Source organism: Melanotaenia boesemani, chromosome 4, assembly GCF_017639745.1.
Source record: "Melanotaenia boesemani isolate fMelBoe1 chromosome 4, fMelBoe1.pri, whole genome shotgun sequence".
NCBI lineage: Eukaryota > Metazoa > Chordata > Actinopteri > Atheriniformes > Melanotaeniidae > Melanotaenia > Melanotaenia boesemani.
The window spans coordinates 7,904,013-7,976,101 of record NC_055685.1 but is presented as its reverse complement, the minus strand read 5'-3'; the positions used below and the strand labels follow the sequence as shown (position 1 = coordinate 7,976,101).

The following is a 72,089-nucleotide window of genomic DNA, read 5'->3' as shown; positions in this document are numbered from 1 at the left end:
AGAACCTGTTTGATGTATTTGAGCAAACTTTTGCTGCAGTGTTGTTCAAGTTGGAGCATTTTTCCCATGTACCAGGATCAAAACTGGATGAGTTTCTGGAGGAACTTAACTACTTGTTAAGATCAGCCACATTTCCATTCTCGATTAGGATTCTTGACGGTTTATTTAAAAAACATAGCATTACAACTGATGAATCTTTTATAGCAGAAGTAACATCTGTTTTCTGTGAATCGAACCCTTTGCTCAAAGCTATAGGAAAGAGTGGTGCTTTAAGTACATCTTTTCTCCGCAACCAGTTTTACAAAAACAAATTCGATGCGATACAACCTACTGAGTACACAGTTGATGCTAAAGAAAAGAAAAGTTTTCAGTATGTGCCTGTCCTGAAATCACTGCAGCAGCTGTTTGAAAGAAAAAATGTTGTGGATAAGGTAGTCGAAAATCACAGTGAACAGCAAAGAAAGGCGTCTGTCGAGCAACACGTTTACAGATCTTCTCAAGATGGATCACACTATAAGGATAGTATTTTTCTGGCAGGCGGTGAGTTGAGAATTTTGTTAAAACTGTATATAGATGAATTTGAGATTTGTAATCCACTGGGAACGTCTCGCAGGAAGCATAAACTTTGTGGAATCTACTGGACTTTAAATAATTTACCTGCAGGCTTACATTCCTCACTACACTCGATTTACCTGGCAGTCCTGTGCAAAAGTGATGATTTGAAGAAATATGGTTATGAGCATATTTTACATCCTCTTCTTCAAGATGTAAATACTCTAGAGCAAAAGGGACTTAACATTCCACTGCTTGGCAAATGCTTTAAAGGAACAATCCAGTTTGTCGTGGCCGATAACTTGGAAGCTCACAGTTAATCAGATTTGAATGAGAGCTTCTCCAGTGGTTATGTTTGTAGATTTTGCACTGGAACAAAGGTGGACATTCAGACAAGTCAGGTGAAGTCAGGTGCATTCAGTCTCAGGAGAAAAGAACTCCATGCCTTTCATGTGAAAACAGCTACACAGAGTGGTGCAAGTTGTTTTGGGGTGAAGAATCATTGCATTATCACTAAAACACTCACCCACTTTAGTGTTCACACAGGCTATCCTCCAGATGTCATACATGATGTTTTCGAAGGCATTGTGCCAGTAGAGCTTGCATATTGTTTGGGTGTCCTTGTAAACAAGAAATATTTCAATCTTGAAACACTCAACAAAGCCATCTTTCATTTTCCTTATAAGTGGGGAGACAAAAGAAAGAAGCCACATACAGTCCCACTTATGTTTTCAACAAGTAAAACAATCGGTGGGAATGGCCATGAAAACTGGTCCCTTTTAAGACTGCTTCCATTTATTATTGGGCATTTGGTTCCTGAACGTGAACCAGCATGGGATGTTCTGTTGGACTTAAAAGACATAATGGGGCTTGTAGTTGCTCCAATACATACAGATGACTCAATTGCCTATCTTGAGCTGAAAATTTCAGGACACAGACAAAAGTTCCACGAACTCTTCCCTCATGTGCAGCTAATCCCAAAACATCACTATGTAGAGCACTATCCTCAACTAATAACTATGTTTGGTCCTCTTGTGGAGCTATGGACAATGAGCTTTGAGGCAAAGCACACTTTTTTCAAGCAAATTGTGTGACACATCAACTGCTTCAAAAATGTGCCCCTCACTCTGGCAAATAAGCATCAGCTCATGATGGGATATCACATGAGACTGACCAGTTTTCAGAAATCTGCTCCAGAGGTCCCAAATGTTTCTACACGTCCAGTGGATGTTTTAAAACAAGAAATAGAACAACAGAAGTTCATCTTGTTAACAGTGTGACAAGTAATGGTGTAAATTATAAAAAAGGAATGCTAGTTGTTCATGGCTGTACAAGTGGACTGCCAGACTTTGGGGAAATTCTTCAGATTTACATTGTGAATGACAAACCATGTTTTATTGTAAAGAGACTTTATGGGTGGTATAGAGAACATTTCAGAGCCTTTGAGCTGACATCTTCGGCCTTTGAAACGCTCATGATTAGGCTTAATGAACTGGCTGATGACTTCCCTTTGGCAGATTATTTTGTTGGAACCACCTGAATGGTGACACTGAAAAGATTTATCAACTTATAAGATGTGCATATTATAAGAATATATATTTTTTTTCATATTGAAACCTGTTCATGTTGTAACCTATCATTATTTTACATATTTAGATTGCTGAAACATGTCTGGACCTGCAAAGCTCCGGATAATCTTAGAAGAAAACAACTCACAAAAACTGATTCTCCCAGATGGAATTCCAGAATCTGTCAATGAACTTGCAGAGTTTACAAAGAAGCAGTTTGGAATAGAAGGGAGCTTCAGACTTCAGTATATGGATCCAGACTTTGAAAATGAGTTCACCAACTTGGACTCAGATTCAGATGTCATGGACAAAGGTACCCTCAGAGTAATTTTTAATTCAGAAATGCCTCACCTGCCTGATGGATCTCCACCACCTTCTTATTCAGCGGCTGCAGCCTCCCAGTCTCTAGATGACAGCTCTTCATTTGCATCTGGCAGCTCATATGACACGGATATCCTGTCTTCTCCTGAGTCAACCTCCTCACGGTCCTCCAGTTGGCCCCTTGTTTTCAACATTCCTCGGTTTTCTTATGAAACTGAGCTGCAGCTTGAAAAAGCCAACACTGCGTTCAGAGAGACTGGAACCTTGCTGAATCCTAATGTAAAACTTAAATCAGCAATCATGGATGGTTTGATGGAGACAATTGTCAAGTACAAAGTCTACCTCTCTGATGCCGAGTACAGTGAAGTAGCGGAAGCTGTTATAACGGCGCATCCTTGCTTGAAAGAGAAATCATGAAAATCGTTTCCACCTAATTAATTTATTTATTTTCAACATTAAACATTTCAGTTCTTTAAACCAAATATCCTTGGTTTGAGTCAACCACATATATCTGAGTAAAGTAAACTCATTCTTTATGATTTACTCTGATCCTATTTAGAGAAGTCTTTTAAACCCTTTTAATTAATTTAGATTGTACAATACAATGAAGTTAATTTAACCGATGTAAATTAAGTTGAACTAACCTAAAGTATTAGTTTAAATCAAACAAATGTAAAATTTGTTAAACAGACACAATTGAACTGACTCACACTAGAAAGACAAAAATGAGTTGAACAAACTTAAATAAATTAGGTTGACCCAAATAAAGTATATTGGATTAAAACAACAACTTGTTTTATGTTGAAAAAGAGTAATTTAATTGTGTGGAAATGATTTCCATGATTTTTTAAAGTTCATTCAACAAATTATTTCTTTGAGTGTACCTTTTTAGCTTAGCTTTTAACTAAATTTATTTGAACTTAATTTATTTTACATTATTTTATTTTACGTTATTTTAGTTTCATTTTATTCAACTGTACTACTTATTTATTTATTCATTTACTTATTTATTCATTCATTCTTAGCTGTTCTTATTGTTTCTTAAGGTTGTTTAATTTTAAATCCAGTGTTTTCCTCGTGGGGATCCTCCACGCCGGGGGTTTTTGCCTGCTCGGTCTGGGGGCTGTTGTCGTGGTGATTGCACCTATTCGGGTGGCTGGGGCCCTGCACTGCGGCCTTTTGGCTGTGGTGTGGGCCCCGGTCTGTCCTGATGGGGGTGGTTACCGCTGTTAGGCATGGGTGGACTGGCCCCTGGTGTGGACGGATCCCCATTACACTGATATTGTTTCCTCACAGCAGTATCAGACCGGATGCTTATCACTTAGTATTTTATAATAACATTCAGTTCGAGACAGAAATAAGAGAATCATGTTTGTATAGAATGGGGAGGGAAGGCTGCTTGGCATGTATGTGTGTGTGTGTGTGCGGCTGTGTGAAATATTTTGGTGAGTGTTTCTATTATTATGTATTCCCACTTTGTTTTGTTTTATATGCATACGTGTTTTTAATCCTGTAAAGCACTTTGTGTTGCCTGTGGCATGAAAGGTGCTTTATAAATAAAGTTTGATTTGATTTGATTTGATTTGATAATAAAATGTGGTGATGTACAGTATCGGAAGCTGCGCCTAGATCCAACAGCACCAGGACTCAAATTTTCTGAGAGTCCATGTTACATCTGAGATCATTAACAATCTTTAAAAGGATTGGTGGTTTGTCCTAAAACCAGAACTCATGTAGTCGGATGAAAACATCTTTTTCTATAAGCTTACTTAAAAATGGTAAGTTGGATACAGGTTGGTAGAATATCAAGGATGTAGGGATCTAAATTATTCTTCTTCAGAAGTTGCCTCACCACTGCTGTTTTGAAGGCAGATAGGACAGTAGTTTGAAGAGAGTAATTTACAATGTTTAAAAGCTCAAACTCAAAGAAACCATGAAATGGTTTTAAAAGCGATGTGGGCATGGGATCTAAAACAAGGTTGCTGGGTTATTTGGGCAAAAAACTCAAGCAAGCATCTTTGTATGTATGTATGACGGAACAAAACTCCACAGTGTTTCATCAGGTAAGAACAATGCTTTGGGTATGTTAAAAATAAAAGACTGGATCTAATATCATTGATCTTACTTATGAAGTGGTCTGGTAAGTCCTCACGTGAAAAATCTCTGAGTGGCTAATTTCTTTTCCCACCATTTTGTTTCTGCTCTTTCTTTTCATTTCTTTGATTTTCTCATTTCTCCACAATTTTATCATTTTAAATTTTACTTATTTAGTTTTTAGTAGAGCAGCAACATTAATGGCAGATTTCAGTTTGCTGTTAAAATGATCCACAATAAAATCACATGATGCAGGTAAAAACTGAGCAGGGGTATGATGTAAAATGTCGATAAAATTTGAAGCCACCTCAGAAGTTATATATTGTCTCTTCACATTTCTCACCAAGGTCTCCTGTTAGATAAAACTGGTGATAATGTCACCAATCAAAACATATTTCCTGCCATTTAAACCACTAGTTGGTCACAGGAATTCTTACATTTTAAACCCTTCAACTTAATTTAACTTCACTACAAATTAAACATTAACTTATACAAGTTGCATTTAAACAGGGTCATTTCTATTTTAAATTAAATTTGACCACACAACATTTCTCATTTTTATATAACAGATCTTGAAGCTTTTAGAAAATTAACAGCAGTAGCAAGACTGGCAACATCCAAATGAGCCCAGTTTAAAAAAAATTTAAAAAAAACTCAACTTTCCCTTTGCAAATTATTGGCAAAATTTGAACAAAATCAAGCTAAATCAATTATGCCTTGTCAACAATGTTTGCATTATTGTTTTATGTAAGACATATCACTCATAAATCACGTCATTCACCAGTAAATTGCTTAATTAGTGAGAAGGATGAGCCTGTCAGTCCTTCTCACCTTCAGTGTCCTGTCACTGAATAGTTCCAACAGTTACCCTTCTGCTTTACCTGTGAGATTATTTTCTGTTGCAGCAGGTGCAAATGGATCATGCACCCACTCCCAGGCCTCTGATTTCACAGCATAGAAGTATGAGCTGAAGTACTCTCTCAGTGACATGAGGTGTGAGGTGATGACGTCCGTCACACTTTCGACAGATAGGCTATTTGTGTGGAGAAACTCAGTCAGTTGGGGGAACATGTCTGTTATCCCATCCATTATACTTCTCCAAAAGTCTGTTTTCTTCATAAAGGCAGCGATTTTTATCACTGACTTCAAGGATAGATGTGTGGCCTCCTTGGATGGAGAGGTTGAGGTTGTTCAGTGTATTGAACATGTCTGAGAGATATGCCAACTTGGCCATACACTCAGGGTCAGTAAAAAAGTGTGCAATGTCAGGGTTTTCCACTCTCATGGACTCTGCCATTTCTGTGTAGCTCAAACACTCACTGCGAAACTTTACCATGAGAGAGCCAATGTACCTCAGAGTGATAAAGTAGTGCATCATGGTCAGCATCCACATCCCGAGAAAGTTGTCCAAACAAACGTGATTACACTGTGCTTGACTTAACAAAATTAATCGCAGTCACAGCTGGATTCAAAACAGAGTGAAGGTCCAATATCTTTTGAAGCAAGTGCTTGACGATGCAGACGATGGCAGCCAGTAATTGCTGTGGTGCCATCAGTACAAACAGCCGCACATTTTTCCCAGCCCAGTCTCGCTTCAGTCATAAAAACATCCAGAAGTTTCCTCCCCTGTTGTCCTGCCTGGCACCTCCTTGGAAAATAGAAAGTCCATCCATCCATCCATCCATCCATCCATCCATCCATCCATCCATCCATCCATCCATCCAGCCATTCAAGCAAGCTAATTAGCAGCTGGAGCAGCGCAGAACGTGCATCCTAAGAGTGAGCGATAAGTGTCAGACTACTGTGACCCGTTAACATCACATCACTTTATTGGTCCAAAGCTAGCATAAGGGGAGGTTATTGGTTCAGTAGTCTGTTTGTTTAATCGGTCTTTGTCAGACCTAACTAGCAGACACGCCCCCATGCGCCATTTTGGATGTACCTTGAATATACACAACTAAGAACAGGAGGAGCAGAAGTTTAGTTAGAAGTACATTTAAAACAGTTTACTCAGTCACCAATATGGAGAAAAATAAGAAGGATGAGAGGAGACCGTACAGGGACAAACTTATCAAGGAGACCAGGGATTGGTATTTGGCCAAATTGTCAACAATCAATTACACAGATCCTTACTATCTCAAAACTAAGGAATGGAGCTTTGATGCTACACTACCACCTCCAACCTCATCACTGGACGTAACAAGCTACCTTGTTTATGGTATCAGTGCTTACATGTGTGAACAGTTCAGAAACTACAAATCTCTGGAAGCTCACGGACATTTCAGGAATGGCTGGGTGCAGGATCTGTTCACATTTCCACCGTAGGACTGTTCAACACAGTTGTCACTGCAAAAGTAAGCTAACCTGCTGTTAAGTGAAGTTACGATTGGTGGTTAGGGTTACTTTATTTGTTTTGTCTGACTTTCTTTACTCATTTAAACGGTGTGCATAAATGATTGATATGCACATTACAATGCTGCAAAAGAAACAACTTTATATTTATATTAAATAAGTCAGAAAAATTTGAAAATGATCTAATAATCCTACCACATTTTCATACAACATAATTACTCAAGCTAATGTGTCAGTCTGGCATCAGCCTGTAAACCAGAAACTGTAATAATATAGACATCCTTATAAATGAAGCAAAATATATAATAAAATATACGGTTGAACACTGTTGTAAACGGTTGTTGTCCGTCTGCCAGTGTGTTGTCTACAGGTCCTGCACTCCCAGCACCTGACTGACTTTCACTGAAGCCCTGAGTCATCATTGAGCCACCAGGAGTCCTATCATCAGGTCACTGCTCGAGTATGGCTGGGATAGCGGAGACATGCACACATGTTGTGGCTTTGCTGTTTAAGCTGGAGGCAGTTGTCAGTGTTTGTATTTACATTTAGTGTTATTATTGAACGTTTACCGTTGTTCTGCTGCAGTTTATTCTGACTGAATTTCAATAAAAACTACATATCTGAATAAATAAAACTGTCAAACTTCTCATTTGATTAACAATCATGTTTTTTATTCAGTGTTTATCTCCACAAGATTTTTTATGTAATTACTGATGAAGAGTAATTTTCATTATCCAAACGCTTAAGAGAGGCAACGAAGAGTCAAGATGACTTCAAAAATGCCAGTGACATACTTTATTATCCACATTTAAGTCTTCCAAGTGTCTAACTGTACTCATACATCATCATTATCATGTGTCTCATCCTCTCCAGCCTTATGTGTCCCTCTCTGGTCTGTAGCTGACCACTTTCCTCTCCAGCATCGGCTGTCCCTCCTCACTCAGTTGCTGACTGCTTTTTGTCACCAGCATCAGGTGTCTCCTCCTTGGTCTGTAGCTCTCCAGTGTCTGCATCCTGGTGGACCCCCATCTCTGCTGCTTGCAGTGTCTCTTTCCTCATCTGGGTGGGTGCAACAGATGTGTGTCCTAGATGCAAGCATGGAGCCCAATCTGGGCTAGCCTCCATCAATTCATAAGCTGGTTGACCTGCAATCACATATTTGGTGTTATTAAAAAAACTAGTTAACAATGGATGCTTCCATTGCATTTCACAATCTTAACCACTTAATCAGACCAGTTAACCATCCCATCAAATCTCTCAGGGCACAAGAGAAAATCTCATGCATTGATACATATTTGTGTTATTATGCATTCTTTTTGTTTACCTGTATAATTAAAATAATTGACTCTGTGATGTTTTGATATAAGATGATTAAATAAAATATACACCATTTTTGTTGTGTGACTTAGTATGGCAGCCTTTCACGCAACACAAGTGTCCCATTTCATCAAAGATAATGCCGCAGGAAAAGACAATGCACAATATTGAGTTGTTTACAACGAGTAACCACCCAAAATGGCGGTTTGACCCACAATACACTGCGGCTGTCCCAAGCGTTACGTCACCTGACAAAGACCGATTGCCACGATGGTCCTTAAATATGTAGTTATTCACTTTTCAAAGATAAGCGATAACTTTATGTTTACTGATTTATTTTTCGCAAGCCCCCCAGCTATGGTCTGTGGATCCCCAGGATCCCACTTTGAGAATAGTGGATCTATGTTATCTTTAAATTTGAGAACCACTGTATTAAAGGATGTTGATACTTGTTGATACTTGATGTTGATTGTCCTACCAACCCTCTAAAAGAAATTGCAATCATTCTAATAGCGTAAAATTGGCTGAATAGTAATCAGCACTGTGATTTCGTAATGAAAAACAGGAACTTTTACCTTATGATGGGTACTTTCTTGTACATACCTAAAGTACAAGCACTTTAAATACGAGCAGTTTCAGTCTAACCACTATTCTCTCTATGTTATTCTAACAGTTTTATTGCAATTATCATTTCTTTTGCAATGCTTATGACGTTGCACTGTCAATGTTATTTTGTCAAAACCATTTTTGCATACTGTTTATTAGCATCTTGCTAAAAAATGTGGGGCATACGTGTGGCCATATATATATATGAATGAAATGAATGAAAAATACTTTATTAATCCCAAAGGGAAATTCAATATTGTAGTAGTAGTAATTTTTTAGTAAAACAATCACATTAATTAATTAAGGGCTTTGTTCTTCAGCCTGATAGCTGCTGGAAGGAAGGATCTTCTGTATCTCTCTGTCTTGCATCGGACTTGAACAAGCCTCCCACTGAACACACTCTGTTGTTTCGTCACGGCGTTGTGTAGAGGGTGTGAAGGATCTTCCATTATCCTCGTCAGCTTGTACAGAATTCTTTTTTTGATGATCAACTCCAGCGGCTCCAGAGTTACTCCAAGCACAGAACCGGCTTTCTTGATCAGTTTGTTAATTCTTTTCAAGTCTCTGGTTCTGATGCCACTGCCCCAGCAGATTGCTGCAAAGCTGATTGCACTTTCAACAACAGACCTGTAGAACATTTGCAACATTTTGGTGCAGACGTTAAAAGATCTCAGCTTCCTTAAGAAGTAGAGTCTGCTCTGACCTTTCTTGTAAATGTACTCAGTGTTGCTTTTCCACTCAAGTCTGTTGTCCAGCTGAACTCCAAGGTACTTGTATTCCTCCACCACCTCCACCTCCTCTCCCATGATGGAAACACTTCTATGTGTGTTCTTGTTCCTCCTGAAGTCAACAATCATCTCCTTTGTTTTCTTGGTATTCAAGATGAGATGATTGTCACTGCACCATTTCACAAACTGACCGACCAGTTCTCTGTACTCTGCTTCTTGTCCATCACTGATACACCCAACAACTGCTGAGTCATCAGAGTATTTCTGCAGATGACAGAACTCAGAGTTGTACTGGAAGTCTGAGGTGTACAGCGTGAATAGAAATGGTGAAAGTACAGTCCCTTGTGGTGTTCCAGTGCAGCTGACCACCATCTCAGACACACAACCTTTCAGTCTCACAAACTGTGGTCTGTTTGTGAGGTAGTCGTAAATCCAGGTGGTTGTGGAGGGATCCACCTGGAATTTCTGCAGCTTCTCACACAGCAGAGCAGGCTGAATCGTATTAAAAGCACTTGAGAAATCAAAGAACATGACCCTCAAAGTGCTGCCTGACTGGTCCAGATGAGAGTGGGCTCTCTGAAGCAGGTATATGATGGCATCTTCAACCCCAAGCCCATTACGGTATGCAAACTGTAATGGGTCCTGAAAGGTCTTCACCTGCTTGCTGAGGTGAGCCAGTAAGAGTCTCTCCAGGACTTTCATGACGTGAGATGTCAGGGCGACTGGTCTGTAGTCTTTTGGTTCAGCTGGTTGTGGTTTTTTAGGCACTGGAACAAGGCAGGATGTTTTCCACAGCACCGGGATTCTTCTCTGGCTCAGGCTGGTGTTGAACAGGTGCTGGAGAATCGGACATAGCTGTTTTGAGCAGGTCTTGAGAACTCTGGGACTGACACCATCTGGACCTGCAGCCTTGTTCTGGTTCAGTTTCACCAGTTGTTGCATGACTTGGTTACAGGAGACAGACAGAGTGGAGGTGGAGGCAGAGGAGGTTTCAGGAAGTCCTGATGTGGAGGGAGATGAGGTTGTGTCCAGGTCCTTGACTGAGCTGCAGGGTGACAGAGTGGAGGTGTGACAGGAAAGCTGTGGGCTCATGGAGGGTGTGTGGCTAGTTGGGGTTGAAGCAGGAGGTGAGCTAAACCTATTGAAGAACATGTTCAGTTCATTCGCTCTGTCCAGACCTCCATCAGTCTGATCCTCCTTTATCCCGAAGCCAGTGATCTTCTTCATTCCTGACCACACATCCCTCACATTGTTTTTCTGAAGCTTACTTTCCAACTTCTTCCTGTAGTCCTCCTTGCACTTCTTCATTTGTGTTTTAAGTTGTTTTTGTGTGGACTTCAATAACTCCCTGTCTCCATCCCTAAAAGCTTTCTTTTTGATGTTCAGCAGCTTTTTCAGGTCACTGGTGATCCAGGGTTTGTTATTGGGGAAGCACCTCACTGTTCTTGTTGGAACGGTGCTGTCCACACAGAAGTTAATATAATCTGTCACACACTCAGTCAAGGCATTGATGTCATCTCCATGAGGTTCACATAGGACGTTCCAGTCTGTAGCCTCGAAGCATCCTCTCAGAGCATCTTCAGCTTCATTAGACCAGGTTCTAGCCTTTCTAATGACTGGTTGTTGCTGAACGATGGGCTTGTAGGAGGAGGAGAGAAGAACTAGGTTATGGTCTGATCTTCCTAAAGGTGGCAGGGCAAAGGAGCTGTATGCATTTTTAATATTTGCATAAAATAAGTCCAACGTTTTGTTTTCTCTGGTGGAGCAGCTGACAAACTGTTGGAAAGTTGGTAGAGTTGCAGAGAGGGAGATGTTGTTAAAATCTCCAGAGATCGCCACAAATGCGTTTGGATGTTGTGTTTGAAGCCTGGCCACTACAGAGTTAATGACATCACAGGCTGCGTCTGGAGCGGTACCAGGTAATATATATACCGCTACCAGAATAACGCATGTGAACTCTCTGGGTAAATAATACGGGCGGAGACTCACAGCTAGCAGTTCAATGTCTCTATTGCAGATCTTCTCTTTAACAGTGACATGTTCAGGATGACACCAGCGCTGGTTTACCAGCACCGCAATTCCACCTCCCTTCAGCTTCCCGCTGAGTTGTTTATTGCGGTCTGCACGGACCGTCCTGAAGCCGTGTACAGACGCATTACAGTCTGGGATGTGTTCATGCAGCCATGTCTCGGTGAAGCACATAATACTGCACTCTCTGTATTCTTTAAGAGACCTGGTTAGCACCTGAAGTTCATCAATTTTGTTAACTAGTGATCTCACGTTTCCCATAACAACCGTTGGAAGAAACGGTTTGAATCGCCACCGTTTTTCTCTCTGCCTCGCTCCTGCCCTGCATCCTCTTCTCTTTCTTTTCAACTCCGTTGGGATTTGAAGTGTTGTTTCACTGATAATCTTGAGTTTGGAGAGTTTTATCAGTTGATCCCGATGGTAAACAAGTCTCGTTGCCATGGAGACTCACAATAACAAGTCTTGCAAAAAGAAAAAATATTCAGAAAAATCTCCCGTATAGCACAGCCTCTGACCAGCGCGAAAAAATCTACCCGAACAGACACAGATTGACAGCTGATATCTTAAAAAAGACGGCTATATTGCAAAAAATCACAAGTTAAAAACAGAGCTACTACAATTGCTGCTGCCACCTAGCGGCGCATTCTAGAATGTATATATATATATATATATATATATATATATATATATAAATATATATACATATATATATATATAATCTGATGTATGGGGACACAAATCCAATCTCATTACAACATTGTGGACTCTGACCTGAAAAATGCATTTGAGAAAAAAGATTCAGCAGACTGAACATAACATACAAGACAAAATGTTCCAGTTAGATCCCAGTATCTGTCACATCCCCCGGCCTGTGGCCAGTCTCAGTGTTAATGCAAATGCTGCTTTGAGGTTGCAACTCCGCGACTGGCCGTGGATCTGAAGGAGACCTCCCTACACTTCCGATTCCCTGATTGGACAACTGCCTTCCCGCTCTTCCGCATTGACAGCCGACCAGTGGAACACCTGGCCTTTAAAAGGGAGGAAGCGCCAGCATTCGGGGCAGCTGTTGTCCATTAGGCCCACAGCTCGCCATCTGGGATTGTATTGAATTGAATTGAATTGTTGAAGCGGCTGATCTGATTGATTGTAAGAGCATTTGGTTTCCCTGTTAGATACACGATTGTGTTTGGTTTCTGTTAAATTGAGATTGTTCGCTCTCATCGTTTGTGAGTAGCTTTTGAGTTAAGTTTTATATCTATATTTGGTTTTTAGTTTGAATAGCTTTTGGTTTATTTTGTGGTCTAACGAGTGGTATTGATTTTGGTTTGGTTTACAGAGGAAGCTCCATTAGAATAAGTATAATAAGATTTTGGTTTGTATAGTATTTTGAAATTGTATAGTTAGTTAAAGTTGTATAAGTAAAGAGAACCGTTTATTTTGTATTTGCTAAGTGTTAATTGTTATTACCTCAATTGAGGACACCTTTAATTGGTTTTCGTTTTACTTTAACTGGACTAGATATCCCGAACCTTGGACACCTTTTGTTTTTGTTTTTTTCTGTGTGTTTGTATTGGAACCTGCATTTATATTAAAATATTGTATATATCTTTAAGTTTGGTCTGGCTCGTTTTTGTTGTCGACTCCTTAGTCCCCTGGATTTTGAGACGGGGTTGTAACAGTATCCCAGAGTCCAGTGTAATTGTAGTTTTTATACTGTTATTGGTTTAAATTTGTACACAGCTTGCACACCCCTCTTGAGTTGTGTGATCTTTTACAGTAGTTTTTACATAAGAGTTTGTACATAACAAGAGTCTGATGCATTTTTTAAATTTTAAGCATTGTATAGTAACAAAGTTATTTTTTCTCACGAGATCTGCTTCAAAAATAAAAATTGTATTGAAAGAAGCTAATGTCTGCTTTCAGGAAAAACCTTGGTTTTTCTACAAGTCTGTTTTGCTCTGTTTTTATTGTAATCTGGTCTGTGTGTGAGGTGACAGGAATTCAAGGTTGATTCAGAGTGAAAGTATTGGCTGGAAGTTAGATGACAATCTTGTTTCCATCCTTTCCATCCCCTAACCTACCTGCTGAGCATCCTCACATGTAAGAAAGAAGCTCAAGGCCTCCGTCTAAAGCACTGGCTCTCAGTCTGTGTGTTGTCTTTCATCTTCCTTTCACTCCATTTTCTTTGAAAGAAATAATTTGCTACTGAAAAGAGGTTAAAGGGAAAAAGCTGTTTGTGTATGATTATTCTCGAAACCACACAAGTGACTGAACTGACCTTGCAATGTATTTTTAAGCATGCTTGATGCTGAAAAGTATCAACACAGAGGGCTCATTTAATAAGAGCCGTATTTTCATTACTACAAACACTGTTTTTGGCAAATATTATTGTGTATATATAATTGTTTTGTACAACCCATATTGTAAAACCCATGTTACACAACACAGTTGTGCAGAATTTGTTTAGTAGTAAGGACTAACAGAAAGGCCTGAGGGTTGCGGTTCGATCCTCGGCAAAGTCAAGTTCATGTCGAGGTGTCCCAGGACAAGACACCAAACCCCTAATTGCTCCTGATGGGTCGTGGTTGAGTGCCTAGCATGGCAGCTTCCGCCATCAGTGTGTGAATGTGTGTGTAAATGGGTGAATGTGATGTATGATGTAAAGCGCCAGAGGTATGTAATAATTAGTCACATTTACTCTGTTACATTTACTTGAGTATTTTTTTTTAAAAAAAGACTGTGATCTGATCTTTCCACTTTTATTTTGAGTATGATTCAGAATTCAGACTTCCATAGGTTAATGATTTTGATTCCCATTGATCATTCTTATGTTATTTTGTAAACAACACATTCTACTATGTAATGGCTAAAGATTTTCAACTGGAATATTTCATTCATCAAAATCTAAGATTGGCTGTTTCATTGTTCCTTTAATTACTTTGAGCAGTGTACATTTTGTATGGAGGAATGAATTAGCATTAGCTACCAACAATCAGAAATTATGAATGGTCAAGATGGTTTTGGTAACTTGTCTGATTTGTCTTTTAGAATTGATGTAAGTAGTCAGACTGTCTTGGGCTGCTCACTAGACTCCATCAAGGAGGTGGCAGAGCAGCTCTGAGCTGCTCCTCCAGCGAACGGTTGCCACACCTCCAGTGCAGGAAGGAGAGGTACTGCAGGTCATTCCTTCCTGCAGCCATCAGACTGTATAACAGCTCCATATAACACCCAATGTACAATTCAGTTCTTGTAAGTCCCATGGCCCTATCTGCCACTTCATCATACTGGATTGCTTCCCACCACTCAGTTATATGTAAATAACTATTTTTCTTTTAATTTCTTAATATAACGTCTCTGTAGAATATGTAACTATTGCTAACACTATGACTAAAAAGGTTGAGCTAATTCTGATGGCTGGACAGGTTCGGTGGTAAAAGTCAATGTCTGTTAACCAGGATGTCTCGGTCCCAAAATATCTTACATTAACTTGATCTAAGAGGCTTCAAAAACAGTAGTTAGGGTGAGTTATTCAAAACTATGTTGTTCGGTTCAGTGATTGAATATTACATGTTTGAGGTTGGGAAAACGTTCTCATAACATGTAGTGGACACAAATTTCCGTTTTTCGACCTACTTTTTTTCTCTCATTCTTCTTCTCTCCATGGATAATGTCTGTGACCCTGTGATGTATTTTTGACAGTTTCTTCAAAGGCATGGTTCATAAATTCATAATAAAGAAACCATAATTATAAATGACATTTTGTTTTTGTAATTATTGAAGTTATACATTTTTAAATCATATTCTAACAGACTAAATACACAATAAACATTCTATGTGTGATTTTACACAGATGCACACAAATTCTGACAGCTATCTTACAGCATAGAATTACATTGATTATTTTCATTCCTATTGCATGTTTTGCATAGAAAATGAAACTATCTTACATTATTTTTATGTCCTATAATACCTTAAATTGTACAATTTGTTATCAAATTAAAAGGACTGAAAGGGTGAGAGGGGCTTTGCTGTCTTGCTGCACCATTGAGAAAAGATTACTCCTCTTAGTCGCTCTCAGCCGTTTTTAATGGTGCTTGTGTCACCCTAAAAGCTGGTAGAGCACCTCAGACTCTCTTTTTCAGATTGTTCTTCAGTCAGACAGAAGCCTTTCAGTGCAGCCCTCCATTTTTGTCAGTTTTTTACTTTCTATTTCATGCTTGAGAACCAGAGGTAGGTCTTGTGTTTTCAAGTAGTGTCCTTGTTAGACCATTTTCCTCATTCTTTTAAACATAGTTTATTAAGAATACCTGTGAGGAGCCCATCATAATTTGATTCATCTGGAAGAAACAAAATCTCAAGGATGAGCCGACTCAAATTTAGTGGATGAGTGTCAAAGAACTTTATTTTGGGAACAGGGAAAAATGCCAAACTGCATCTTCACTGGCTGGCCTGTTCTCTGTTCGCTGCTGCCCCCCTCCAAAGATAACTGGGCATGGCATCCCTTTAGTCACTGGCTGCTGTGTAGAGTTTTGCCTTTAAGGCTGTTTTCTTTTCTTTTTTTAGGTGTTTGTATGTTCCTAATAATTGTTAATTATTGGAGACTGGGCCAGTTAGATTTGGGTATTGTTTTTAAATGAGTTTTTTGTTTTTTATTTTCATAGTTAGTGGTGCTGCTTCCTGTTGTGTTTTGCCTTTAAGTTTTTGTGTTGTATTTTGAACCTTAGTTAGACTGGCTGTTTTCCACTTATGTAGCTCGTTCTGTTTTGTTTCTTGGATTTGAGCAGCACCATCTGCCCATCCTTTCTGTTTGTTTCAGTTATTTTACATTACTCCTGCCATAAAACAATAAATTCCCTGTTACTCCATTTTACATCTGGGCATCATTCTTTTAATGTTACTTCCTCCTTCCCTAGCTGAACCGGGTCGTAACAGACAGACACTGTTTTGGTTTTGGCTCTATTCTGGAGTCTCAAAACCTCAGGTCCTTTCTAGTGAACCAGCCTGCATTCACACCAGAAGCAAAGTGGACGGGATTTATGCTATGGAAACATAAACAGCTTGGAAATTTGGTCCTGAAATTTGATGGTTTAATCACCAGGGTCCATTATAACCTACAGTTTCCTGAAACAATATATTCAGAAAACAGAGTTAATCTCATTAGATTAGATGAAAGTCAACGTGAGCAAGCGTAAATCTAGCCTACCAAAATTTAAATTGATTGCAAGGCAACATAATCCAGCAACATTAAGGTGTCATGGAGATATCTTCATTATTCCATTGATTAGAAATAAAATCAACAAAACTCTAGTTTTTGCATCTTTATTTGGCTGCAGCAGGAAAACAAGTTAGAGTACAAGAATGTAGCAGTTATTTTGTTTTGTTAGTGATGTTGCTAAATGTAGCATATATTTTCTATAAAAGAATAAAACGACTCATTTTAATAGTTGATATGGGCTTTTTCTCATCTGCCATCCCATAAACTTGGGATGTAGGGTTGAATTGCAGATTTTATGCAATCTGTTAATTTTTCTTAGCAAAGATTTTAATGACATAGAGTCATATGATTAATAAACTGCAGCCCATAAACAGCACAAATTGTTCTCACAGAACTGCTTTTTTCCCCCATTAAAACACACCAGAGACACACAGTGAAGGAGGAGATAAGCAGAAGGACATCAAAACTTGTTTCAAGGAGACTCTGCAAGGGAATTCACTGTTATGCATTCCCACATAATTTCACAGTTACAAGGTCTGTACATCAATAATTTAGTGTGTGGAAAAATTAAGCCAATCCGTCCAAAAATTTAGTATAAATATGTCCTCCACAGTTTGCTCAGAGGAAAACTGAACCTTTAGCCCAAGTCAGTACTTTTTCCCCAAAAGCTTTCATCTAGTTTAACAAAGTAAAATCTTTGCTAGTGGCCAGTAAGTTGATAGTGTCTAGGAAAATAACTGTCAAAACATCACCTCCAATAAATAAGTTAACCCTATTTAACAGGCCAGCAACTGATGTTGTTAATGTGCCCCTATTCATTTTTATATATTTCTGATTCCAAGTGTTGCATTAACTTTCACAATAAGATATGTGCCATGGAGACTCACAGACACATACCATGCTCATATTGCTTATCTTTTGATTTTTGTTTAAATATTTTATATAGTTCTGGTTCAAAAACAGTGCTTAAATAAAGTTTACTTTAAAAAAAATCATGACTCATTTGTCTTGATTTTAAGTCAATGGGTCAATTTGATCCTGAACAAAAGAGTGTCTAATGTTAGTTTGTTAACAAGTAAAAGAAATCAAAATGTACAACGTGAAACTGTTGTGTTTTATATGTAGGTCTTTCCAGTGTGCATAAAAAAAGTTTTAACATATATTACAAATATATATATATATATATCCTCATTCAACCATGACCTGTGAGAAGTATAGAACACCACTCTACTAAATATTGATTAAAATGGTTAGTTATGGAATTAATATTGAGAAAAAAGCCTGTTTTTACTATCTTTGAATGCATAATTTGCTCCTGTAGCAGATGATACTGCAAAAAATAATAATAAAAAAAAGAAAAAGAAAAGAAAAAATAATCCTGTTAAATAGCTGTAAAAGTTGTTTAGTAAAATAGTTGATCTATAACAAGTCTCTTATACATTAAACGCTATTTTTAAGTAAAATTGAAGGATTTAAGGGGTTAAGAAAAACAGAATTCAGTTTAGAGTGATTTTAGACATTTTGAATGACACACATGAAACTGCAAAAACTCTGTTTGACCAGGTCTTACAGGTTTATTAATTCAGCCAAAGTCTTTTTGATTCTGTTTTTAGAGTGATATACTCTGCAAAAGTGAATTTCTCAGATTATTAATCATGTTTTGAATGTCTTTTATTTTTTTACCCAGTTACTAAATACAAAAATGTGGTTATTTTACATGCATGTTAGGTTAAATCAAATCACTTACACACTGTTTGAGATGTGTCTTTCACACGCAATTTTAGCTGTAAATACATTTTTCAATGCCTCCCAGAACCAAATCACACACTTACCATTTCTGTGGGTCTTTTTTTCCTCCACATTCATGTATGCGTTGCTTTAAGCAATTATTGATATTTGGAGAAGAAATTTAATCAAAGGTGTATATAAAATGAAGCTCTATTTGCATTGCTTCTTCAAATGTAAATGTGACAGATTTATTTTAAGGCATATTGGGTGGCTTGAAAAGTAACATAAATCTAATCCATTGTTACTGGTTTCCTTTAGTGGGTCATTTTAAGACAAAACAAACAAACAAACAAAAACCTATTGACAGAAATTCTTCAATTCAAAAGAATCTTTTTTTTTTTGTTTTTAATAGATGTTCTTGTTTTAAGATTTTTTTTTCTCAAAATGTGTAAGAAGTACTGGAAGGTTTCTTACCCATTGAGGTTTGAGTTCCACAACATTTTTTTAAGATGTTTCTCACTTGTTTAAAGTCTAGATATTCTTTCTTATTTCAGGAAATCTTATGTCTAATTGTCTTACTGCACTGGCAGATTTCACTTGATTATAGTCAGAATATTCTCAAAGTATTTTTCCCTATATTAAGATAACAAGATAAAAACATTTGTCAGCCTACGTCTAAAACACTGTTCAGTATTGCTGTCTTCAATCTTTAATAGTAGTCTGAATATTACAGAAGTACTTTTGAATATAATTTAGTAATGATATTGATCCATTAATGGCCTTAACATGGATATGATGCTTATTTTTGGGAGCACTAGAACTACTATTATGTCCTTAAAAATTCCCTGTTACTGATTATGTAGACACTCCCTGCTTTGACAAAGATGATCATAAGCATGGGCCTGTGATTTTGTCAAATGGTGCAATGATGCCTCAGCAGGCATGACAAATTGAGAGAGATACAGATTTTGAAAGGCTACTAACATTAAAGTCTTCTTGAACAGACTTCACATTTAACAGCAGCATGTTCCTGACAACTTGACAAGTTTGACACTCAGCAACCTCCTTCTACAATTACTCGAGTGGTCAGTTTGACAAGTAGCCTCCAAAGTAACACGGGTCTAAAAATGACAGCATATGATTATTCTATATCCGTTTACCCGAGGGGTCACATGAGAAACAGAAATTATTCTGTTTCTGCTAAATATTTATTTGATTTCTTTATAAAATGCAGTAAAATGCATTGTTTTGACAAGGTGTAACTACCATGAATTATTTTAGTGATTAGGCAATAAAAGAGTGAGGCTGGCTTATGTAGCAGGACAGTTGCTTCTTATTCATAGTTTCTGGCTTTTTCTCATCATATATCATAACCACCATATAAAGGTAAGCAGGGCATACGTACTACATCTATCGCTTGCTGGTGGCTGGTCTTTGTCATTTCCTGGCATCCTTTGCTTTCTCCCAACTAAACCAAACAACCTGCCTTTTAGACCCAATTACCACATCACTTCTAAAAATATTCAATTCAATTGTTTCTTTGAGCCTGTGCTTTTAAACATAGTAAATTACTCTCTTCAGACGCGGGTCTTCCCTGCTACCTTTAAAACGGCGGTGGTGAGGCCTCTTCTGAAGACGAGTAATTTAGATCCAAACATTGTTGATAATTACTGACCTGTATCTAACCTACTGTTTTTAAGTAAAATGACAGAAAAAAACTGTTTTTGTTCAATTGCATGAGTTTTTGAATAAACAAACCACAGTACCAAGACACCCCTTTTAAAGATTGTTAATGACCTTGGACTTAACTTAGACTAACAGAAACTTTCTGTCCTGGTTCTGTTGGATCTTAGTGCCACCTTTAAAACAGTTGATCACCAAATTTTACTAGACCGACTCAGAAGTCTAGTAAATGGTCTGTATTTATATAGCACTTTGCTGTACCTGGGCTGATACCCAAAGCGCTTTACATCATAAATAACATTCACACCCACACATTCACACACTGATGTGGAAGCTGTCATGCAAGGCGCTTGACCATGACCCATCAGGAGCAATTTGGGGTTCAGTATCTTGCTCAGTGACCCCTCGACATGAGCTTAACAGGCCAGGATTGAACCAGCAACCACGAGGCTACAAGACGGCCACTTTACCTTATGAGCCTCATCACCCCAGGACCTGGTGGACCTCTCATGTACTGTTCTTAACCCATAAGAGCCCGACGTGGCACATTTGTTACATAAAGTTTCTGAGACATTTTCCTTCAATTTATGGTATAAACTTTGCTTAAAATCCTGTTAAACACAGTCTGAAACTTGTCTTCTGTCCCCTAGTAGATACCCAGAAGCATAAAAAACATATTTTAATATTTTTAATATATCACATGGTAATAAATGGTAGATATCCTCCTCGAAAAAATTTTAATTTTTTTGTTACATTTTGTTAAAGGGCCAAATAAAGACCTCATATTTAAAAAATTGGACATTTCTTACCATTTTTTCATGAATCGGGCCTTTATGGGTTAAATAGCTTTACTCCTATCTCAAGGGATCACCAATTCTTTGTAAGTATGGATACATGTTCCTCAGGAATCCATGAAGTCAAATGTGGGGTTCTCCAAGGATCGATTTTAGGCCCAGTACATTTTAATTTATACATGTTGCCTCTTGGGGATGTCATCAGGAAACAGGGCATTGATTTTCACAGCTATGCTGATGATACACAGCTTTACAGCACTGCGTCTCCTGATGACCTAAAGCCAGTTAATGTCCTTTTAAACTGTATTTTAGATATAAAGTCATGGATGGCAGAGAACATCTTACAGCTTAATCAGAACAAAACTGAAGTTTTAATTATCAGTCCCAAGGGCAAGAGAGAGATCATTTCATCAAAATTACAATATTTTAATCCTTTTCAGTGTGTGAGAAATATGGGTGTTCTTTTCAAGTGAGCTGGATTTTACTGTACACATCAGAAATATAACAAAAACTGGATTTTATCATCTTAAAAACATCACGAGAGTCCGCTCATTTACATGCATGAATTGCTTTTTTTTTTTTTATCATGTAAAGCACTTTGTGTTGCCTTCAGCATGAAAAGCGCTTTATAAATAAAGTTTGATTTAATTTGATCCTTTGCTTCCGCTTCAGGTTGGTAGCAGGTGAACTAACGGCTGCAATTTATTCATTCATCACATGGTGCCCCTCAGCTCTACTCATTGCTGTCTTATTCTAGAGACGCATTGGGTGTTGCTACATGTTGTCAATTTACTCGAGCTCATCATGCACTTGTAATCCATTGGTGGCTGTGGCCAGTTGCTACTGTTTGGCACTGAGCACTCTGAGTCACACCTTGAGGTTCCGGTTTGCCGGATAGACAACAGATGCTGAGGAAGCCGCACAGTGCTGGGTAACTGACTGAAACAGACGTGCATTCTTCATGCAGGGTAAGAGTGGATCTGTACCTGGATTTGTTTACCCTCATCACTAAGAATGTTTGTTCATATAGATCAATCTACCGACATCTTGTGAGCATGTCTCCTCATGTTGGGAAAGGTCTCCTCCCTGAGTGAAGAATAAAAATCCAACAGTGATACTGACTTAATTTTCTCTGTCAGTATCACATCAGACTGCAGGCCAATCAGTTCCAACTGAACATCAGCGGGTGCAATAACTTCAGTGCAAGTAAGGGGAAAGAAAGTCATGTGCATTTCATCCTTAACAGTTTTGAAATCTTCAAATCGAAGAAATCCACTCTACTCATTGTCTCACAAAGTAATAAGCAGATTAAATAAGTAATAAATTTACTCCGTTTCTTCCACTGTCTTTTCTGCCCTTTCATTACATTTATTGAGATTAGACAACAGATTTTTGTCATATTGCGAAAAAAAAAAAAAAAATCATAAGGAATGTAAAGATTATGATTTTCTTTTTTTTTTTTTGGTCTATAGTTTAGGCCCTTTTATGAGCCTGTGCGTAAGGTCAGGAAGAATACTGCTCTCTGGATAATTTGATTTGTTATCATTCAGTCAGATACAAGTGTAAAGACAGCTCTGTCATGGTCTGCGGGTTTTTGGTTGTTTTTCTATTGTCTGGTCTTTAGTTTCTTGCCTTTGTTGTCTTTGAGCCCTCTGTCTTGTTTTCCATTTTATTTTGCAGAGTTCATCCTCTTGTGTATTCTGTTCATGTTACTTTCTGCTCCCTGATTCTGATTCCTGTTGCCATACCTGCTCTTCATTTTATAATTGGTCCCTGTGTATTTATGCTACAGGTTTTGCTTTGTTCATTGCCAGTTCGTTGAGTGGCCTGTGTCAGTCAGTCTTGAGCTGCTGGAGGACGAAGCCAAGGTGGAGGTTATGAAGTTGATGGGTTTATGTCAGGGATCCTCACGGACCGGACTTCGGCCCCGATCCGGACCGTGCGGCACATCAGTCCGGACCCAGCCCAACTTATGTTTTAAATTACAAAACGCTGTTATCCTAAGTCTATTTCAAAATTAATCTTCCATAAATAAATAAATAGTTTATAATGTGAATTAAAGTGTCCCTGGATATTATTCATGGCAGTCTAGTGATAACAACTCTTTATGTTCCCTAAGTGTTGAGGTCTCGCACATAAAGCGTTGTGTCTCCACCCTCTGTGACACTTAGACTGTATGGTGACAGCCAATGAGCAGAGGGCTACTATAACTGACAGGAACCAGTAGGCCTATCGGTACACAGGGGTTTGTGACGTTAGTGTTACACAAGGACTCCAGGGAGACAAGGGAACGTTAACAGGTTTATTCACAGACTGGAATACTGAAGATAAACATACTGTTACCGATACAGAGGTGAGGAATCTGGGGACAGAACGGGAGTGAGTCCATTAGGTGAATGGTTCAAGGTCCGACAAGGAGTAACTGAACTGGTGGAGTATATAAGGACCGGAGAGTCAATAGGGAACAGGTGTGACTGGTTGGGTTAATGCGGATGAGTGTATCTGGAACTGGTGTGGAGAATCAGGGAAACGAGGAGTGGCTGACTGAAAGGAAAAGGACAGACTGTAACAGTACCCCCCCTCCAAGGGCAGGATTCCAGACGGCCCAGGAGGACGGCCAGAAGGCGGAGACAACAGGAGCCGAACCTCTGGCGAACGACCACAAGGGGGAGACAACCACACCCATAACGTCGGTGGGCTTCCAGGAGGACGGGAAAACCCGGACCGGCGCTCCAGAGGACGGCCCGGAGGGCGAGCAGAGTAGGGAGAAGCCTAAGCTTATTTAACCCACCCCCATTACATTAACTTAACTTCATCTGTCAGGTATGTATCTTTGAGCATAGTCGCAGGAACATTCCCACTATATAAGCTCTTTGATGCACGGTGACGCACCGCACAGAGCAAATATAGAAAGGTATAGAATCTTGGCTATACATTGAGACCAAGATCATGCATATTGACCTGATAATTGTAGAGTTATTGTTTATTTATTTTGAATAGGTCTGTTCCGGCGAACCACACCTCCACAAAACCTAGGGTTCAACAGGATAAGATATTCAGTACTCAGAATAAAATATTGTGAGGTTCTAAAAAAAAATACAGCTGAAAAATATTTCATAGATAGAATAGATAGATAACAACATCAGTTGTTCTCATTTGCTTGATTGACGTTTAACTGTTTAATGTAGGTGTTGATAAACATATGATTATTATAGCATTTAATTATTTTTTATATATATTACTGTTAACTTCAGTTTAAAATATGAATAATTTTTTCCTTATTCTTGGCTGCTTTGTAAGTGATTTCCCTAACCACTAAATTTTTGTAGAAAGTATCGATATCAGATCGGTATCATTGACATCAGCTTGGATTTTACCTGTTATCAGATCAGAAAGAAAATCAATGGTATCAGACATCACTACTCAGTATATTTTATTTTCACAAGGCCCTTTAAGTGAGGCTGACAATGAGCTATGGCTTATTAATAAATTATTTGTGGCGTACTACTGAAAGAAGAAAGAAAAAAAATCCTACAAGCTGTTTTTATTATTATTATTATTATTATTATTATTATTCAGGCAGGTTCATCCACAAATGTTGGTGTGGAGATGTGATGACATTTACTGATTGCTGTTATATATACATTCACCTTTATAGCCAGGTGATTTTTTAAAAAAAAACAAAAACAAGTATATTAAACATTTATCTCAAGACCAAAAAACTATATAACAGCAGTAAATACCAATCAGTGGAAGGACAAAAGTCACTGAGGTGTGAAAAATCTCATGAGACTAAACAACCTTTGCCTTCTGCTCGGCTCCTTCTGTTCCAGTACACTTCAAGTCTCCCAGGGCCTCCATTACATCTGTTGTATAACCACACAATGAGGCTTAAAAGTTTTTTTTCTAAAATTCCACTGAAAACTTTTAATATGACTAGATTTATATTGTAAAATAAACATGGTGTCAAGTTAAGATAATCCTTTATTAGTTTCACATGGGGACATTTAAATTAATTTCATTCACCCCTTCATGCAGGAATTATTAAGAAACAGTGCCAAATGATTTTTCTTCTACAGACATGTGCAGTGATGCTTTTTTATTCTCAATCATATTTTCAATCATATTTGACGGTTCTCTCAAACCTTGGTGTATGAAATCCAAGAATGGTAGCCAATAAACAAACAGAACAAGTACTATCGCTAAGTAAATAAAACATGATAATAACTAGACGAGGCAAATTATAGTCAGTGCAATATATGTCAGTGGTTGTAGTGCAAGAAAAGAAGATGAGTTTGCTTATGGTCTGGTTAAAGTGATTAAAGTGGGTGTGTGCTTGTTCCTGAAGGTGTCAACCTCAACAAGTTCTAATTTAGAATAACAGCAGACTGGAAGGTTGAAAAACTTGTGGAATCACTTAAAAGTATTTGAAGTAAAATGTAGCTCCTGTCCTGTCAACGGTTGCTGAATTTATGATGTTTCAGGGACAGTGGAAAAAAAGAGGCAGCTCACACACACTTTCCCACTCACTCCTCTTGCATGTGTTGCTTATGCCAGATGACAGGATGACAGGACAAGGATTATTAATAGGATATAAACTGTATCCTATTTCTGTCTTTGATCCTAAACATACTTGTACATTTGCTTTTAATAGAAACCTGCTCACAACAATTGTTTTCAGTTCTGTTTTCTGGGCCAGCTCTAGTTGATTTAGTTCTTATGTTATCAGACACTTATTTTGTTGTAAGCTTATGTGATGGCCGCCTAGGCTGCCACACACATTGAGCTCGGTCTGGTAACCTTTTTCTTTATTTCAGTTAATTCAATACACATTTTATTTGTAATACTTACCATTCATTCATTCTCTGTACCGCTTGGTCCATTACGGGCCACGGGTAAGCTGGAGCCTATCCCAGCATTAACAGGTGAGAGGCAGGGTACACCCTGGACAGGTCACCAGTCCATCCCCAACACATCGGGGACAAACAACCATGCATGTCTTAGGACGGTCGGAGGAAGCCGGAGAACCCGGAGAGAACCCACGCATACTTGGGGAGAACATGCAAACTCCACACAGAAAGGCCACCGCCCTCAAGGTTCGAACCTCCCCCCAGCTGAGATTTGAACCCGCGACCTTCTAGCTGTGAGGCTGCGGTGCTAACCACCACACCGCTGTGCAGCCACTTACCATGTGTTTTATATTTGTATTAGCAGGTTTGGCTGGGGTGGTTAACTAATTGGGTGCACATTTTTAGTTGACTCATTCTTGTCACCTTGTTAATTTGGTTTACTTTTAGTTAAAATGTATTTTCTTTGAGTTACCAGTTTCTGGGGAAGTTGCTGTGCGTGGGAGACCTGCTAAGAGTCCCAGCTGAGGTGGATCTCCCTGACGGGGCTGCAGCCTAATTGGACTCATCCATTGCACAAGAGATTAGTGGGAGAGAGGTTTAGGTTTTCTATTGTTTTTGTATCACTTTATTTGTTATTCTTTATGTAGAATTCTGATTATTTAGTTTGTTTCCCTAATGAGTTAAGAGTTTAGTTTGCGTTGTGAATTAAGTTTATTAAGTTAGTTGGAGATAGTTATTTTATGTTTTCTTTCTTGTTTAAAAATGGTCGGATCAGCCAGTGTATATAGTTTCCCTTGTGTTTGTTAGGTCAGTTAGTTTTCAGTTCCTTGTGTTGACATTCTGTTTAGTTGACCTCTTTTATGGGCCCAGAACTTTTACTTTGGAATTTGTATTTTTGTTGTTTTTGGTAAAATTAAATGTTTTTCTTAAAAAAAATCTCCTGCACTCTCTTCATCCTTGGCCTTGGTCCCTCACAGCCTACCTGACATGTTTGATGGTAGTCTTCTGTTATTAGAAGTGTCACTGGATGATGTGTACAAATTAGCTGATGTCCCTGGAAAGTTGTTCTATAATATATGATATTGCCAATTGTTTCCCAGCAACCCTTGTGAATATTAGTTACAGAAAATGAATGAATGCCAAAGTATAAAATTATAAGTCGTTTCTTACAAATGTGGCTGTTGATCTAATCATTAAGATTATAGCCTTTAATATTTAGTTCTATTCATATTATCTTGGATCTTTAAATATTGTGTTTTAATATACATTCAGGTTCAGTGTCTCATATGCTAACATGAGTTGGTGTTTAGAAGAATCACCGTGTTGTGGCTTCTTTCTTTCTTTCTTTCTTTCTTTCTTTCTTTCTTTCTTTCTTTCTTTCTTTCTCAAGTTTAGTTTTTCATTCTCACTTCTAACCTAAAAACTAATTTAAATTAATTGAACTTTAAACGAGTTCAAAATTAAAGTGGTAAACTCTAAACGTGAACTATTCATTTTAACCTGTGGGAACTGAACTGTGAACTAGTTCATGAGAAAAGTCAGGAGAAGTTGCTAAATGACGTCATCATCTAATTTGCATAGTCAGCCTAGTAAATTTAGTTGTAATGGATACTAATGTAGAGAGGAATGTCGTGGGAAAGGTAAAAATTGACCACGAAACAATCGAAAAATATTTAGAACAGCAAAATAAATAAAATAATTAATTAAATAAAATAATAATAAAATAAAAATTAATTATTCTAAATTATTCTGTCCAAAGACATGATGTTAGGTTAGTTGGTCACTAAATTCTCCCTAGGAGTGAGTGTGTGTGTGAATAGTTGTTTGTCCCTATCTGTGGACTGGTAACCTGTCGAGGGTGTACCCTGTCACCTGCTAAAATGCTGGGATAGGCTCCGGCTTACTCGCGATCCCTAATGGACTAAGCGGTACAGAGAATGAATGAATGTATTTTGTATTCATCCACTCTGCTAACATTGTGCTCCATCATTACCACTGTACTTCAACGGTGACATCAGCAGTAACATTTTGTATTTGTTCTTCTATTACTTTGTCATCCAGATGACACACATCACCTTGTGTCACGGGCTGAGCAACTTTTAGTGTTGATAGGTGTGGTGATGATGAGGAGTTCTGTCACATGACCAGTGCTTTAAGTGGGCCGGTATGCGCCGGTACACAGTACCGGCACTTTTAAATGTTATCCCTTAGCATACCAGGACTTTTTTTACAGCGTACAATGCATACTGGGACTTTTATCGGCTTTCCTCAGCAGTCCTCCTCTGACCTCACCACAGTTTACAGCTTGTATTTGTTGATTTAAAAGAAAAAAAGTTGCCTCAAAAGAAATATATAGTTTGGACTCACAACGCTTGCTGTACGTCGTCACGCCGCACTAGTGAACGGAAGGAGATCTGCTGATGAGAAGGCTTGTAAAGCACCAAACCAATCAAGCAAAGAAGAACCCAAGACTCCTGAAGCCTTTTTTAAGTAAGCTGATGTCTTTTTTCTAATGTAAATCCTCACCGCGGTCTTATTTCTTTGATGCAGACTACTGTTTTAAAGAGTAAGAACTAATTTTTTTAAACATTTTTAATGGTGTATGTACAATTATTTAAAGTTCTAAAAATGGGACTTACACGTTCCTGGTTAATGAAATTTCCTCACATTAATAGCTAATGTTTTCCTGCTTATTTTTGCTTTCTCTTTCAGCCATTGCCATCTCCTTTCCATCTATATATCTATCCCTGCTGTGTGATGGAAGTGGACTCCGCTTGTTTTTTGTTGACCTAAAGTTCAGGCCTGATGACATTTTGCATTTCACACATTTCTGTATTACAATTCATATTATCTGATTACCAATTTGATATTCAACATGTTTCAGCTGACACTCAGTGTGTGGCTGGTCAGCATTTTGAAGATTATTTTCAGATAAAAGATAATATTACTAAAGTGGCATGGGCCAGGCCTAATGCTAAGAAAAAATATATTTCACAGAGAAAAACTGTAATAGTAATACACTGTAAAATAAGTCTGTTAATAAACTAAATAAGTCTAAATGGGACTTATCACTTCTTCATGTTTTTAAGGAGCTTTTACTTTATGCATTTACTTTTCAGTTTTATTTTTAATGTCCATTTTAATGGCACGAGGCTTAGAGTTAATAAAAGTGTCTCCATGGCACTTTGAATTTGGCAAATGTGTATTTGATTTAGAACTTGCTTTGTTAGTTTGTTCTTTGTCATTTCTATGCAATAAAACTATTGATCTATAGATCAATTTATAGATCTACATATAAATATCACCCATGTTTTTGTCCCATATTTATATTGTATGACAAACTGACAGCAAGTCATTAAGGGAGCCAGAAACTCTCCTTTCCTCAGAGCTCCACAGTGGCTTCATTAAAGGGACCGAGAACCCGCAGACACCCAGATATAATTGCATTTAGAGCTAATTCTGATTTCTAAACGGAAACACGTGTGTGCGCACGCTTTGATAAATCTGAAAGTAGAAGTGTGAAGCATTTCCCAGATATAATTGCATAATCCTCTAATGACAGTGGGGTGATGTCAGTGCTCAGTCCAGCCAGTGCTGCTCCCACAAGTTCTCATAAATTAAAGGCCCTTTCCAGCATGTGAAAGGTGCTTTTCCACCTGGTCTCCAACTCTTGTATGAATTTGCTGCATATTTTTGATGCTGCTGGTTCTGCCCAAATTATTTTATCTGAAAATGAATAAAAGTATGTCTTGTCTTACCATTTGAGAATATAATTTATCCCAGCCAAAGTCAGCTGTGTCAGACTGAGGGAAAAGGAGCACCCCCAATACAACTGCAAGCCACTGTCATCCACAAAATGGCAGGTGACAACAGCACGTCCTCGTGTCTGATGTAAGGCTTAATGCAGATGCCTTCTGCAATTCCATTGTTGCCTTCTGTTTTGCATCCTTGTGCTTGTCCTCAACCATTTCAAAGCCTGGAGAGTAAACAGTTATATGGAGAGATGGTGGGGTGGTGCATCATTATTTCCTTATACACATCTTCCTGGAGGGGATAACATAATGAGGGTTAATTGTTTTCACCAACTTCTTGAACCTACAATGGAAAAAAGCCGAGTGATCTCAGTTATGTTCACGAAGACATTTTCATTTAATTTCTCTCCTGAAATAAGACAAAACATATAATTACACTTGTAACATTAACCACAGAATAGAATGCTTTTCAACAATGGTAATACCATTATTATAAATATATAATTATGTCATTTGACATTATCTTATTATTGAGTTTTCAAATTACTCGCCAAAGGTCAGTTCACCTCCATTATCCTTGTTCTCATGCTGGGATTGTAATGCCTCATCATATGTTGTTGTTATAGCCAAGCTCTTTTAAAGACAAGAGACACTTCACCTTTAAAAAAAAACAACAAATAAATAAATAAATGAAACAAATGACAATGAAAGAAGTAAGAAAATAAGATAAGGTGTACTACATAGATATTGACTTTACCATAGAGTCAAAGTACATACCTTGCTGGGAGAAATCAAATAAAAATACACCCAAACGGGAAATCCTCCTTTCCTTACTGGCTCCATGATCTCAGAGTAGAGATATAAATGATCCACAAATCAAAGTGTCACTAGATGATGAGAGAGCCCCAAGTGCAGGGGACTTCCATTGCATGTAACTGCTCATTGCAATTCGAAATTGCAAACCACTTCATCACCTGGTCACGTGGTAAGTTCCACCGTCGAGGCTTCACACATCATCATCTACATCATCAAATGACACTCTGACAGATGCTTCACAAAATATTTCGGTTTGAGCTCCAATGCCTTGGCACTGCAAGTCACATCACTAACATATCGTTTCCATGACGATGTACAGTGGTCCCTCACTATTACGTGGTTCACCTTTTGTGGCCTTGTTGTTTCGCAGATTTTTTTTTTTTATTTATTTATTTTATTTTGGTGCAATTTTTAATGCTTTTTTTTTTTTTTTACAGCGCATTGTGTTCTGCGTCCTGCGGTTTCATTTTATAATACTGGACTTATTTTTCTACGAAGGTGTGAACTTTGAGGGTGTTTAAACAAGAGAGAAAAGTCTGAAAATGTTAATGCCTGTCTGAGAAAAGCAAAGTGTGTAGTGAGGGGTTTTACAGCCTTAAAACATCTATAATAATTGTAAAAAATAAAGCTGCCTGCTTCGCGGACTTCGCCTATTGGGGGTTATTTTTAGAACGTAACTGCCACGATTAACGAGGGGCCACTGTATAAATTTTTATATATTCCTAATTTATAATGGTTTCTGGTTGTACTAGCTGTAAGCAGGCTTTATTTTGTTAGTTGCTCCAACCATTGGTTCATTGTCCTTGCGCTGTAGTTCTTGAAGGAAGTTAGGAAGCCAGACACTCTGTGAACACTCACAGTAAACTGTTCTCTATGTAATTACAGTGGATGGAAACCAGTGAAATCTTGGTGTACCTGAGTCACCAGCTTTATGCAATGTGGAAAAGCACCTTTCTCATATTCAACCACAGGAAGGTTCAAGCATGACTTCTGTACGGCTGAGGACACTTCAGGGTGAGAAACAAAGAGTCTGACACAGAATCAAACTGAACCTAACAAACTTCATTATTCTGTAAAACAGCTCAGGATGTTCTCTGACCATGCCCTGACCAAGAGGAATGTGGGCTGGTCAATATGCTGTGGAAGGTCCAAAGTTTTTCTGTTGGTGATGAAGCTACGGAGGGGGAAGGTGAGTGAAGCAAGTTCATTAAATACCCTAAAATCCCTACAGATAAAACAAGTTGAAATAGATGCTGCAGATACACAAGAAGGGCTCCTCCCAGCTGTGTCTGAAAAAGTTGGAAGAAGAATTTGTTACCCAGAGGTCTGGAGATTTGCAAGGCTCTTTCTGATGTCCAGCTTGTGAGATGTAGTATTTGACAACCTATTCCGAAGCGATAGTTAGCCCTCTTTTTTTGTTGTTGCTGTTGTTTTTTCTCCTCACATTGCAACAAAAGATGGTGGAATACCTGATGCAACAAAAGAGCTTCAACTATGCAACTGGGTAATTTTAACATATTTTTTGGGTAGAAAACATAATCCAACATGTTGGGCCAAACCCACAACATAACCCTGCTGAGTTAGAATAACCCATGGCTGGGTCCGTCCATATTTGACCCAGCAGGGTTGCAGAACAACCCAAATTGGGTGATTTTTAACCCAGCAGTTTTATGATTATGGATTGTTGTGTATGTTTGGGTAAAAATGCAGAGATGATGATCATTTCTCACACATGGAGGGGAATTGTACAGGGTTATTGTGAAAGGAAGGAATGATTTCCTGAACCTCTCTTTATGACAGTGGGGCTGCAGCAGTCTGTTTGTGAAAGAGCTCTGCTGTCCCTCCAGTACACGGTGTAGTGGATGTGTGGAATTATCAGTGATGGAGACCAGTTTGTTCAGAGACCTCCTGTCTCTGTCTCCAGTGTCTCCAGATTGTGTCCAGTGATCTTACCAGCTTAATGGACTAGTTTCTTCTTCTAGTTTCTTCATCCTGCTGGGATCCCTGGAGCTGATGCTGTTTATTAGTCGTTCAGAAAAAAAATTGTGATCCTAAGAAATGTTTGTCTTTGCGTGTACTTGTTTTTCCTTCATATCTGACCAATAAAATCAGACTGTGACTTACTTGTGAACCCATCAAGACAACAGTTCCTTGGTTAAGACTTGTTTTTAGGGTTAGGTCATTCAGTTGTAATGGTTAAGGTTAGGGTAAGGGATTGCAGAATGCGTTGTGCCAAGAGAGCGTCACCATTGTAAATACAAACCAGACTGTGTACATGTTCCTTTCTATTTTTAAGTTTGTCCCTTGAACTTTTGTACTTGGTTTGAAAGCCTTGGGGCACTCTTTCTTCTGACAGTAGAACATTGTGTCAGCTTAGCTTTTTGTACGTTTAAATGTCAGTGTGTTTATGTGTGTATGAGCTGTTCATTTGTTGCAGATGTGCATTTGGGAGTCATTTTTGTAATTCTGAACAGTTATATGCAGTTTTATAGGTGGGCAAGAGTAATATGCATCACAATGTAGGCATAATGAAATGATTTGCAGATGCACCAGAATTTATTTACACACATCTAACACTACCAAATGCTGACTCAGGTGTGGGGGAAATTTAAGTTTCTTGACAGGACATTAAATTGAGGTGACTCAATGTCAACACAAGGATATCTTAGCAAAAGATAAGCTTTTGTTTCTTGTTCTGTAAATACCTATTACCTCAGGGTTGTGCTCACACATGGCAGGCAGCAGACAGTATTATTTATGGGAAAATATGGTTTATTACCACAAGTGAATAATTAAAATGTTAATTGAAAAATACAAATGACAGAGAAAAAAAAAGAGTCTATTAAAGTAACTGTATTCATATAATATTTGGCACCTGAGATAATATAAAGTCATAAAAAAAAGTGGAGGTTGTCTTTATTACATTTTAATCTGTTTCATTAACAGCTGTTTTTTCTTTAGCTGCTTTCTCTTGGTTTTCATCAAGGAGCTGCCAAATAGTTCCATAGTCCTTCAGTCCTGTGTTGTAACTGTATTATTATCCCACATCAAAATAAATCAAATAACCAAAATACAAGTTTCTAATACAGACGAGGACACATCTGGGATCCATGGTGGGACTTATTTCACATCTATTATTGCTCTGTCCCTTTTTCTTTTTCTTCCCACAAAATCAATCTCCCAGGAAAGCGTCCCAGTTTTGGCGATGCACAGCCGGAGTCCTATAAATGGCTATAAACTGTGGAGAAGGCAGAACAAGAACAACAGGGGTCTTAGCAGTATTTATTGCGAAAAAAGGGTTGGTGGAAAGACAGCTAGTCAAACAGATGGGCAAATGAGACAAAAGGAAAGACCCAGAGAGAAAATTATTAAGAGCTGCAACAAAAGGCTGTATTGAGGCCCCTTTTGACAAAAATAAAAAATAAATAAATGAGACTCACCATGACATTGTTCTACTTGATGCATTCATAAAAAAGAAAAGGAAAAGGAAAATTATATTTAAGCTAAACAAAACACATGATGCCTAGATAATTTTTCTCTCTGAGTCACTGTTTTTGCTGTGGTTGCGATGACAAAACAAACTGTAAAGTTTTTGTTTAATGCAATCTTTCCCTAATATGCTTCGTCTTTAAAGAAATGTACATCATCATGGCAGCTGCAACCTCTGGTTTTATTAAAAAGACTTAGGAGAAGCACTTGATTGCAGCGCTGGAGGTTCACCCCTGACTTCTGTGCAGATGTTCAAGCGCCTTGAAACAAAGCACTTAACTCCATACTGCAAATATAATGCATAATATCAGTGTGTGTGCTTTGGATGAATATGCTGCATAAATACCACTAGTTCCCTCAGCTATCTGCAGGAGAAAAATGAACATTTCAGTCATTCTTATTAAACAGTGTGCTGCTATTTTTGCTGATGTGACCTCCCAAGTTGGACCACAGTTGTGCCAGAGATGATGTGTCACCATCAAAAACATTGGAATGGTTTCACATTAAACAGTCACCAGTTAAACACACATTTCTTTATCTAGCATGTCCTTTATTTACCTCAGGTGTTTTATCATTTTGCAGGTGAGAAATAATGGGCCACATTCACCAACTGTTCTTAAGAACAAATTTGCTCTCAAGTCCTACTGCTGAACTTTTTACGAAGATTTGCAGAAATCTTTGTATCAACTCAGTGGTTCGTAGTACATGCCTAGTCAGGTCTGAAGCAACCACTGAATCCTGCTCTGAGGAAGCCATGATTTTTAGTTGACCTGTAGACCTTCTAAGTATACTTCCAATAGACAGTTACCCAATTAGTACATGAATCAATACTAATTGGGTTACTGTCAAGCCCCAACACTATCGAGGCGTAATAGGTGAACCGGCCAAAAAAAACATGAGATTACTGCAGCTATCGTGTCTGTCAGGGTTGATACGTCTGTAGCAGAGAATATCTGTCTCGGGTTGAAGGACCTGTGAGACAACCAGTCATGTGCTGAGTCAGCGTCTTGCTTGCAGCCTCTCACAGCCTCCTCTGGGAGCATTATCTCATTTTGTAAGCTGTGCAACTGCTCAGAGTAAAATCTATGTCAATCAGGGAATTATAACCCAATGTTCGCAGTCCAGAAGGACCAAGAGTGCTCAGGGCTGCCAGGGGTTAGGTCAGGCGTGTGGACATACCATTCCTCCAATGTGGAAACTGGGATGAAGCAGCGTTTTGAAGGGAACCTCTTGGCTGATGGGTATGAGTAGTCTGGTCACTGGTGTCAGTTCTTGATAGCATGCATTCATGTAGGTCAGGAACACTCCAACTGGGACGCAGCAGACTATGTAAATCACCTTGCCCAGGACATGTCATCAGAGTGACCTTGTCAGGGCTACATGTGGTGAGAACTGGGGGATTCTTTGTACAAATCTTCTACTGTTGCACTCATTGCGGTTAAACGTGGCAACTTGAGATCTACTGCTTTGCTTCATGACCTGTGTGACATACAGAAATTTGGATCCAAGGTGTATGTTCAAAATCAATATTCAAATCAATATTCTTCGTGTAAACGAACATATCAGAGGTCCACAGATAGCCAAATTTAGTCTGTTCGCTCACATGGACCAGAAAATGCTGATATGAGTACACCAGGCGACCGAAGAGGTGCTATGTCTTCATTATCCTACCTGGTTGGTTCACAACCACTAACCAATTCCCATCAGAAGCCACAAGGGTGGCATCACCTTCATATAGTACGTCTACCTCAAGCTTGGTACAAACAACCTCGTCTTTGTACATCAACACAGCCTGATATTAGCCACCAGCAGCAGGACACATCATGTTTGTTGTGGAAACATGGAATCACTCAGCTCACTTGTTCACCTGCAGCAGAAGCTTTGTGGTGTTGTAGCAGGTGAAGATTGGCTTCAAATTCTGATTTCTGTTTAATTGTGTTAGCCTCTCTTTTTTGCCTTTGTGAAGGACTGTACAGCTAAAGAGGCTGTTGAGTATGATGTTTGAGAAAATCTTAAAGATGCTTTAGAGGTCTGTGATTTGGCATCAAGGGGTTGAGGAGGTGTCTGCTTCATGCCTGCTTGCTCTTTGTCTCCTGAGTAGTAGAGAATTCTTTAAGATAATTTCTCCCAGAGCGTAGACTCATCTTTGCTGTTTGCAGTTGTTTGTGATCATATATCATAAAACTAAAAGTACAGAAAAATAAAACTTAAGTCAGCATTGTCTATTTGCCACATTACATGAATGTAAATGCAGTATAAACCTAATGACTTCATGTAAGTTTACTTGTAAACACAATTATCTGTAAGATACAAAAATATAAACATAATACTTACAGCCAGTTTCCACCAGGTTGGTGTGTGCTGCGTTCCATCTACACCACCGCCTCTGGAGCTAATTGTGGCTATTTTAATAGATGTTTTGGCTCACACCAAGGGCTCCACATCGCGTGTCAGAAGCATCCCAGAAGCATTTCTTCGTGGCTCTCCGCTAAATATACACGCCAAAGGCATTCTCCACCACTGCCCTTGCTCTTGAGAGTCGGTAACTGAAGACTCCCTTTTGGTGACTGAGGTCCTATGTGGGATATGGTCTAATAAGTCTTTAGCGGTAAGCCTACATCACTCACTGGGATGTCACCCAGGTGAGCAGCACCAGGTAGAGAGGTACTGGGTGGCACACAAAGTGTTCCCTCTCCGATCTCACCAAATTAGATCCACCACCCACATTGGTTCTCCCCAATGATGGAGGACTGCTGACTGTATATAAAAGATGGACAGAGTCTCCGTGACGTCACCTGTAGGTTTCTGAAGAGCTAAATTGAAGCTCATTGGGCGGTTATGCCAAAGTTCAAGATTAAATAACATCTAAACAGATGAGTTAGAAAAAAATTCAGCCCCCTCACAGTTGCCATGAAGGTAAACTTGACCTATTAATCCTAAAATGTTTTTTTGTACTAGGCTTTAAACATGTTTATTTCTGCTGTGAATTTGGCCATTTCAACATGGGAGTCTATGGAGATTTACTCTGTTTTGGAGCCAGCCCCTAGCGGATGAGGGGTGAACTGCAGTTTTTTGCACTTCCGCATAGGCTTTACATTTTACTGCCAGAGGTTGCTGCTTGGTTCACCCAAAGTCTCCCACCTGAATCACCTGGGGCCTCATGTACAAAAGGTGGGTAGGCACAAAAATGTGGTGTACTCTCTTTGTCACGGCAAAGTTCAGATGTATCAAGAGTGAAATGATCGTGGAAACATGTAGTGCCTCATGCCAACTTCATAGCTGGCATATGCATGTTTCTACAGCTGTTGATGCTTTAGGACAGTTAGAGGTGATGCTGGGAAAGTGTTACAATAAATAAATGTGAAAACAATTAATACTAATTAATTCATATCCTGTAATGCTTTGGCTGTAAATCAACTGGTTTATGTTTTCAGAATGTAGTTTGAGGTGTTTTTATATCCATATTTTTTTGTAGGGCTCAAAAAGACAGGCATACAGGGTAATAGAGGAGTTTCCAGACTCAAGTGAGGAAGAGTGTGCGTTTGGTAGCAGTGATGAGGAATGGCTGCCCGTACAGACAGGTGCAAGCAGAGAAGTAAAATCGAGCAGTGACAGTGAAGGTGAGGATGCTGGAAATGTTGCTGAGGGAGTTAAGGATCAGGAAGGAGATGAGGCTGATAAACCTGAGGGACCACCACCTCCCAGAGGTCAGGGGAAAAAAGCAAAGGAAATGAGTGTCAGAAATGTTTGGAAAGCTAAGAATAACCAGTTTGCGTTAAGACCTGCCTCCTTTCTTAGGAGAAAGCAAGATGTATGTGGAAGGAACAGATCCATTAGATTTCTTCATGCATCTTTTCACCCAGGATATGATTGATGACATTGTATACAATACAAACCTGTACGCTGTCCAGAAAGGAAAAGACAAGCTGGCATTGGCATTGAACATGATGTACTGGAGGTGTTCCAGTCTGTTTTTGATAAGAGTGTTTAACAAGATCCTATTAGCAAATGACTCTGGTGAACATATTGTTCTTATTTTATTAGACTTAGGAGCAACTTTTGACACTTTGGACCACAACACTTTAGAGGCTTGGTTACGCCACCTAGTGGGCATCGGTGGTACTACATTGGAATGGTTTAAGTCCTATCTCTCCGACAGAAGCATGAGCGTGGGCTTTGGAAATTTTGAATCCAGCTCTGCTTCACTTCCTTATGGGATTCCCCAGGGGTCAATTTTAGGGCCCCTGCTTTTCTCTTTGTATTTACTGCCCCTGGGATCAATAGGCGCATTCGGACAGAGAAGTTCTAAGAACGCAGTTCTAATAACTGCCCTAGTTCTATGAACGGCCCTTCCCCAGTGGAACTGTTCCATGTTGCATTCGCAACTGTCTGCGACAGTGACATGTGACTTTAGCGCCACAAAAAAAAAAAACAAAGCATCACAAAGTAACACCAGTAAGCTAATATGGAGAATGAAGAGATCGTAGTGTTCATGCGCTACTTGATGGAGATGTTACTGATGAACGATAAAATCAGGCACCTCACGTTGAGGCTAGAAGGCTCCTGAAAGTCAGAAGATGAAGAATCCAGCGGCGATATGCCGCAGACAAAGGAGTCGACATGTAATTTTAACTTATTAACATGTGCCGATTGTATGCGTGTGGTATGAGTAAACATTTCAGACGATATTCTACTGTCTGTGTTGAGCAGATTACAATACATGAGTATTTCAGGTGGCAGGTTCATTGTAACTCGTGTTCTGCGTTTCAGACGTTGCTGCGGCTCATTGAACACTCCTCACCGTCCGGCTGGTCAGGAGCAAAGCTGATAACTAGTGGTAAACGGTTGTTCCCAATTTTACCGATGAGCAGTGGATAGAGAATTTCTGTATGTCCATGGAGATATTTCAAATACATCTGTCGCTGCCTGAAGCTGCACTGGACAGGATGGACACAACCACCTGCTGCAGATACTGAAGGAGATGGAGAACAGCCTTCATGCTTTACCTCGCGCCTCCCAACTAATCACTACACACCTTTTCATATTAAGCATCATGTTGTGGAAGTTGTCGTGTTCCTTAATTTATTTGTAGACTTGTGTGAGTTTTCTATGTGTGCTGCTTTGTGTTATCCCCGTGTTCTCTGACTGAGAACAGATCGTCGTGAATATTCTGCTGCGAACCTTTAAAATCCCTCTGAAAATCCTCTGTGGCATAGACGGTCAGAAGAGCTTTGACCTCATCCATTTATCGCATGCTCTGTTGTTGTTTTTGTCCGTAGGCCTATGTGCAACCGTGTTTTATAAAATGTGGCGAGGACACAAGATGCGGAAATCTGGCAAGGAGCGTAGCTACCAGTCACGAAATACCTATGTCATGATGGTTCCTATAGAACCCCGAAAAGACCCTGCCTCGGAGTAGGAGCTAAAATGGTTATAGGAACTGAGGGCTTTGGCCCCTAGTTCCTATATGTCCAAAAAACCAGCCTGGTTCCCGAAAAGGTTATAGGAACTGCAAAAGGTTCCTACAGTTGGAAAGGGGCTAATTCTGAGAAGGCATGGCATCTCTTATCATTTTTATGCTGATGATAGTCAGATATACTGTATGTGCCCCTTAAAAAGAAAAATGCTTTCTCCCTTGCATCTCTTCTGGCATGTCTCGAAGACACCAAAGCCTAGTTAGGACTTCCAAACGTTTTATATCTTAATGAGAAAAAAAACTGAAGTGATTGATGGTGTTTGGTGGCTTTTGCGAACCCTGCTCCGTTGATTTGGGTCATTTGGCAGGTTTTTTAAAGCCAACAGTCTCAAACTTAGTGTAGCCCCGGTGATAACAGCAGTACTCTCTTGCGTGTATTTGCTACTTCCCAGTGTGTACTGTCGTATATGTGGTTACATAGTTGCCTATGTGGTGATCACGTTGTGTCACGTGACCGGGGATGGCCAATCCGGGTAACATAAAACCCGGTTAATAATCAGCCCCGGCCATAAGGTACATTATGCTCATGTCGCTTTTTTCATCGTATATACTTATCTAAACTAACGTGAAGTTAATATCTGTATGTAGGAGTCAACTACCAGACCTGCCGCATGTCGAACAGAACAGAGCGGTTAATATAGACCACGGAATTGGTGAGTTGCACTAACTTTAGCTTAGCCTCTCATGCATTTCCATTGATTATCCTAGCCACCGCAACTGTTTGTATGGAGCGGTTTGTCATGAGGACTGGCCTGCATTGCCTGCAGCTCACACAATCAGGCTCATCTGCTCCACCTGGGTCTCATCAGCGCTCACTCTCCTCACCTGTTCATCTGTTCACCTGCCAGATGGTCATTTGCCTTGCCTGTTATTCTGTAGTAAATCTTGTCTTGTTCTAGATCCCTGTCGCTGACCTCGCTGCCACTCACGGACTCCCGATTGCCTGATCCCTGCCGGACTATCCTGAACTCTGCCCACCTGGATTTGACCTTGCTGCCTCTCACGGACTCCCGATTGCCTGCTCCCTGCCGGACTATCCTGAACTCTGCCTACCTGGATTAGACCTTTTTCTGGACCGACCTCCGCTATCTGCCTAGCCCCTCTTCCTGGACCTGGTTGCCACACCTGCCGTCCGTTAGCTGCTTTGTTGCATCTATTAAAACTGTTAAACTCATCACCGTGTGGGCTGAATTTCCGGGTCTTCCTGAAACGATCATTACACGGTTAGCATTAGTTTATATATCCATTTTCTCTAAAGTCATTAGTCAAATGAAATGTAATCATTGTGAAACATAATATGAACCTACTTGTTGTTGGTGCTGAATGTAGATTGAGTCATATTAAGAGCCAAACTTTATTGTTGATATTTCAATATGCAGCCAATTTAATCAGTGTGGCTGACATGCATATTGCATACTATTGGTGATGAGATGTTGGTTGTTACATCAAGTTATGCGATCTGTACATATATAACATATATATTTGCATTTTGAATTGGTTATATATTGTACAATATTGGATTTTTGGTCCCTCTATGTATAATGCAATTTGTGTTATTTAGTATTGGATATATCTTGATCGTGTGTGCAAACTAGAAATGTATTTGATGTTCTTTATAAAGGCCAGGTTTTGATGGCGAGCTTACCCAAACCCATTCTGGGCAACCTGTCTGACGGTTAGGCCTGGAATCGTTCCACAATTGTGCTTGGATTCGGATTTGTGCAGCTTCTTATTGTTTTCCTCTTTGCAACTCGATTATTAACAGCCCAACCAATTTATTCAGCTTCACGTACACTCCCTTCCAACACACCTGGACTTCCTCTGGACACTCAGTGTTGTTTTTTTTTTTAAATTGGGTTGTGCTCCTTCCTTTAGCGAGCAGATTTGGACTTTTCTGCATACAATTGTATGCACAGGATCTCGTATTAGATACCTGAATGCACAGAGACTCGAATGATTCATTTGTATGAATATACATATGCTGGACTTGTGAATAATTATTCATAACAAACATTTAGTTTTTCCTAAATGTTAATGATGTTTCCTGGTTTTATTTAAAACATGGTACCGCGTAATGTTGTCAGATTTCTTTACTCTCCTCTCCTGCATTTGAACTTGTTCTTCTGAAACTAGCCTGAACAACATAAATTGTGCCCATTAGTACTGCCAGTATTGTTGTCTCAAAATAGCAATACAAATGTTACATTAGGTTTTAAGATGGACAGTGATTTTAAATTGGATTGTCAAATCAGCTCTGTAGTGAAGTCCAGCTTCTTCCACATCAGGCAGCTAGCTAAGGTCAAACTTTTCTTGAACAACAACACTTTGAAACAGTAATCCATGCCTTCATTACATCTTGGCTGGATTACTGTAATGCTTTTTATTTTGGAGTTAGCCAGTCTTCCCTCACATGTCTCCAGGTGGTGCAAAATGCAGCTGCACGCCTCCTAGCTGGAGTGCGTAAGACGAAGCACATAATCCCCATCCTGGCCTCCTTCCACTGGCTTCCAGTGCACTACAGAGTTTGGTAACACTTTACAATACTGGACGCAAAATTTGCTTCGTTACTAGGCAACGCCTTGAGGGCGAATCAGGAAGTAATGGGTAGTTAACCAGTACTTACTGATACCCACAAAGACCAGGCTTATTAGGGAATTACTTGTTAATTATTTGCTTCGTTACTAGCGAACGCCTTACAGGCGAATCAGGAAGGGGTAGTTAACCAGTACTTACTGGTGACCACAAAGACCAGGCTTATTAGGGAATTACTTGTTAATTATTTGCTTCGTTACTAGCGAACGCCTTACAGGCGAATCAGGAAGTAATGGGTAGTTAACCAGTACTTACTGGACCCACAAAGACCAGGGTTATTAGGGAATTACTGGTTAATTATTTGCTTCGTTACTAGCGAACGCCTTACAGGCGAATCAGGAAGTAATGGGTAGTTAACCAGTACTTACTGGACCCACAAAGACCAGGCTTATTAGGGAATTACTGGTTAATTATTTGCTTCTTTACTAGCAAACACCTTACTGGCGAATCAGGAAGTAATGGGTAGTTAACCAGTACTTACTGGTACCCACAAAAACCAGGCTTATTAAGGAACAAAAGAGAAATTCTTCATGTGAATACTGGATTACTCTGACTCGTTGAGTGAACAGCTAGTCAAAAACCTGTTTCCTGGTGGTTTTAGAAGCCTTTGTAAGGATGAAAAGCAGTTTTATTTATTTATTCTTGTACTGCTGTGTCATCTTACCTTTACTTGTTCATCACTTACTAAGTAATAAGTCATTACTTAATCATTGACTGGTCATTATCTGTTATATTGTTTACTTCATATAAAAGTCAAACATCATACCAAGTACTTACCAGGGAACGCATCATTAACTAAGCAGTACCTGACCAGTACCTACTACTTTTGTGGACATTATTGTAAAGTCAAACATCATACCAAGTACTTACTGAGGAACGAAGCATTAACTAAGCAGTACCTGAACAGTACCTACTAATTTTGTGGACATTATTGTAAAGTCAAACCTCATACCAAGTACTTACTGAGGAACGAAGCATTAACTAAACAGTACCTGACCAGTAGCTACTACTTTTGTGGACATTATTGTAAAGTCAAACATCATACCAAGTACTTACTGAGGAACGAAGCATTAACTAATCATTACCTGAACAGTACCTACTAGTTTTGTGGCATTTTTTCTATACTGAAAATAACAGTTTGATCTCTTTAGGCTTTATGCATATAGCTATCTAACATGTGCAAACCATTCAAAATTGATAACAACTGCAGAAGAGACAGTATTTATTACACAAAATGTACCTTAAAGTTAGACACACACACACATGCAAGCATTTCCCCCAATAAATGGAAACTATCGTTTCCATATATTTTAAACTTTGTACTGTTTGCATATCTCGTGAAGCATATGTCCAAGTGCACCATTCTTGTGAGATTTGGCCACCCAATGTGTCCACTCTATTGAGGCAAGCTGTTTCTTCAAGGTGTTCTCTGTTCGATTGCCAGGCAGTCTCCAGACCTGGGATTTGTAGGTAGACCACTCACAGTCAATGTTCTTTGTAGGGGCACCTGTTTCTGCGTTTACAAATGACCGGCTGTGGTTTACTGAATAGTGAACATATCCACTATTAGCCAGTGCCGTCATATAAACCCTCCATTGATCTGAGATGATAGTGGTCCCTTGGCAATCATAACACCTTATGACTGGGATCAAGTGCCACCAGGACTGTTTTCTGACTAGCCTCAGAATGGGCCGCCTTCTCATGCCTTTAATGCCTAGCATTCCAAAGACCCATGTTCGCGTCCTCCAGATTCGTCCAAATCTTCCCCGACCATACTGTTCAAAATAAGAAAACATGGTAGTAAAAGTAAGTTTAATATTGTCCACAAATTCACAAAGTTCTTTGTATTTACTTGTAAAAACACACAGAAATATCACATAATTGGATATACTATTAGATCATTTAATTGGCTGTGTAAATATCAAGTTAAAAAGTACAAAAACAATGTATAAAAAAATCACTTATAAACATCTTTACAAGATATTATCATTCCACTTTTAGATCACAAAACCAAAGTGTGGTCACATTTTTTCTTTTAAATGAAGAAAAAGTTGTCAAATTACACTGATTTGCAACGACATTAAAACATGACATCCGAAATAACATTATCTGGTTACAATAGTGTTGAGGAATCTGACCTCTGATGCTGATTTTTTGCCTAATTGACCACTGCAGGGCTTCGGTCTGAAGGCACTTAAGCTATCAGTAAAGTGTGTGTGTAAGTCTTGTAAATTAAATACAGTGTCCTAAAGAAACACTTCATGGTAAATAAAATACTGCTGCTATAACACTTAAACATATAGCATGCACATGTTAGCTTAAAGTAATCTGAAGTTAACAGTCATACGGTTAGCTAAACGGTCCTAAATCGCGATCATGCTAACGGGCAGAAATGGGCATTTTAAAGAGTGCAAACATACACAGGAGCGGGACAACACTAGCAGAAAGAGTAAGTTACATTTAAACATTAATCTTGTCTCAGAATAAACCATGGATGTATTATAAGAACTGGATAACGGACTGAAAATGGCGGCCCATTCATTTCTATGGAAGTTGCTCACCCAGCGCATACGCCGAAAAAGTTCTCAGGCTTCCGGGTTACTTCCGCATATTGGGCCCATAGAGCATGCGTAGTAGTGTCACCTCCCATCATGCTTCACGTCACTGTGAACGAGCAATGCGCAGCCCAGTGACCTGATCCAGCGACGCGCGGTCACGACATTAATCTGCAGTATGAGAGCTGTACAAACTCAGATGATGATTTTCTACGGCACACGATCGGACCTCGATGTAAAGTAATGATATAATATACGTGGAAAAAGTTGTGTAGTAATTGTTAAAATGATGGTTTGTTTTAATCTGATGAATTTCTATATGGGATTCGTAATAGCCCAATATAAGTCAGTCTATATTGTATATTTGTATAATCCCGTGTCAAATTTTCACGATGACTTACAATTCCTACCTTTATTCATGAATAATTTCAGGCACGTCTTTTGTAATAAATGTTAGAAGTCCTTGTTAATGCATTATTTCATTGTGCTACCCATGCATATTCTCTTTATTTTTCTGCTATTCCCTGGATGACACCAAGATTATCAATTGCGTCTCTTAAAATGTTCCTTTCTTGTGTTTTGCCGGATTCCACTTTGTTAAATGCTGCAGTTTTTTAATTGACAAAGAAAAAAAAACTTTGTTTAAACTGAGGACTATGTTAAGGAAAACTAGGCCACTTGGGTTATCACCATTCTATATTTATTATGTAGTTATGTATTTTATGTATCGTGATTTCCGTTAGGGATTGAAAATGGTTTTGTAGGCTATTTTACCTAACTTGGCGACATTGTGTCGCTGTCATGAAATGGCTCAACACTCCCAAAATATTTAACTGTATATGTATAACAAAATATCACTGACAGCGATGCGTCAAGACTGTTATTTATATTTTATTTGAACTAACGAAAATAGAATAGCAGCTCATAAGACAAAATATTTTAATTAAAAAAAATTCTATTGCCCTCTGGGTGAACAGTGTGATTAAACTACTTAACAAAAAGTGAACTAATGTGAACCAAAATATAAGAAATTAACAAATAAAAAAAAAAAAGCCACCCTCACTTTCCCCGATCTATTCATGGGCTGAATCTCTCTTTACATAAAATAAACCAGTAAAACGCACTATCAGGTGGTTTAAACAGGTGGTCGTAACTACAACCTAGAGCTAATTAGGATTTAGGTCACAATACGTTTAAAAACAGGAACTATCATGCATGTAATATCAAACATTAAGAATACAAATGTATTAAGTTACTCGATATCAGAAAAAAGAAACTTAACTTTAACTTAACTTTTACTAACAGCTTTCCCATCATATTGAAGTCAACAGCCGTCCTCCTCGCTCCCGACACAGCATGACCGCGCTTCGGCAGTGCATGTGCACAGCCGTGACGTCACCGGAGAAATAGAGACTTTTCTGTGGCTTTTATGGCCTTTTGAAAAATAATTGACGGATTAAATGTCCATGAATTAAAAATATTGAATAGAAAGATTAGTAATTAGCTGTGTTTAAAGCTGAAGACGTCCTGTCAACAGTTTTACAGCCGTGTCTTTTACCATTGTGGCCTATGGGAAAAATGCTTTTTGGGCCCCATGGGATTTTTTGTTGCAGTACCACGAGTGGCCACTGGGAAAAATCGGCGTGCCGCCATTGTTCAGTCCGTTATCCAGTTCTTATAATACATCCATGGAATAAACACAACTTACATCGTCAGTGACCGCTGTACCGCTGGAAACATGTCGAAGGTAGAACGTGAAGAAAAGGAAGAGGAAGTGCATAAGCCGTCTTCAAAATAAAATGCCTACTTCAAATTAAAGGTATGAATACGTGAACATTTATAATTGGAAGAATTCATAACAAATTGCATAAAGCTGTTTAATACTTTAAGCAATAAGATTTTTTTTTTAAGATCTTGGGCCTTAAAGTGATTTTTTTATACATTGTTTTTGTACTTTAAAAATCACACATTTATAATTGGAAGAATTTTCCTATGGTTGCCTCTTTACAAGACATGAGACATGAAGCAAAATTAGTAGGTACTGTTCAGGTACTGATTAGTTAATGCTTCGTTCCTCAGTAAGTACTTGGTATGATGTTTGACTTTACAATAATGTCCACAAAAGTAGTAGGTACTGGTCAGGTACTGCTTAGTTAATGATGCGTTCCCTGGTAAGTACTTGGTATGATGTTTGACTTTTATATGAAGTAAACAATATAACAGATAATGACCAGTCAATGATTAAGTAATGACTTATTACTTAGTAAGTGATGAACAAGTAAAGGTAAGATGACACAGCAGTACAAGAATAAATAAATAAAACTGCTTTTCATCCTTACAAAGGCTTCTAAAACCACCAGGAAACAGGTTTTTGACTAGCTGTTCACTCAACGAGTCAGAGTAATCCAGTATTCACATGAAGAATTTCTCTTTTGTTCCTTAATAAGCCTGGTTTTTGTGGGTACCAGTAAGTACTGGTTAACTACCCATTACTTCCTGATTCGCCAGTAAGGTGTTTGCTAGTAAAGAAGCAAATAATTAACCAGTAATTCCCTAATAAGCCTGGTCTTTGTGGGTCCAGTAAGTACTGGTTAACTACCCATTACTTCCTGATTCGCCCTCAAAGGCGTTGCCTAGTAACGAAGCAAATTTTGCGTCCAGTATTGTAAAGTGTTACCCAGAGTTTCTTTTATTCTTTTATTTGTTTTTAAATCTTTAAATGGCCTGGCCCCTCCTTACCTACTACTACTCCACCCCTACACTCCTGCTCAGTGCCTGAGGTCAGCTGACCTGCTGCTCCTGGACGTAATGAGGTGTAAACGGAAGCTCAGAGGGGGCAGAGCTTTTTCAGTCGCTGGTCCAAAACTGTGGAATGAGGTCACCCTCCACATTAGACAAGCTTCCTCATTGTCCATCTTTAAAACTCATCTTAAAACCTATTTTTATTCTTTGACTTTCAGTTCAGTATGAGACTGTTCCTGTTTTAGTGTGCTGTGGTTTGTTTTATTTATTGATTTTATTTGTTTTTAATCAGTTTAAAAAAACAATGAACAATTATTTTATTATATTATTTATTTCCCTGTTGATTCTTGTGTTTTTGTGTTGCTTGTCCATTTATGTACAGCACTTTGTTTCAGCTGTGGTTGTTTTAAAGAGCTTTATAAATAAAGTTGAGTTGAGTTGAGTCAAGTTGATACATGACACCATGGACGAGACGTTTATCTTGGGGATGGAAAATCCCATAATTTTGTATGACAGAACACATCCCTACTAAAAAGAAAGAAAGAAAGAGCAAACACATAACTGGCCAAACAACCTTTTTCTGGTTTATTGTTCTCTTTAAATGCACGTAGGGGCACCAGCTATTGCGCGGTATTGCGATCCTTGCATGATTGGTGTGATGGTGTCAGGCGAAAGCTTGATGGAGCTGCTTCGCAGACTCCTTCGCGTTAAATACCATGCGAAACAGGTGAGCAACGTGAAAGCAATTACCAAGTACAGGTGGAATGAATCAGGGACCTGGAATTAAACCATGACATGTTTTAAACATTAAACAGTTTACCTGTGAAATGTTGACTGATGATGAAAATAAAGGATTTTTAATTAATGCTTCTAGATTCATGTGGCTGCCTAAAGTTACTGGACATACACGTGTTTAAAAACCAGGCAGCTTCTGCACCGTTACAGAGACGTCTGTGGTCTTACATTTTTTGCGAAACCGCGCCTCTACCAAGTTCCTGCTGCAAAGCAAGAACAATTTTGAGTCCGTCAATTACTCTTAAGTAAAGTGAACTTGAAATCATCATGTTTGTTGTAAAGAGAACCTAGACTTTGTGATCTCTACTTCATATGGAATTAATCACACTGAGTTTCTTACACAACCTCTTTCACTTACAGCAAAAACCAGGTTTATCAAATTTGTAAAAGTTCTACAAACTAAAATTATTCTAGTTTCTTTTCCAGTGCAGTCCGGTGCAGTCTGAAGTCAGACAAAATTTCTAACTGGCATGCAATACTCCAAGACCACAATCCCTTGCTTCCAGACGGGTTGCACTGCATATAACCCAAGTCGAACAAGTCCATTAACTAGCTTCAAAGAAGTAGTAGCAGAGTGATACCTTTAGAGAATGGACATAAGAAAGCGATCCAATGATAACGTGAACAAAATGTGTCTGGTGTCACGCAAGAATCTAGAAGTTTGGATGATTCCAACAATGCGACGAGATCTAGCAAGATAGTAACCATAGCAACCACAGGTGTATGTGTCCTGTCTTCTCCTCTTCCTCTGGAGCATCGTCTGCACCTGGATTAAACTCAATCCAATTCATTCTTACTAATTACATGTTTAGTATGTCTGGTTTTTGTCTGCTGCAAATGTTTCTTGATGTTTTATAGAGCTGAAGTTCCACAAAATGAAACAGGATAAGTTTGGTTGAGCTCTAGTTGTCTTTCCTTTCTCTAAGACGAAAGTATGTAAGCTTGTGCAGGTTAGCAGCTTACTGAGTGTTCCACCACGGTTCCTCTTTGGCTGGGATGTGGAAGTTTGTAGAGTGGCTAGAGCATGATAGAAACGTCTGTGTTGTGCTGAGCACTAATGTTGTTTTGTGTAAAATTTGACCCAAATGGATTCGAATGTCTCTAACATAATGTTGCTGTTTAGGTTTTTTGATTAACTGATCTCAACTTGAGACAGTCTGTAATTTAATTCTAAAGTCTGATTATTGGTTGGAATGACTAGATTGACTTTATTATTAATAAATTAAATGTTCTATTTTCTGTTAAATCTGTCCTGTTACCTTTGGTATCTGCTGGATCCAATTTTAAGTGTCTGAAAAAGTTTTTTTTTTTTCAGTAGTAGAGGGGGGAAAAAACTTCTTTTAATAAATTTTATTCTATTCCCTAATCTGCTTCTGTTTTCACATGGGTCAAATATTGAATCGTTAAACTGGAATTTGGCCTCTTATATAGTCAGAATTCATTTGATAAATGTGGCCTGCCCACAGCGATCGGTTGCCCGCCCTGGTACTCTGTCCTAGCATCGGGATTGTTTATAGTCACTCAGATGGTGTCATGCAGTCACCAGCCTACCTTTAATTAGTACAGTAACACATTGGCACAGTGTGAAGGGTCATGAAGTAGGAGGAAAATGTGTATTTGTGCATGTGTGCAAATATGTGGCAAAGTTCTCTTGTTTGAAAGAATAAACAAGAGGAGCTTTATTTCCTTACAAAGAAAGGGCACCCATGATCTATTTTATACTGATGTGTATCTTCGTAACACTTTTTTTTCCTCGTTTCTTTTTGTGGAAATGCTTGAATTGTTTTTCCATCTCCAGGTTGAAATCCTTTCATGGAACTCTGTGATAAGTCATAGTTAGGTCATTGTCTTAGCTGTATGGCTTTGAACTTCATCTTTGATTGTTCTTGTGTTTTAATTTCTTCTTGTCTTTTTGCATCAAACAGAGGTTGCATTTATTCCTCCCGATTTACTTGCGTCCTGCCTAATCCTTTGTTTTACTTCTCAGTCCTGACAGTCATGTTTTGTTCTGTGTTACTTGCTTTTACTTGTGTTACTCAATTTTCCCAATGCATGGCACTACTTGATGTCAGATTTTTTTATCGCTTGATTGAACAAACATTGACTGAACATTATCGTTAGCCTATTTATTTATACAGTGGGGCCCTACTGATCCTCCTAGCAGGTCCAGTACACCATTATCATCTATTCACCCTGCTGATTAGCAGCATTGACTCAGGAAGGCAAGGCAGGTTTATTTGTATAGGACATTGTATGTTTCAAGTGCTTTACATTAGACGTTAAAAGCATTGCAGCAAGGTGCAAAATAAATTAAATTTAAATAAAACCAACTAGAACTCATAAAAGAAATGAAAAAGAAAAAGAACAACCTAAAACTGAGAGAAACAAACAACAAAATACTAACAGTGGGGTACAAATGATACAAAAAGACATCAACAGGAAATGAATCATCAGCTTCATCATCACCCTAATCACCACTGTCAACTCCATCATCGTCATCACCACCATCACTGCCAATGTACATCTGCAAGTAAAATATATTAAAAAGGAAAATGAAAAACTCTCTACCTTAATTAAAAGCAATGTCAAATTAAAAAACTATATAGCTTTGAGTCTGAGAACTGGAGTGATATATTCCTTTTTTCCAGTCTTTGTGTCACCACACCAGACAACTGGCCTGTGAAGAAAACTTCGTAAAACATTTTAAAATACAATAAAAAAAAATTATACAATGTATTTTATGTTTGCATTTCCTATATACGTCTGAAGATTTGCAAGTCAAGCTAGCATCACAGCACTGGCTCATAAATGTTAAAAGAATTACAAAGAGTTTGCCAAAGCTGTTTGTATGACTGCAAGTACGAGTGTTCAATCACTCCATTTTGTCATGGAAGTGCTGTGAATTTTGATGAGTCTTCTTTAGACAAGCTTCACAAAGGACTGCAGTACCACTGCACTCCAAAAGCAGAGCCTGATATCACCATATAGATTACTGGGCTGTCCACTCAGTATGAGTGTGATGTAGGTTATATGAAGAGTTTAAAGCAGATACAGAATATATATGTAGAAAATACGTACACTAGTCATTTTACAGGATGCTTTTAAAGCTAAAGGTGAAATTAAAGAGGAATCTTAGGGTGCGATAAATCAGTTTTCGCACTCACATGCTTATCTTAACTTCAGTGTTGTCCATGAATACATAAATTTTTCTGTGAGCACTGAACTGAACGCAAGGCATTTGTAAATTAAAAACTTGAACGTGAACCAAGGTTATAATATTTTTGGATTTTTTATTTTAGTTTTTATTCCATTTTGACTTTTTGTTTTCAAATTCAGTTAGTTTTAATTAGTTTTTAAAGCAGATTTTCTTGTTTTATTAGTTTTCGTTTTTTGAAAATGCTTTGTTTTTTTTAGTTTTTTGTTTGTTTTTTTCCTAAATTAGGGTATTTGTCAGGTGCAAAATTTGAAATAATCAGAATAAGCATTGCATAATAAAAACTCAACAAGATACAATTTTAAAAATAAATGTATCAGGAGGAAACATGAACAGCCATTGACAAATCAAATACAACAGCCTATAAGATAACAGCCTTAAGTAAAAAAAAAAATGTGTGCAATTCTGCTCCTGAGATAATGTGCTAGATAAAGATCAACATAACAAAACTGCTAAAGACACACATGAACATAACATGAATCCATTCAAGAGACAGTTCACAGTCCTTGGCAGCCAGGAGTCTAAAAGAGCTCAATCTGACTAATCCTGAACAACCTCAAAAACCCAACAAACTCTAGACTAGAGGTTTAATTCATTCAGATGAAACAACTCATAATTAAATACATAAAGAATTGTGCCAGAGGTGCAGCAACTTTAGTACAAATCCCTGCAGCTGTAGCAGCAGTGCAGGACCTCACACGTTATACTGGACATGATAAGCTGTGAATATTGTAGACGCTAAAAGTGCACGTGTCTGGTAGAACACAGAGGCAGACAGCTGGTTAAGATACTGATGTTTTTTAGCTGGATGCTGATGTGCTTTTCATTTCTATGCTAAACGTACATAATCTACTAAACAAAAATGAGTTTAAACCTCTCAAATTCAGCTTTTCAAGATTTTGGGTGTGACTGTGTGCGTGTAGGTCTGTGTGTGTGAGACTGTGTTTGTGTGTGTGTAATTGACAGTGTCTGTGACTCACGTTCCCTCCCCATGCTGCTTGGCCTGGTTGAAGCTTATCTTTCTGGGTAGGGGGGCAGAGAAGCTACCTTATCCAGGTACTCCTGGTTAGCTTTCTTGTGCAGCTTTTCAAATGGACTTTCAGATTTGTGGTTTTCCCTTCCACATATTGTATCACCTGCTTCTTCTACAAGGCACTTTAACATGGTCATAATGAAAGAAATCCCAAATAGGACTCTGCTGCTTTCTCCCAACTTTCTCCGTAGCATCATGCTAGCTGGCGCGGGCAGACATATCAACCCCAAGGGCTTATGTATGAAATAAATTAACAAAAATTGAAAACGAAGGACATTTTTGCTTTCATTTTAGTTAGTTTTAGTTCGTTTTGTAAACAAATGATACAGTTTCAGTTTTTGTTTTTTTATTAAAACTCTTGTTTTATTTTTACTTCGGTTAACGAAAATGTTTTTTAATTCTAGTTTTCTTTTTGTTGGTAGTTTTCGTTAACTATAATAACCTTGACGTGAACTTGTTTGGAATATGTGGCATCCTGTAACAGTCATTGCCTACATGTTCACCGACTCTACACTGACTTTACATTACCCACCATGCATTGCATGCTCTAGTCTAACAAACCGTTATGCAAGAGATGCATAATGCATCAGAATTTCTTTATAATCATTTCCAAATTCTTCTTTTGTTTGCGGGGATTAAAATATACTGGCTATACTGTCCTAATACCAATTAAGGATCTCTTTCAACTCTTATCATATGTCTGAGGTACTGCAGCAGCATTGATGGACACTAAGTCCAGTAATAGCTACACTACTGCTACGCTGTTACAGTAGTGCAATTAATTCCTAACGAATTAGACATCCATCGATATAAAAGTGTTTAGTTTAATAACACCCCATAATTCCAACCACTACAGCCATTTTACATAACCACTGCTTTCTGCCATGTCAACATGAATTAGTCCTGCAACACAACATGATATTTTGAGAAAATTAAGAAAAATGGCAAATATTGCTTATACCATGACTCTCATTCTGGCACCAGCTCAATTTTTGAGTATCAGAACCTTGGTGCTTTCTTGTGAACCGACCCGCATTCACATAAGTTTAACCATAAGACTTTGTTATGTAGAAGTAAACACCAACCACGCGGAAATTTGGTCCTGAAAGTTAAAGATTAAGTGGTCAGATTCTTTTATAATCTACAGTTTCTCAAAAATAAATAATACATTCTGGAAAAAAAAGGTGTGCAAATTAAGTTCCCTATCAAAATTTAATTCAATTGCGAGGCAGCATAACGCAACAGTCTGTAATCAACCTAGCATCTTCATATGTAAAAGACAGGTGGGAGAGGTACTCTGTCAGCTTCTTCTTCAGTTGGAGCTGCTGTGGTGGCTGTCCAGCAGCTAGAAAGATTGACATGAAACACCATGTCCATTTCAATTGTGGTCCAAGTCTTTTTTGTGTACATTAATTAAGCTCAGCATCGGTCTGGCTTCGCTTTCTTTTATTGACTCACTTTTTCTTTTTTAACTTTAGTGAAAGATAAGCAGCAGTAGTTGGCTTTTTTTTTTCTTTTTTTTTTTGACTGAAAAATAATACATCTACCTGGCGTTCAGGTAAATCCACCTTCTGCCCACTGAAGTCATGTCTGCTCATGGCATCACGGTTGGCAATCCACCTCTTATCAGTTGGTGATTGTGTGTACAAAAACTACGCCAATAAAAGATAACTACTAAACTTTGTGACCCACAGCTAAAAAATAGCTCTCCATGTGGCATGTTAGCAATTTTGCTTAGCTAACTGATCTTAAGTCTAATTCCAAAGCAAAACAGCAAAGCCAGTTTTAAGGCTATAATATATCGAAAGCCCCATTTCCATCAAGGGCTCTGGTCAAAGAGGGGACAGTTAGATACAGTAAACTCTGATTTCTGTTGCATTTTCCACCGCCAGCAGCCTTACCTGGTAAGCAGGGTACAAGTCAGATAGTGATAGATGCATCAACTACTTAAAGGAATAATTGAGATCTTTTCCTTAAAAATAATTTTAAATGTCCTCATTTGTTGCGAGGGATAAAAGGAAGCTTTCCTATAAATAATCTGTCTCCTACATCAACCATGTCAGTTTTTCTCCTTCAAAATAAGAGGTCCTTGCCGGAATAACTTGGGTGCACCTTGTTGCTCTTTCCAACTTACTCATTTCTTAATCAATCATATGCAACTCCCCACGGTTGCCTAACAACAACACGGCAGCGTTTGGTATTTTATGTCGGCAAAAGAGCAGCACCGTGCAGGTATGGAAGCTAGTAAAAGAAGCGGACCAGAAATAGTTTCAGAAAAACCAAAAACGCCTCTGCATCCTGCTAAAAAAGCAAACAATCAAAAACAGAATAAAACAAAGATCAATATTGGAGAATCTTTTGCAAGGTGGAGAAGTCTGAGCTGGCAAAGTTTCTCCTCGACAGGTTAGCACCGGAATTTTGCTTAAATTAACCGAAAAGTTTATCTTGATTTACAAAGATTTTAGTCTAATTTATTTCACGGCACTCATTAAATTAATTAGCGTGACTGCATGGATGTATTAGTGGAGTTAATTGGTGGCCTGTTAGTTTACAACAACAAATGTAATGATGTTTGGGCCAAGTGAATACTGTGTTTGTCCTTATAAACTTATTAAATTACTATCAAATTAATTTATTAACTGAGACTAAGGGAAAACTGCTGCTGCGTGGCATTTGTTGATTAATGTAGCGTTTGTTTACACTCTGTGCTAACATAAATTAGCGTGTGAAATTAGCGCTAGCATTGCAAAGCATAGCAGCTTACTGTGTGTGTGAATCATCTCAGTATATTTAAACATGTCACTGTTCCTGCTTTGTTTTTATTGCCAACTCGTACAGGAAGTGATGATTCTTTTAACCAAATCAATGGATTGCAGTGTGTCAAGCTCAACCTTTAGAGTCGGATCGGTTAGACTGAGACCCTGACAGAAGAGTCCCAAAAAGTAGCACAGCTGGGATCATATATTGTGACACCCTTCCAAGTTTTTTCCTGTAGAAATGCAGAAAACAAACAAACAAATAAATAAATAATTTAAATAAACAAAAGAGCAAGAGTTTAAAACATGACATTTAGTATCTTCGCTTTTACTCTTCAGTACTCACTTGTGTCCTGTGCAACAAATACAAAAAAAGCCATTAGAAAACTACTATTAAAACCATCATGAACAATTTAATTGACCTGTAATATCCCACAGAACAGGTCTAATTTGCAATTTTTTTCAGCAGACAAACCACTGACAGGAAATTGCTGTCTCCACCAGCATTTAGAGCAGATGTAGAGTTTTGTTTGGATATGTAACTGGCATTTTGAAAAGCTATCACTAAAGATGCATGCTGAGATGCTTTTTGATGCTGGGTGTGAACAGATGTGCTTTGAGCTGTTAATATGAGAGCAGGGCTCATGCGTCTGCACACGTGTCTGTGTGTGTCCCTTAACAGCTTAGAATACATCAGGTACATAAAATGGACTTTTCAGATCAGTTTGAGATGAAATGGAAGCATAATGCATGCTTTGTAAATGAATAACCTCTACACTGCTTACTTTAGCCGATAGTCATTAGACAGTGTGAGTAAAAGACAGAGGGAACAAGAGTTAATGTGTGAAAGTAAGAATGAGCAGAGACAGAGGAACGAGAAAAGCTTCCCCACCGCTGCATTTTTCTTCTAAAGTGTGTGTAGACATGAGGGCAGATGTTCCCCCAGAGACTGCTACACATTAGACCGAGGCAATCACCCACAATCAGACTTCTGCCCATTAACTGCCTGAATCCTAATTAGACCCATGCCACTGCAGACACTTACACAGCACACACACACACTCACTGCATATAAAAGAATCTGGTCACATTTAGTACCAAACAAGTGTGAATCGTTTAATATGAGATGTCTTTCTTTTCTGCTTGGGTTCCATTATTTCATTCTGACTGACTCTGGCATAAATGTACAGTGAAAGAAGTGAAAAATAGCACCTCATGTTTTCTTTTGAAAAGAGGCATAAAGAAAATAACACACACACACACAGATACAAGATTTTGCCAGCTGGGTTTTTTTCCTCTCTCTTCCTTTTTAAATAAAACATATACAAAAGTAAAACTTCCACAAGTCGGGATATGATTAAAATGCCAAGTGTGGTATTAAGCACAAGTATTAACATAAGCCATTTCTCCTCAGTACACGTCCACTTGACAGGTTGGTACTGCATGAAAATCAGGCTGTATTTCTCAGCTTCTAGAAAACTACTAATCATTCCCTAATCATCAACTCCATGTGAAGAAATCCATACAAAGTTGCCAAGAGAGAGAGAGAAAAAACTTCACCATGCTTTACTTTTGTATCATTTGCAGCTGCAGAAACAAATCAGCCATCATACACAGAAAGAGATCCTGGACAAACAAGGACATTGCTTCATCTGTGCAGGAATTTTGTAAATAACCTTTGCCTTTCACTTTGAAGAGCAACTGTGTAACACACAACTTGTTTCCATGAAAATCTGAATTTTTTATGACTTTAATGTAAAGGATAAAAGCACATCAGAAACAGTAAACTCGTATTCTACACACATTTAGGCTTTTTTCCCCACAGAGGACTTGAAGCTGAGTTTCTGGGAAAGGTGACCCCTAATATAGTGATGCCTTTTTTCCTTACAGTTGAAACCTTCAGTATATATGTGCGTTCGTGGTTGTGTTAGCATCTACATTTAGCGATGAATTCAGAATGGAACAGTGAAATGAATCCCTTTGTCTCAACGAGTCCAAACATGCCACATGATGGCTGAGGCCAGCAGAGGCCATCTGGACCAGCTGGTGGTGATTGGCTAATTGAATGCAGGCTGAAATTTTGGCTGACAGGATGAACCTTCACTTTGAATAATGAATGTAGAGATTAAATGGGAGAACTCATTTTTTATTTTTCTATGAGTGCTGGGTTGGAAGGATGATAAATGAGAGATCCTATGGACAGAAAAATATACTCAGTCATTTTCCAAATAGATACGTGCAACCACAGAAAATGCATTGTAGTCATTTATTCAACAAAAACTACACTGGAGATTTATCTGTATGAAAGGACATTGTTCCAAAAGTCTTATCGGTTGTTTAAATGCAACTTTGAAAAGTTGTGCAAAAAAATTGGCCCTGGCATTTTGGCCAAGACCGACCCATATACAATCATGCACACCACAAATCTTTGCTTAGCAGGAATCAGTGAGAGTAGATATTGTTAAGCTACTTTGTGTTTGACTGAGAAAGAAAACAGAACAGACGAGAAATGAAGGATCAGATGAAAACTGTTCATGGACAAAGTGTAGAAACAGTGTTTCTGTGCCTGCCCTTCTCTTCTGGCGAAGTTATCTCCAGGTTTAACAAACGACTGAATGGAGATTTTTTTATTTATTTTTTTTAGACATAATGATTCAGTCAGGTACAGAATAAGTAGTTTTTCTAATAAAAAATCAGGAGTCAATAACGTGTTGATATATTAATAAAAATGTAAATAAATAGACAATCATATATATTGCCCAGAAACACCTCCACAGAAGCTGCACATTCTGACCCAAAAGTATCCAACTGTCAGCCCTCTACCAATCACAGATAGGCTAATTAAGAAGTCCGAAGCTGCCGACTTGCTGTTAATGTTGATGTTGATTATGTTTTCACTTTCAATAAGAGGATTTAGCTTAGAGCTTAGAGAAAAGAACTAAATTAAAATTGGCTGTTTTAACCAATCAATGCAATCAGTTAACCAGCTGTTCTCTGGCTGGAAAAACTCTGTCATCAACTAAGTTCATAAATGTCAGCAGACAAACCAACACAACAATAAAACTGCTGTTTTATTGACGTGTTATCACTTCATCATAACTCTGTAAACACTACTAACTGGCTCGTATGGATCAGACTTACAGGTTTTAATCGGTCTTCTTACTCAGAACCTCAGTGATGTAAAAGTAGTTTAGTTTACAGCCTCTACATCATCATCATCATCATCATCTACAGCAGCCAATGAAGGTCAAGTCGTGGTAAACGTGTCAATCATCTTTGGACATTTGGCAGCATCTTATTTTTCTTCTTCTATCACATGGTGTCTCTGCACCTCCTCTCCATTTCTCCTGAGTTCTAATGGGCTGCTGCATCCACTGGTACAGAGCCAAAATGGGTTTAAAGTATCTGATTGGTTTAGACTGGTATCAATTAATGACAGAACCAATGGGCTGCAGGTAAATGTGTTTCATGGGCCAGTGGTCAGAAAAGAAAGTTCTCTGCTGATTATTTCAACAAAACAATTACATGCTGCGCTGACTTAAGACACCCATGTTAAATCACTGGTTAACACTTGTTTTTATCATTTAAAAAATATTGCTAAGCTAAGCCCTATTGTGTCATGTTTTTAGTTGGAAATGATCATACATGCTTTATATCTTCATTCCTGGACTACTGTAACTCTATTTTCACTTGCCCTAATAAGAAATTTCTGTAACATCTTTAGGTTGTACAGAACACTGCTGCAACGTTCCTAACTAAATCTTCCAAATGCTAGCTCAGCTACATTGGCTGCCAATCCACTACCAAGCACACTACAATATTCTGGTTCTTACCAGTGTTGGGGTAGTTACTCTAAAAAAGTAATTAGTTACTAGTTACTCATTACTTCTGTAAATTGTAATAAAATTACTTTACTTGTTACTGCATTTGAAAAGTAACGCCACTACTTATTACTTTACTTTATAATTTCTTAATTCACCATGTAGACATGGACAAACATCATAGCCGAATTATCACTGCCTGTCTGCATAGTGTTTATTGTGTACGGTCGTTCATGTCAAGCACCATTTTCCTGAATGTTGATTGGTGAATGCCATGATGCATTCATGCTGCACAGGGTTCTCAGTGGAACTCTCTGTGTGGGATCTGGATGAAACCCTTGAAATCAGTGACGTATTGTGAAGTTTATGGTTGGTGAGGCACTGATTTACAATTGTAAGAACTGAAAAGAGCATCTTATTTCAATATTCATTCAATAGCATGCAACTACTGGTAATGCTTCATATCCCATCAGCATTCCTCTTTCAATTACACTCAGACAACCACTGTTACTAACTTTCCAGGGACAAAAGTAGTTATTAGCTGTCCTAAAAGTCACTAGAAGTCACTAAATGGCATCATCTAATGTGCATAATAGCCTGGTATATATAGTTGTAATGGAGGCTGTCGTGGAGAGGAATGTCATGGGAAAGGCAAAAATTGACGAAAAGACAAGCTAAAAATGTTTAAAAAGTTTGCTTTTGTTATAGTTTAATTTTATTAAGTGTAGGCTGTTTTCTAATTAGGAGTCTGAAACATTTCACTTTCGCAACACTTTTAACTTTCTAAATGTTTTCCTGCACACTCTTCATTAATAGACATTAAAATCTGACGGTAAGCCAGCGTGGGATCAGCCAGCAGCAGCTTTGTACGTTTCATTTTCAGCTTGGTCATGGTTATCATCTCATGCTCTGAACGCAGCTGGAAGCTGCAGTTACGTGAAGCCTCTTCTGACTGCTTTTGGACAGGGGAGGGGCCTGCGCAGCTCCCATTCCTCATTGAGAAGAATAAACTACGTTGATATATGTCAGTCTCCAAAAGTCTCCAATAATACCAGAAAAAGTCGCTAGATTTGTTACTAGTCGTTTAAAAAATAATAATAAAAAAAAAAGGTCGCTAAGTTGGCAAAACCGTATACCCCATGAGGTGAGGCAGAGTACTGTTTGCCTCACCTGCTGACTTTTCTCTGCACTTTATTGTACGATAAACAGGAATATTTCCCTCACAAATACATTAAAGACTGCCCTGGTTTTGATCAGAAAATTCTCAAATTCTGCGATTTTTACTTAATAAACTGTCAAAAACGTGTTAGACAAACACATTTGGAGTCCTATTTCCTTGGGATTAAGCTTAATTTCCTCTAGCCCAGGAATGGGCAACCCTGGTCCTTGAGGGCCACTGTCCTGCAGGTGTTAGATGGTGTCCTGGTCCAAAACACCTGATTCAAATCAAATACATCCAGCAGCTTGTCGTCAGATTCTGCACAATGATCCATTTAATTTGAATCAGGTCTGTTGAAACAGGAAAACGTCTAATACTTGCATGATGGTGACCCTCGTGGACTGGAGTTGCTCACTCCTGCTCTACACGCAAGGGCAGCTTGACAAAAACTGAATCCCAGTTTTTCTTGGGTATTGCATAAGTCACAGTGATTTATTGGGTGAATCATGTTATTTTGTTGCTTTTTTTTTATTTTGTTTAACCTTTATTTAACCAGGTAAAAAATGTTTGAGAACCAGTTCTCATTTGCAAACATGGCCTGGCTTCTTGGTTAACTTTCCTGTATCCTGACATTTTGTTTCAAACAGTCAAAGTCCACAGATAGTTTCCTACATCGTTTAATAAGCCTGCAGGCTGCTCTGATCTGGCGTGTCTCCAGCGGCGACTCTTAACCAGCTCTGACCCAGAACCTGCAGCTCGGTCGGCCGCAGCTTTTGTATTAGACCTGATCAGCGGAGAGAAGGGAGATGATTGCTTGACGTTATGTTACGTAACACAAAGAATCATTTTAGAAGGCGGATGGAGCTCTTACAGCTTGTGTGTGTCCAGAGGATGATGCAACATTTTGTTTGAAACAATGAAAGTCCACAGATAGTTTCCTACATTGTTTTTTATTACAAGACATATTACCCACCATTCAATCTGATCATTAAATCAGAATCAGAATCAGAAATACTTTATTAATACCTTTGGAAATTCCTCAGGGAAATTTGTGTTTCCAGTACAACCTGTCCAAGACTAGACAGTAACAACATATAACACAAACAGGATCAAGCATACTGAGGCAGCAGCCGTTTCTACAGCACTCCTTTGTCTTACATATAGGAGAAAGATAACATTAGGGGAATAAGATGTGGCTGGAGAGAATAAAAAAAGGCATCTCCACACTGTGCCTAAGGGCCCATTATTGAGGTACAAAAAAACACTCCTCGGTACATAAAGCGCATAACTCAGACATTCACAACATCAGAAACACGTGGCGGGGGGTGGGGTCTCCCATCGCAGCAAAGTGCGGACGCAGCTGAGCGCGTCCAATCAACCCGCCGCCCGGGAGTGGAGGGAGGGGTGAGGGACAACCCAGGCAGTGAATCATCGGGAAGGTCTATCTGTAGTGGTGTATGTGAGTGTGGTGCGTGTGTGTGCACAGTAAGTGAGCATGTGAACTTTGTCCCAGTTCTCCATCTCCAGTCTCTGCCACCTGATGATAGTGGGCATCCTTGGGAGCTATGTGTTAATTAAATGTAAATCATTTTTATAATGTTATCCACCATTCACTCTGTATCAAGCATGCAAGTAAGGTAATCAAGACAGAAAGACAAGCGAAGACCTATTTAAAATTAAATGTAGCATTGCTGTTGATTGTGACATTACATCAATAATTTATAACAATAAGTCTATTTGACCAGAACTTCTTTCATAGGTGTCCATTATCACTTTTTAATGGACATGTAGATATAATACAGTATATATAATAACTTCTTCCACAGGGATAAATTTTATGGCCTTTTTAAAAGTTGGATATGGTTTTTCAGTCCCATTCTGGGATTTAAGTAAAAAGACATCATAGGAAGTCTTTTAGTTAATGCCCCTTTTCCCTGGTTTGCCATATCAGTGCCTTAAATGCAGCTACACACTGTGACGGTTTAGCGATTGTAAGTTCACTGTGACATGAATCTAAAAATGTTGGCTACATCATGCCATATGTGTGTGTGTGTGTGTGTGTGTGTGTGTGTGTGTGTGTGTGTGTGTGTGTGTGTGTGTGTGTGTGTGTGTGTGTGTGTGTGTGTGTGTGCATAAGACAAACAAAAAAAAACACATGAAAAACAAAATGAACATGAAACATTGTGCACCTGAGGGCAGCAAAAACTTTGAGGATCTGGAGGATGCTTGGCATGGTTTCAGTGTCTCATCTACATTTCACCTCCCTTTGCAGCCCTCTGTTATGCAAGAAGCTGATGACCTTTTCAGATGGAAAGTAGGCATGAATATGGAAGTGTTGCTTGACTGGTGGCTTTAGCCAGCAAGCAGGTAATTGTGCGATCGACTAACAACAGTAGGAAACTCAACGGTGTGACCTGTACTGTTATTGTTCTGCTTCTCTCTGCAGTGACTGAGAGATGCTTGGAGACTGCATATCTGTGCAGTGGTCATGGACTGTGGAGGATACTGATCAAAGCTCAAGGCAACGGGGAGAGATTTTCCGTAAAAGGATTGTTACGCTGTGCCCTTGTGTATGTGCTTTTCTACCTCTGGGCTTCTGTGTATACAGTTGGCACATAGAATGCACTAGTACATGTTTCCATCTGTGTGTGTGTGTGTGTGTGTGTGTGTGTGTGTGTGTGTGTGTGTGTGTGTGTGTATGTGTGTGAAACCTGTGTGTCCATGTATAGTCTTATATGCTGGCACTTTGTCAAGACAATATTGAGAGGGTTTTATTAAGTTCAACCAGAGATCAACTCTGTGTGGTAAAAAATATGGTAAAGGGGTACCCTGAGTGTTACCAGAGCATCCTAACAGAGCATCAATATGTAATTAGTTTAAGTAAGAAGGTGACACTTTATCTCTTGCACCTGTTTCTATATCTTTTCTTTCTATGTGTTTACATTGCAGTTTGTATATAATCCGATCAGAGCTGGTTATGGAAGCAGATGATGTATGAAACTGGTGTAAGTTAAACATAAATCTGTGTAAATTCCAACTGAAGGTATAGGAAATTAATAAATGGATGTAACTTGGGATGTCGGCTGTTACACAGGACTCCAGGGAGACAAGAGCAGGTACTATACTTTATTATAACTCAGCACTCAGGACAAGAATCTTACTAGTACCAGTACTGGAGAAGGCACCGGGGGTTGAGGAAGTCAGGAACGGAGAGGGAGTGAGTCCATTAGGTGTGTAGATTTAAGGTCCGACAGGGAATGACTGTGGTGCTGGAGTATATGAGGACTAGGGACACAGTGGAAGACAGGTGTGACAGGTTGGCTTGATTATGATGAGCGGATCAGGAACCGATGTGGAGGATCAGGGAAGTGAGGAGTGAATGGAGGAGCGGCAGGATTCCAGGCTGGGACCTGGGAGGCCGGACTGACTGGGACCAGATCTCTGGAGGACGGCTCGGAGGGCGAGCAGACCAGGGCCGGGACTTGGGAGGCCGGACTGAGTGGGACCGGACCTCTGGAGGACAGCCGAGAGGACAAGCGGACCAGGTCCGGGTCATGGAAGGAGGACGACCCGGAGGACGAGCAGACCGGGGCTGGGTCATGGAAGGAGGACGACCCGGAGACAGCTGAATCTCAGGCGGACGGGCAGGCTTGGGCCAGCACTCTGGAGGACAGGCAGGCTGGATCACCAGAAGCTGAGCAGGCTTGGGCCAGCGCTCTGGAGGACAGGCAGGCTGGATCTCTGGCGGCGGACGGGCAGGCTGGATCTGGACAGGACAGGAGCGGGAAACAGGAAGGACCCAGAGGCTGGAGAGGAGCGTCTCGTTCTGAGACCCCCTCGGAGACTGGACCCGCTGGCGGGAGAGGAGTGTCGAAACCGTCGACCTCCTCGGAGACAGGAACTAACAGGCTGGACAGAACCAGGGGCTGGAGAGGAGCGTCTTGTTCTGAGACCCCCTCGGGGACTGGACCCACTGGCGGGAGAGGAGCGTAGAGACCGTCTACCTCCTCGGAGACATGAACTGACCTCGGACTGGTAAGCGCCGGGCAGGACAGTTGCGCTGGTGTCGGAGGTAATACAGGAGCAGCCCGTGGAGCAGAGGTCAGAGGTTGAGCAGGAACAGTCTGTGGCATCGGTGTCTGACGTGGGAGAGCCGGTTAAGACCGGGGAGCAGGACAGGAACAGACCGGGGCTGTGGTGTCGGACGCAGAAGAGCCGGGACTGACCGTTGCTGTGGCGTCTGACACTGTAGAGCCGGACCGGACTGGGAAGAAGGCGTAGAAGGCTGCAGGACAGGTGCAGACCATGGCTGTGGTGTCGGACGCTGTAGAGCCGGGACTGACCGGGCATCAGGCGTCTGAGGCTGCGGAGCAGAACAGGACTGGTACGCAGACATGGGAGGCTGCAGGACCAGGGCTGACCGTGGCTGTGGCGTCGGACGCTGTAGAGCCGGGACTGACCATTGCTGTGGCGTCGGACACTGTAGAGCCGGGGCTGACCGAGGAGCAGGCGTCGGAGGCTGCGGAGCAGAACTGGACGGGGAAGCAGACATGGGAGTCTGTAGGACCGGGGCTGACCGTGCCTGTGGCGTTGGACGCTGTGGAGCCGGAGTAGACCATTGCTGGGGCGTCGGACGCTGTAGAGCCGGAGCAGACGTCAGCTCAGGGGACGTGACGTATCTGCTGATGGCGACTGACAAGGGGGTTCCCATCTCTTCTGGTCCTCCTCGATCAATCAGTGGCTTTTGAAACAGTGGCCCACCATATACTTCTTCACTGCCTGCAGTATACCTTGGGTCTAACAGGAACTGCCCTTGAGTGGTTCCAGTCTTTCCTCACAAGTAGGGCAGAATATGTGGCCCTGGGAATCTGGGGGATACCAGGTCAAGGCCTTATGCTGTCATCTGTGGGATCCTTCAGGGGTCTGTCCTTGGCCTGAGCCTGTTAAACATCTATATGCGCCTCTTGGCTGAAGGAGATAAAGGCGTGGATGACAGAAAACCTTCAACAGCTTAATAGTCCATCCTCATTGGCACCCCACATCAGGTCCAATCCTCTCCCATCACAACCAATTCATTTTCCAACCATTCCATCCCTTTCTCCATCTCTGTGACAAACCTTGGGATCAGATTTGACACCAACCTTTCATTTGACCACCACCTGTAATATCTCTGTAAAACATAATTTTTTTCATGTCAAAAATATTTCCAAACTTTACCCCTCCCTTTCAATCAGGGATGCTGAAAAACGGATCCACGCCTTTGTCTCCTCCAGGCTGGATTATTTTAATGCCCTTCTCATCAGAGCCTGCAGCAGCTATAGCACATCCTGAACTGCGCTGCCCGCATGCTGACAAGGAGTCGCAAATATGACCACATAACCCATGTTTTGCAGTCCCTGCATTGGCTCCCTTTCCAGCAGAGGATAGAGTTTAAGATCTGCCTGCTCACCTTCCAGTGTCTGCATGGCCACGCCCCTGGCTACTTGACAGACCTACTGTTTCGACACGCTACCATTTTCGGCCTCCAGTCCAGACTCTAACCATCTTTGCCCACCCAGGACAGGATAGGCCCTTCAGGCTGCTACTCCACGGCTGTGGAATGCCCTGCCTGAACACCTTAGTGTGTCTCAGACAGTGGAATCTTTAAAAAAAAAAAATAAAAAAAAAATACATGTCCCTTTGGTCAGATTATTTTCAGTCTTTGCTAGGGGTACCATCATTTTTGTCCAGGCCTGTTTCATGAGTTTATTTTTTAATAATTCTGTTAAAGCATGGTTGTAAAACAATGTTTGACTTTCATTGGTTAAATTTCATAGAATTTTTATTTATTATTACTTTTTTCAGATTCAAGTTATTTCTGTGTCCATTCTGAGTTTTTCTTTCATTAATCAAAGAGTACCAACAATTTTGTCCATGTCTATATATATATATATATATATATATATACTTACTGTATATATGTGTGTGTCTATCTGTAAATACAAACAGGGAAATTATAGGTACTGATCAAACACTTTAAAACTACCCTTTGCCTCTATGATGTTTTTAGAGGCTAGTTCTGACATTTTGATCGCAGCACAGTTCTTTTGGTCCCACTGCATTTATTTCTGTTGCTATATCAGTCAAGCTTTCTGTTTGACTGGTGTCAGAAAGAAACTTTCTGTCCTAAGACCTGCACTCAGTAGCTGGATTTTCTCTTATCGGGGTAACTTTGGGGTTAACCCGGGGTTTTCTGTATTACAACCCTGATTCACTTTTTACTCTGAGAGCTCATTATGGTAACTTCAGCTAAACGGCTAACCTGCTCCGGAGCAGGTTAAATTCTGGATAAGAGATCAACGATTATAAAAGCACCACTTCTTTCCTTCATTCTGTCGACCTTGATGCACACATCGTGAAAGGAATGGTTAGGAGAGAAAAAGTTTTTAGGGGTAGATGCATCTTTTTGATTATAAAATAAACCCTTGTCACTGACTGCTTTAAAGTATGTTTTTGTACTTGTTTTTGATTTGTTCCCAAGTCTGTTTAGCTCTGCTAGGGTTGCATCTGAAATAATGAGGTTAAGAAAAATGGTTGCAGATGGCATAACTGCCGAACCACAAATTTATGGACCACACGCCTACTCATACTGTAATGGTGAGGAATTAATATTCCAACAGAAAACAGGCTCACAAAGAACTTAATGGAAAATATAATGAAAGACAAGGCACTGAGGAAACACACTGCCCGAAACATCTGTGCCGTAAAAAAGTTAAATTGAGTGATCTGTTCATTTATCTGTTTGATGAATTAATATTGTTTAATCTCACAAATTTGCTCACAACATTCCTTGCTGGCTTTTGCTGCATTAACAGTGTTGCTTTTGACCTGGATGATGTGTTTGAATTCTTTATATTTTTGAAGAATAACTGTCTGCTCCTTTATGGTAAAGTATGCTGCTCTGCAGGGGTGCTCCATATTTGCGATTGGTCAAACACTGGGAAGGGATCATAGCAGTCTGAGGGCAGCCATAGGGCTGCAGTGCAGGACTCCCAGCCTGCGATTGTCTGAGTAGCTTCATTTTGAGCAGTGTAAATGCGCATTCAAACTCTTGTTTGAAGTAGAAGTAGACCGCTTGAAAACTGGAGGTCTCATTTTGCTTGTGAATGAACTTGCATTCTGAGCCAGAATCCAGTTTGAGCTACCATTTTGCTAGCAAAGAGTAGAAAACATTCACAAACCAAACTCCTTAATTCACCTTCACAAACCAAACTTTTCTGATTCAGTGTCTTAAGTTACCATGTATGAAAGCAATGAAAATAAAGGATCACTGTTGTAACATCACAATTTTTCTGTTTGCCCACCAGCAAAAAATATCTATATAAACACACACAAATGCATACACTGACCAAGAAAGCCATTAGCCTTCTATTACCTGTCGCCATGGAAATGTCAAGAAACCATTATGCGGAGCTGCATTGTGCTCTTTGCTCAGCTCACCTTTGGTATTTCCTTTATTTTACGTCTAAGATGCCAATGGCTCCAGTGTTATGGTAATGTTCGTTTTGATAAGCCGGCACTGTAGCTTGATAGACTGGGCCTCGAACAAAAGGAGCTATGGCCCCATCGCTCTTGGCAGTTGAGCAGGGACACAAAGGAGACATAATGAGCAGAGATAGCTTTGTGATGGGAGGCTGCAGATGAAAGACTGAAGGTATTGTATGTTGGTGTGAGTGTGTGAGTGTTTTCTGTGTGTCTTTTTGGGAGAGACTGACTTTGTGCTGCACAGTGATTACGTGTTTGTGTGTGGGCATCCTTGTGTATCACAGTGTTGGAAGGCAAGACAAAAATTCTGCCAATCAGTCATTTCCACTGACAGCCTGGTGTTAGCCCAGTGTGCTTCTGGAAATGCTTGTGTGTATGCATCTACTTTGCATTACTGAAATACACAGAAATTCACAACTGGTTAATCAATAGCCTATTCAAAAGTAGTAAAACACCAACTGATATCGCCCCTGTTACTCTGATTTATAAGCTGATAACAATCTGTCTGCTTGTCTGACTGCAAGTCTGTCTGCTCATCTGTCAAAATTAGAGTTCAACAACACTGATCTGCTCCACTTGTCTTGGCAGTATTTAATTAAACAAAAATCTAATATATAGGTTCATATTTACAGTATGTTTACAAAGTGCAGAATATCATTGGTTTTTGCATCATGTTATAAATCATAGTGAGTGAGTGTACTTTAAAATTTTAATACCGTGTGATTTTAAAACAGCATCATTACCATTTATTTAATGGCAGCAAAGCATTAACCTCCATTAAAATAGATCTACAAAGGAGCACATGGCTTATAAATCGTATTCACCTTATATAAGGTGAATACACTGTGTCGAACTGTGTGTAATCACCATTATTGAATACTAGCATTTCCACCAACCTTGCAGTGTCAGCGTAAACACTTTTTAAAACTAGACTCCTGAAATATTTCAGAGACGTTTTAGAGCAGGGACACGTATAATTTTGCTCCAAACTTCATGTGGGAATTTTCCACCCACGATTCCTTTCCAGAAGAGATGCATGTGAGACAGTGTACAAACATAGCAGCAACTATTCCAGAGCATTTACTGGCTGTGTGCGAGTGAGCAGATGCATGTGATGGTTACACACAGTAGGAAACTGTAACTCCTTTTCGGTCAGCTTACTGTGTTAACATGACGCTTAGGTTGCTTTCCACAGTTACAGCTCATAGGATTCAACAGTTATCATCATCATACAGCACACACACAGACACACACACATCAGGTATGATGTAGCCAACATTTTTAGATTCATGTCACAGTGAACTTACAATCGCTAAACCTGCACAGTGTGTAGCTGCATTTAAGGCACTAATGTAGCAAACAAGGGAAAAGGGGCATCAACTAAGACTCCCTACGGTGCCTTTTTACTTAAATCCCACATTGGGACTGAAAAACCATATCCAACTTTTAAAAAGACCATACAATTTACCCCTGTGGGAGAAGACATTATATATACTGTATTATATATACGCACATGTATATATTAGCTGTGCAGATAGTGCTTATATATATATGTTATTCAATAAAGTAAATCAGAAATATTTTGTATTGGAAGCAGTGGGACTCATTCACCAACCATTCTTAGGAACAAAAGTACTCCTAAATCCTACTTACAAACTTTTTTAAGAAGATTGTGGCATTCTTGAAATTCTTCATGTTTTGAATTTGTTCTAATATAAAAACAATTCCTACAAACTCTCAGGAGTACTCTTTGACTTTGAGTAACAAAGTCAGTGTTTATGTTGTCTTCTGATGTGCAGTTCATTGAAATAGAATTATAGTAATGCTTTCTTGTTCGACTTTTAAATAAATATAAAGATATTTGAGATAGTGTCCTAACATAATTTCTCTCAGGGTAAAGTTAAACAGTTTTTCATTAATTTAATTCATTAATTTAATTAATTCAAAAACCAGCCACAGTCAAAATGGGATTTAATGCTGTTGCTGGTCTTCCTACCTAACACAGCTGACACAGACAGCACACATGTGAATTAAAGCACCCTTACCAGATCATTGGCCTCAACCACAAGAATATAATCTTATAAACGTCTAAATTAACCACTTAGACCTGCAACTCCCCATAGTGGGTACTAGTGGTAAAGGCCATTATTTTTCCTGTCAGGTCCAGCATTAATATGTAATTCAGGAAATATCTAAAAAATAAATAAACTAATTTTAAAAAGTTAATAAAACAACAGAACACTAAGTTTAAAGAAGAGCTTATATCCTCAAAGCTAAATTTACTTTGCATCTACAATGTTTTATCCGACTTAATGACACTGGTGAGATAAAGTTAAAAGGCTTTGACCCCTTTATAGATGTTGCTTGTTCTTTGGTTTGCCTTACCTATCACATCACATATCATACGTATTGTTTTGAGTATTGACATGACATAATCGAACTTACTTTAAGATAACTTTAACTTAACTTTAAGATCACCATTTCATTTGTCAGGGAGATGTGATCCTTCTCACATGCTAAAGCCAATGTGAAATGTCTTATGTGACATGTAACCTAATGTTTAGTTGATATTCTTTCTTTTTGAAAATTAAAGATTGTAAAACTGTTTGTGAGCATTTGTCTGTTTTTCTATTAGTGTTGTCAGCATTTGTCTTGTGAGCATTTGTCTGCGCACCTTTTTATCCTCCCCTTGGCAAGGTAAACCAGTTTAGCACAACTCAGCAGGCAGGTCATCGTTCTGATTGTCGTGACGCTGGACCGGTCAAGGAAAATTATATTATTTCAACTGGTGTTTCTTAAAAGTTTGCTTACTTATTTTACAAATTTGATAAACCAAACTGATCATAAACAGCAAAAAGCTAATATTTCTCATGACTGTAAAGTTATTGTTGAAAGACACTAAAATCAGAGTTGGAAAAGAAAGACAAAACCATTTCATTGCAGGATATCTTTATTTAGAGTTTGGTATGCTTTTTCTTTAGTGACAGCAGCACTCATGCAGCATGGACTCCACAAGTTTGTGTATCACCTGATAACAAATGTCATGCCTACACAATTTAATGTTTCAAAGAGCTTCAGGCCCCAGGCTCTTTGGTCTTCATTGCTTACCAAGTAGCTCTTGCAAAGCTTTGATGTGAACTGAGGCTCATCATTCTGCTTAGCAAGAATCCTTCCCCATAAAGATGCAAACCAGATGTCTGGGAGGAGTGGAGTGGTATTTCTGGGACAAGGTGAAGTGGATTTGATGCCTTCCACCAAGATTCAAAATTCATTTTATTCAGGATAATAGCTGTGTAACAAAATACAACATCTACTTATCTACATACAAAAAAAATAAATAAAAAGAATCATGTAAATTATTGTAACATAGTTACACAAAGGACAGTGCTATTGTAAAAATACAGCTCATAAGAATCCGTCTTTCAGCTCATAATTTAAGAGAAAGTGACACTTGATATCTGTGCAGCTTGTATTTAACAGGTGTTATTATCAAGTCAAACATGATGGTGTACCCAGGTTTATCAGATTCCTGGCACACGTGTGTCTTACTGTAAACGTTATACAGTGGCTAAAATTATACAGCATGCTACTGCCTCAGTTCCCATGTTAGATTTGTTGCACCTGTTCTGATTGATGTTATAATGTATTCATTCATCTTCACTTCCAAGGTTAATAAGGCAGTGACCTCAGTATGTTCCTTGCCTGCATAGGTCCATCTAAAGACTGACGTGTAATGTTACTGGCTTGAATAACTAGCAATACCTCTATGACTGTAAGGGCTTTAAATCAGACAACTGACACACAAAAAAATAATAGAGATCTTCATCAAGACAAACACAGAGGCAGCCACTGAATAGTTGGAAAAAATCACTTTTTGATAGGAGGGGGAGACAGAGAAAAGCGTCTGCTAAATAACTGTTATGCCTACTGAACATGGAATCCGAAGACTTGACCACTGCTGGTAAACAGGCTGATTCACTCTGTGCTTTGTACCCTGCCAGGTTCTGATGAAATTCTCTATTTCACGTTGTTTACGTTGTTTCATACAGAGGGAGCGGGATAAGTCTCCTTAACACTCTGGTGCATTAATTATTACAAAACAGTAACACATTTTTTAAAATAAAATATTTTACACTACAGACATGCACATTGATGTTTTTTTGTGTTGTTGTTGTTTTTTAATCGTATTTTCACTTTTAATCATTGTATTGATTTTTCTATTTGATCTATGAAAATATTTATAAAATAATATCTTGTCATATTAATATAATACAAATTTTCTACAAAAAAAAAAAACACCTGGATCATTTTCTTCTCCTGTTAATCACTGAGGCAAACTTGGTAATTACAATGTATGTATTAATACTATATCAAATGTAGTTATTCTTTATACGTGGCCGAGTATTGGTGACTCACTAATGTCCAGTGAAGTTGCAAATGTAAGATCCACACCCATGCATACATTTAAAAACAGCCTTTAAATATGTGTCCTCTGTGGTGGACACTATGCATCAAAGGGTTAAAAACTG

At 39.1% G+C, this 72,089-nt stretch overlaps 2 long non-coding RNA genes across 2 annotated transcripts; both read right to left on the bottom strand.

Moving 5' to 3' along the window:
• Positions 1-41,403: 41,403 nt before the first annotated feature.
• LOC121637800 lies at positions 41,404-46,636 on the bottom strand. The gene is made up of 3 exons (XR_006009950.1): positions 46,537-46,636; positions 41,902-41,912; positions 41,404-41,413 (listed from the first exon to the last, which is right to left on the bottom strand). It is a non-coding gene; the product is annotated as an uncharacterized LOC121637800 (long non-coding RNA).
• On the bottom strand, positions 43,299-46,359 carry LOC121637801. Its single transcript, XR_006009951.1, has 2 exons — positions 46,225-46,359; positions 43,299-43,736 (listed from the first exon to the last, which is right to left on the bottom strand). It is a non-coding gene; the product is annotated as an uncharacterized LOC121637801 (long non-coding RNA).
• Positions 46,637-72,089: the final 25,453 nt, after the last annotated feature.